This window comes from Psittacula echo (genome assembly GCF_963264785.1).
Source record: "Psittacula echo genome assembly, chromosome: 4".
NCBI lineage: Eukaryota > Metazoa > Chordata > Aves > Psittaciformes > Psittacidae > Psittacula > Psittacula echo.
The window spans coordinates 121917033-121986585 of record NC_137738.1 but is presented as its reverse complement, the minus strand read 5'-3'; the positions used below and the strand labels follow the sequence as shown (position 1 = coordinate 121986585).

The 69553-nt window shown below is 49.7% G+C and overlaps 2 protein-coding genes across 4 annotated transcripts; both read left to right on the top strand.

The window, feature by feature from the left end:
• Positions 1-22054: 22054 nt before the first annotated feature.
• On the top strand, positions 22055-29062 carry LOC308219909 (centrosomal protein kizuna-like). Its single transcript, XM_080615515.1, has 3 exons — positions 22055-22186; positions 27143-27205; positions 28382-29062. Exons 1-3 carry the CDS (start codon positions 22068-22070, stop codon positions 28557-28559), a joined length of 360 nt encoding a protein of 119 aa, XP_080471641.1. The 5' UTR covers positions 22055-22067; the 3' UTR covers positions 28560-29062.
• A 2679-nt stretch (positions 29063-31741) lies between these two features.
• On the top strand, positions 31742-68819 carry KIZ (kizuna centrosomal protein). 3 transcript variants are annotated; one of them, XM_080615513.1, is made up of 11 exons: positions 31742-31937; positions 36180-36504; positions 38864-39107; positions 43206-43328; positions 44254-44409; positions 45662-45797; positions 48019-48178; positions 49102-49167; positions 59057-59153; positions 66823-66866; positions 68613-68819. In XM_080615513.1, the coding sequence occupies exons 1-11, from the start codon at positions 31872-31874 to the stop codon at positions 68714-68716; spliced, it is 1521 nt and encodes a 506-aa protein (XP_080471639.1). In that variant the 5' UTR covers positions 31742-31871; the 3' UTR covers positions 68717-68819. The 3 variants fall into 3 exon arrangements, with proteins under 3 accessions (XP_080471639.1, XP_080471638.1, XP_080471640.1); XM_080615512.1 differs by having other exon boundaries at positions 36180-36543; XM_080615514.1 differs by lacking the exon at positions 59057-59153 and having other exon boundaries at positions 36180-36543; positions 68613-68743.
• Positions 68820-69553: the final 734 nt, after the last annotated feature.

Sequence of the window (69553 nt, the reverse complement as noted above, 5' to 3'; positions counted from 1 at the left end):
GTGTGCACCCGTGTGTGTGCGACTACGTGTGTGTGTGCACATAGAGTCATAGAACCCCAGCCTGGTTTGTGTTGAAGGGACCTTAAAGCTCCTCCAGTCCCAACCCCTGCCACGGGCAGGGACCCCTTCCACTGGAGCAGCTTGCTCCAAGCCCCTGTGTCCAACCTGGCCTTGAACACTGCCAGGGATGGGGCAGCCACAGCTTCTCTGGGCACCCTGTGCCAGCGCCTCAGCACCCTCACAGGGAAGAGCTTCTGCCTAAGAGCTCAGCTCAGTCTCCCCTGTTCTGGCAGGTTCAAGCCATTCCCCTTGGCCTGTCCCTACAGGCCCTTGTCCCAAGCCCCTCTCCAGGTTTCCTGCAGCCCCTTTAGGCACTGGAGCTGCTCTCAGGTCTCCCCTTCAGGAGCCTTCTCTTCTCCAGGCTGCCCCAGCCCAGCTCTCTCAGCCTGGCTCCATACCCTGTGCTGGACCCCTCTGTGCAGAGGGTGCCCGGGCACTGCGGGGCTGCGGCTTCCCAGGGGAGGCACCGGCTGGGACTTCATATCCAGGAATTGTCTGGGTTTCTGTCACTGCCCAAACTGGGCCCTTCATGGAGGGAACTCGACCGGGCTCTGCACAGGCACCTGTGACGGGCACTGCCGGCTCCCGAGCAGCAGGGCCAGGGTGGGGTGGGCCCTGCAGTCCCCAGCACCCTGCAGAGGGGTCAAGCCCCCTTCCTGCAGTGGGGAGGTGCAGCGTGACCCACAGCACCCAGCCTCTGAGCGCTGGGGTGGGGTGAACCCCACCGGGAGGCTGCAGTGGGGATGATGATGGTGACGGCAGCGGGCCCTGCCCTGGCCCTTCACAATCAGGGTACCACCGTCCTCCCCAGGCTATGGCCAGCAGCTGCGCCTGGCTGCTCCCCACAGCCCAGCATCGAGCTGCTAGCTGGGGGCACGCTGAGACTGGGAGAGACACTGTGTGGTTCCGTCACTGCTGTGGGTGCTCCTGCGAGCATCCCCCTGTGAGCATCCTCCTGCTCACCAAGCCTGAGCATCCTCCTGTGAGCATCCTCCTGTGAGCATCCTCCTGTGAGCATCCTCCTGTGAGCATCCTCCTGTGAGCATCCTCCTGTGAGCATCCTCCTGCTCACCAAGCCTGAGCATCCTCCTGTGAGCGTCCTCCTGCTCACCAAGCCTGAGCATCCTCCTGCGAGCATCCTCCTGCTCATTGAGCCCAAGCGTCCTCCTGCTCAGGTTCTAGGCCACACACAGCTGGGCTGTTTCCTTCCCTTTAATTACACTGCTGCTCAGTTCCCTTGCAAGTTGCTCTGGCAGTAATTAGGGGTTGCTAATTAACAATACCAACAGGGTGTAGGTTTTGGCCTTTTAAGGGACCGCGGCTGCAGCTGCAGATTGGCTGTTTCCTGATTAAACTCTTCCAGCCCAAAGACCCAAAGGCGGAGCTGTGGGCAGATGAGTTTTCCTGGTGGGCAGCAGTGGCACCAGAGGCTGATGAAGGAGCAAACGCGGTGAGTGCAGCGGGCAGAGGGACAGGACGTGGCCCCTGACACCTGCCTGTGCCTGCTGCGGGGGAGCTGCTTTGCTGAGCTCAGCCGTGTCGCAGCGTGGAGCCCCTCACTGAGGTGTCAGGCCATCGTTCCCAGCCCCACCACGGATTCCAGGTGCTGGGCACATGGCTGGGGGTCTCCAGCTCAGGTGAGCATCAGCCAGTGCCAATGGTAGTGATTTGGTTGGAAGGTGTCTGTGCCCATGGCGGGGGTTGGAGCTGGATGAGCTTTAAGCTCCCTGCAACCCAACCCAGTCTGGGATTCTGGGATCCTGTGCTGTCAGTTTGCTCAGGAAGCCCGGCTCCAGCTGCTGAGGATTTTGGGAAAGGTCCCAACCAACCTCATCCCCAGAGCTGTGTGTGAGCCCCTCTGGGCAGGAGGAGCAGGGAAGCACAGGGACAACCCAGGTTTCAAAGCCACATGAGGTCCATCCGTGGCTCAGGAGCACCACGCGTGAGCTCACACTTAACCCTCCTCCCTGCTCCTGCACGTGCATTTGTGTCTGTCGTTGCAGGCTGCTGTGTGTAAGGGGCAGTTAAAACCCACGGAGCTGACCCTCCAACCTTCCCAGGGCAGGCAGGGTTTGCCCAGCTCGGGGCCCGTGCTATTGACAAAGATGGTTGAAAATAATCCTCTGAGTGAGCCTCGGGGTCAGGCCTCCTGTGTAAATCCTTGTGCCGGTGCCAGGGACGTCTCCTTTCCAATGCCAGGGCCTGGAGCAGCTCCTCTCGGAAGTCAGCGTGCCGGCACTGTTAAGTCTCCGGATTATGAGGCTGCCACCCGCGCACACGGAGCCTGCTCAGGCTGAACCTCCCTGAAACTGCCATTGGAAAGGGAATGTCAACGTCCAACGTGTTTGTAACCCACGGAACCGCGCTGCTCACACCACAGCTTTGCCCTGGCACAATGCTCTGGGCATCCCGCATTGCACCAGAGCATCCTTGGCTGGGTCTGACCCACGCTGGGTCCGTGTCCGGGAATGTCAGTGACCAAAGTCCGGTGTCACGGGGCTGCAACGTGCTTTAATGAAATAGGAGACACAAATCCAGCATTCCTGTTGCTGTGCCAGGCTGCTGATGAAAGCGCGCCGGGGGTTGCATGGAGCCGTTAATTTCCCTGTTGGAATGCTGCTGCAGTGACTTATTCTGTGTCTGATACATTCGTTATCCCGGGTTTGTAAGCTGAATATGTTACTACGCAAACTCTTTTTACAGCCTGTGCAGCTTTTGATTATGAATGAGTGCAGGGATCCACGCAGGAGTATTATTTATATAAAATATATAAGCAGGAAACATCTCCATAAATCACAAAGTGCTGTTATCCTGCAGTCCATGGCAGCCAGAGCTTTGGCTTTAAACAGAAAACCAGAATACATTAAGCCCTCGGGCAGTCGAAAGGGACCTTTCAAACCTGTACAATTGCTCTATTTATTCCATTCATTTAGCAGCATTTAATGTCTGGAGTCTGGTTTACACAAATAAATCTGAAGATGAAGATTTAAGTAGGAATTTATTGAGGGAAGCTCCTGTATCTGCCCGGAGCGATGTTATGGTTTATGACCTAAGGAATGGGGTATTTAATCTTGGAGGGAGAGTGTTCAGAAAGCTCTTTTACATACGGCCCTGAGGGTGAGGAGCAGGATGCCATGGGAAGAGTGGGATGTGGGATGCCCTGGGAGGAGCAGGATGCTGTGGGATGCCATGGGATGCCACAGGAGAGCAGGATGCTGCAGGAGCATCTCTGCTGTGTGGTGGCACCTCACTCCATCACGTGCCTGTGCTGCTCTGATCAATGGCTGTGCCCAGCGTTTGCTGAACTGTTTAATTGGGCACATTTACCTTTGGAAGGCAAATCCGTTGCCGGGCTCGGATCCTGGTGCTCTGCCACCTTTGTGGAGGTTACCGATGCTTTTAACCACTGCCGGAAGTGCGCCGTGTTAATTAGCATATTTAGGATTAAGTAGATTTCCCATGCAGTAATCATTCTCTAATTCAGTAAGAACTATCTCTGGTGACTAGTGGACATTAATGACAGTTGCAAGAGCTCAGATATTACATAATCACTAATTACATTCTGCACAATTAGCGGAGGCTCCTCACTGTGAATCGCTAATGGCTGATCTGTGTCAGCAGCCTGCTCTGCTGCAAGGGAACAGACACAGCCCGCGTCGCTTTCCCAATGGAATTACCATAGGGAAGGGGTTATTAATGAAGCCGGGAGGAGCGCTGATGGATGGGGTGAGCCCGGTGATGGTGTGGCCCTGCCCTGGTTGGACGCCTGCCCTTCATCACCAACCATGCCAGTGGTGCTGCCACTGGAGGCTGGGGATGAAACTGGCTCCTACCAGGCCCCTGTGGGTTGTTTCATGAGGCTCTGAGGTCAGGGGTGCAGAGCTGGCTCCTGCACCTGAACCTGTGGTCCTTGGTTCATGGCTGTGCTCTTGGGCTATGGCAAAACCAAAGAAAGACCCAAGGATGGGAAAGAGCTGGGTATTTATTTTGGTTGGGTTTTTTCCCCACTGTTCAGTCTCTGGCCAATAGAAATGCTGCGTTTCCCTGCACTGCTGCGCTCAGCAATCACTTACCTTGGACCATTCTCTAGAGCTATGGACAAAGAACAGCCCGGATTCTGCATTTACCCCTGCTTGCCATGGTGGAGCTGGTGACAGAGCAAAGCCCTTCCTCACCCGCAGAGTGTGACAGAGGTGTGGACACACGGGCGGAGGCAGACGGCTCCGCTGCTTCACAGCAATAACGCTCTGCTCAATTGATTTTGAGTGGGCCTGGATCAGGCCCAGGGCTCCTTGCAGGCGGAATGCAGCCTCCCACCTTCCTGCGCGATTAGAATGAGGAATGGGGGTATTAAGCCAGCGGAATTGCTTTGGACAAATCCCAAACCGGAGCCCAGCACCGGGCCCCTCTACCTTTAGGGATTTTAAATGAAGATTGCATGTGGTTTTAAAAGGCATTGTCAGAGCAAAAGCAATTTAACAAAAGGCAATGTATCTGAGGACGACTCTTCTGTCTGCCAAGTGCTCTTCTCCCGAGTGCATTGTAGGGATGGCAGATTACATCTCCGGAATATTTTTGTCTGTTGCTTGGTTCATTTTCATAATAATAACTCGCATCCTTCTCCAGCCTTTCATGTTGAAGGGCCACAAACTACTACACAAACAGACCCGCTCCGAGCTGCAGCCGCTCCGATGGGATGGCGGCGGTGCCACGGAGCCGGTACAGGGTGCACGGGGTGATGGGGTGCTGGGGAGCCCCTGCCTGCAGCTCACCCCCTCTCACCACCAGTGTCTACCCCTGGGCACGCTGCTGCTGGGAGAACACGGAGCCGGCGGGCCCCTGTCCTGCCTGCATTTGGGGGGACACACAAAGGGGGATGAGTTATCAGCAGGCTCCATGCTTGCTGCTGAGGCAGTGCTGGGGGTGCAAAACCCCCCAGAATATAGAGCACAAATACCCTTATTTTATTTCCCATGGTGTGTATCACCCGTTCTGGATAGGTGGAATAAGGGCTTTGCAGGGGTGTTGAATGGAGCAATGTGCACTGAAGCTTCTTGTCAGCCAAAACTTAGAGCAGAGCCTCCACTTTTCAGCACAACACCCAAAATGCTCTTCCTCTGGCAGCAAAGGCCAAGTTGCTGCTTACGGAGACCCAGGCAGATCTGGAGAGGGGCTTTGAGCAAGGGCCTGTAGGGACAGGCCAAGGGGAATGGCTTTAACCTGCCAGAACAGGGGAGACTGAGCTGAGCTCTTAGGCAGAAGCTCTTCCCTGTGAGGGTGCTGAGGCGCTGGCCCAGGGTGCCCAGAGAAGCTGTGGCTGCCCCATCCCTGGCAGTGTTCAAGGCCAGGTTGGACACAGGGGCTTGGAGCAAGCTGCTCCAGTGGAAGGGGTCCCTGCCCGTGGCAGGGGTTGGAACCAGTTGATCTTCAGGTCCTTTCCAACCCAAACCTGTCTGGGGTTCTATGATCCTATGCCTGTCATTGCTTGCATGCCTCAGGTACCGAATCACTGATGTCCCAAGAGCAGCGCTTGAGCCCTGCAGCCCTTTGTGATGCTGCTGCCTCCACCCCGGTAAACGACCTCTCTGCTCAGGTTCCCACCACCAGTAGAGCTTTGAAGGGGCTTTTGACACTAGTTATTTCCCAGCAGAGCATTCACAGCCAAGTCTAAAAGGTTGTGCTTTAAGTGCCTGGTCTAGAAGCTCCATTTTCCTCCCCCCGGGGCTGGTGGCTGGGCTGATGTGCATTAGGGCCACCCCAGTGAGCAGCGGTGCAGGACAAGGCTGAGGCTTCCTGCTGAGTGTGCCTGGGAGGAGCAATCCAGTGGTGCGGATGCAGTGTTGGGTTTAGTTATGGATGCTCCAGACCCGGGCTTTCAGTGTCACCAGTTTCCAACCCAGTGCCATGACCCAGCTCATGCTGCCAGGCTCTGCCTGCACCCAAGGAGCGGTGCTGGGGGGCTGGAGATCAAACCCATCCCCATCTGCAAGGCGGCATTTCCCTAAGTGCTGCTTGGGAAGGCAGGTGCTATTCCTTACATTAGCGCCGGCACATGGAAATCTTAATGACTGGCCTTCTTGTCTCAAAGACGGTGTTTTTCCTGCTGAGAAACTGCATTAGATTGGCGGAACAGAGCTCATTTCCATTCACTCAGCAGTCTCTCTAGAAATGACATGCAGTGCTTGAAACTGTTTATTTCCAAATTCAGGCCTCCTCCGCATCAGTCATCAGCTTCAATTACCAGTTTTCCGGAGCGGAGCCATCAGGCAGTCTGACACGAAGGTCCAACCTAATTCCCACCTTCTCCAAAGTCAAGAGCATAATGTGCAGATGAAAAGGTGGAAAATAGCCTGGACTTCATTAGCATGCAGAGCCCGGCTGTTCATTTGCTTGCTGCGAATGGAAGTTCTGACACTCGGCGCCTTCTGCAATATGAGAAAAGTCCTCTTCAGAGTATATGATGTCCTTACCAGCCAGGAAAGGTCATCAAAAAGGCAGGCGCTGACCTTGCTCCCTGCTCTTCATGACTAGTTTATTGATTCCAGGAACACCTCATTACATGCCGGATCAACATATTATTGCCATGTTCGGCGGCTGAATTGTTTACAAGTGTCTTTATAAGCAGCAAAAGCCTTCCGGATGATGCATGACTACACTCATTTGGATGTGACCTGCCAATTATATGTTATCCGATATGGTGCTGTGTGTCTTGATCCCTGACCGGGCCCGCTGCCCCGCATCAGCACGGGCCCATTTACTGCTCCTCTCTAACGGCTCTCGGGGAAAGTGTCCATTAGCCTGTCAGTCTGTAAATACTGTGCTCCGCGCCAGCATTTGCTATGCATGAGCTCCGTAATCAGCTGGGGGAGAGGGTGTTTTATGGAGGTGTCTGATAACGCGCCCCATTTGCAGGCAGCGCAGCGCGGTGCCGCTGCCATGGCCATGGGTTATTCAGGCACTGTGAGCTCCTGATTTATTTGCAGAGGGGGGAAGCAGGAGCAAACCCCCCCTCCCCATCCTCCCCAGCCGCTCCCTTCCCTGTCTCTAAACCTCCAGTAACTTTCCATCCAGCAAATGCATTTTCCTCTTGCACATGTTTGCCTGGGGTTCACATTCTCATCGGGTTAATGCATTGTGGCGCAGGCGGGTGGCTCGGGGGGGTCACACACGTGTAGGCACAAGGATGTCAGAGGTAAATCAGGGGCACGACTGCAGCTCCAGTCTCTCACTGCAGGCACTCAATGAAGAGCAGCACCATGACTCGATCGGTGCTGTGAGAGCAGCAACGTGCCCATCGGCACAGCCCCGCGCTGCCCTTTGCTGCTGGTCGGTAACAGCCCATAGTGGTGATGGCACATGGTGGTGGTGGTGACATGGGTGGGTGTGCAATGGCACCCGGTGGTAGTAACACGAATGGGTGTGCGATGGTACGTGCTGGTGGTGACACAGACAGATGTGCGATGGCACATGGTGTGCAATAGGAGTGTGTGTGCAGGAGGGCTCTGAGGACCAGGAGCAGGAAGAGGTTGGACACTGGGGATAAGGCTTCAGCTTGTCTCTGTTCAGGGGAAATACCTTGGAGTGAACTCCAGGCTGTGCAGAAGAGCTGCTGGGTGTTTGCCTGCTCGGGGATGAGACTCAAACCAGGATGAGCCCACAGTGACCTTACACTGATTTGATTTTCTGATGCTATCATTGTAGTCCTGTGATCAGGGCCTGTAGTTACTGGACAAGGGGCAATGGTGGAGACTTAAATAGGGGAGATTGAGCTGAGCTCTTAGGCAGAAGCTCTTCCCTGTGAGGGTGCTGAGGCGCTGGCCCAGGGTGCCCAGAGAAGCTGTGGCTGCCCCATCCCTGGCAGTGTTCAAGGCCAGGTTGGACACAGGGGCTTGGAGCAAGCTGCTCTAGTGGAAGGTGTCCCTGCCCGTGGCAGGGGTTGGAGCTGGAGGAGCTTTAAGGTCCCTTCCAACCCAAAACACTCCAGGGTTCTGTGATTCTATGATTCTATAACCTGATGCGGATGGAGTTGTGTGAGTGGGAGGCAGTATGTCCCCATGGTACCTTATCCCACCATGTGTCCCTGCAGCATCTTATCCCAGCTTCCCCAGTAAGAGCACTGCTTTAAAAACAAAACACAACACCAAGAAACCCACAAAAGAACCAGCCAGCAGCACCTGAAGCTGCCTGGTTGCTGTTTATTTTGCATCTACATCTTACAGCTGGTTTTTCATAGAAGTATCTCCCATTGGAATTAGCTGTGGTACAAGCAGAATGTATTTGACCAATGGAGCAAAGTTGGTTTCTGCTCAATTGTCTTAAACAGGGAAGGTGTGCAGGGGCTGGCACCACATTGGTGCTTTTGGGGGGGTCTGGAGGAGCTGGGAGGCAGCTGTGCATCCCTGCATCCTCTGTCTCTTGATGCTGGGCTGCATCACCCCTGATGCTGCAGGATTGTTTTGTCCATGCCGCCACAGCTCCGGCTTGGGTAGCAGTGCTGGGATGTCCATGGGGATTGTGGCCTGGCTGGGATAAGGCAGGATTTATGCACGTGCAGTGCTGCCTGCCCAAAGCTCTGCAAACATTAATTAAGTTGCCTCACACTGCTTGGCAAGGGTTGGTGTTGAAATCCGCTTGCTGTGGTTACATTGAAGACCAGAGGGGCCGAAGGATGACCTGACAGCGGTGAGGATGCCGGGTCTGCAGCATCCCAGCTCCCAGGAACCACTGTTGTGCCTTTGTGAAGTTAAAACCCTCTGTGCCAGGCCCAAGGGTGCCTTAACCCCGCCTGTGCCATGAGGAGCTGTGAGGAGCTGGGGGATGCCCCTTGCTGGGGTGCAGAGAGCAGCTGGGTCCAGTTCCCTCCTTCAGACATGGAGCCTCAGGTCTGGGGGCTGTGAAGGGACATTTGAAAAGCAGCCTAAAGCTTCTCAAGGAACTGCCCAGAGCAGCTGTGGCTGCCCCATCCCTGGCAGTGCTCAAGGCCAGGTTGGACACAGGGGCTTGGAGCAAGCTGCTCCAGTGGAAGGTGTCCCTGCCCGTGGTAAGGGGCTGGAACTGGGTGAGCTTCAAAGTCTCTTCCAGCACAAACCAGGCTGGGACTCTGATTCTATGACAATAAAATCTGAGGTTTTTAAATTAGAGCTGGGGCAAAACAGTCTTTGCTCAGAGCAGCCTCATGCTCTGGAGACAGTGCCCTGATCTGCATCTGAGTCTGGAAAGGAGGAAAAAGCATCCATTGAGGAGCAAACTCCCGGCTCTGAGCAGTCCTGGGGCTGCAGGTTTGAGTATTCAAAGGGCCGGTTCACCCTGGCGAGCTCTGGGTTTGCTCTGGTGCTGCTGAATGCGCTGACGTGGAGAGGTGACCCCTGCCCATTGCAGGCTCTCAGCAGCAGGAATTGAGTCTGTCACTACTCAATCCCGATACACCATGGCACAAGGATCTCTCTCCCCAGGTGAGGTACCAGGAATTCACCATCCAGCCTGTCCTGGGATGAGCCTGCAGTGGTTTATCAAGCCCCAGCCACCCCGCTGGGTCTGGCACCTGAAAGGACGAGGTCATTACTTGTCTGGCAAATGGAAGGATGTGTAGCTCTGAGGAGAGGTTTGGAACCTGTGTCCCTGTATGAAAATCCTGGAGCACAAGCTGCCAACCAACAAGGTGACAGGTTCTACAGCCCGGCTGTTGCATCTACACCAGCACACGGGCAGCAAGTAGGAGCTGGAAGCATCATGCTGCAGGAAAACCAGGACAGAGTTGCCATCATGGAAGGATGGTGGATGATTGGCACAACTGGAGTGCTGTGTGGAGGGAGAATGAGTGCGGGGTGGAAATGAGAAGGGCCAAAGCCCAACTAGAACTTAATCTGGCTACTGCCATCAAAGACAATAAAACCTGGTTCTACAAATACATTGGCAACAAAAGGAGGGCTAAGGAGAATCTCCATCCCTTACCGTGTGTGTGGGAAAGATGAGGAAAAGGCTGAAGTACTTCTTACTGCTCCCTTCTTTGCATCCATCTTTAACAGTAAGACCAGTTGTTCCCTGGGTACCCAGCCCCTGAGCTGAAAGACAGGAACAGGAGGAGAATGAAGCCCCATAGTCCAAGGGAAATGGCCAGTGACCTGCTACACCACTGGGACAAAACCAGCCATGGGCCAGATGGGATGCTGAGGGAGCTGGTGGAAGTGCTCCTCGAGCCACTTCCCATCAACTATCAGCAGTCCCGGCTCACCTGGGAGGTCCCAGCTGAGGTCACCAAATGTGACACCCATCTACAATAGGGCTGGAAAGAGGATCCAGGGAACCACCTTAGTAAAGCCTTTGACACCATTTCCCATGGCATTCTCCTGGGGAAACTGGATGCTCGTGGCTTGAACGGGTGCACTGTTCGCTGGGTAAGACACTGGCTGGGTGGCCGAGCCCAGAGAATGGTGGTGAATGGAGTTAAATACAGTTGGCACCAGTCACAGGTGGTGTCCCCAGGCTCGGTACCAGGGCCAGTGTTATTTAATGTCTATCAATGATGTGCTGGAGGAGATCAAGTGCACCCTCAGTGAGTGCCCAGGCAGCACCACGCCGGGTGGCAGTGCTGATGTGCTGGAGAGCAGGAGGCTCTGCAGAGGGCTCTGCACAGGCTGCATGGATAGGATGAGGCCAATGGGATGGGGTTCAACAAGGCTCAGTGCTGGGTCCTGCACTTGGGCCACACGAATCCCAGGAACCCTCCAGACTTGGGAAGGAGTGGCTGGAAAATGCTCATGGGAAAGGAGCTGGTGCAGGGCCTGGAGCACAAATGGGATGGGGAACGGCTGAGGGACCTGGGGAGTTCAGTCTGGAGAAGGCTCAGGGGGGACCTGATCGCTCCCTACAAGTGCCTGACAGGAGGATGGAGCCAGGAGGGGCTGGGCTCTGTTCCCAAGGAACAAGGGATGGGACAAGAGGAACCGGCCTCAAGCTGCACCAGGGCAGGTTTAGATGGAGCTGAGGAACAATTCCTGCCCCAAAGGGTGCTCAGGCATTGGAACAGGCTGCCCAGGGCAGGGCTGCAGTCACCGTCCATGGGATGGTTGTAAAGACATGGGGGGGGGCCCTGGGCAGATTGCCCTACACTCGTCCCAATTAGCCCCTCCATTCACCTTCATTAGCCAGGCAGCTCCACAGCTGCATCCATGTCTTTACGAGGTTACCATCCCCATCACGCCATGGAGAGCATTTGGGTATCATCCTGCAGTCCTTGTTCTTGGTGTGCAGTAAATGTGCATTTAAAGATAAATCAGGATGTCAGCACAATCACAGCAGCTTGATTCATCACCATGCGGTGCACCAGGAGATACATCATGTGTCTTGTACCTGTTGGTGGTTGGCCAACGTGGAGCCAGACCTCTACTTCTGTGCTAGGATGGATGAAGGAGCCACCTCAGTTTTGCAGGACTGGATGGATTCCTTAGGCTGGAGTATGGATTTCAGGGGGTTTCCTTCAGCCATTCCCCATTGGAGATTGGGGCAGGGAGCCCCCAGGGCTCCCAGAAAGCCTGTCCCCTTTCCAACCACTCTGTAGGGTGGGAAGCAGCCCTGTAGCTGGGAATGGGACCATGCTGGGACCCTCCCAGCTTGGGAGCTGTTGGGCCCTTGTTTGTGTGGGCACCCATGGGAGGCCCCCACATCTCACTGCAGGGCAGGCAGGGGTTTCCATTAATTACTGCTGATTACTCACCTTACAGATTGCTCCTGATGGGGGTTTGTTGTTCGTAGCCGATTCTATAGAAGACACGAGGAAGGAAGATGTCTGCCGGGGCAGCCCCGTCCCTGGAAGGAGCTCCGAGCCGCCGCAGCCCGTGCCAAGGGCTGGGGGCTGAGCCGTCGTTGGCTTGGCAGATAATTCAGAAACTATTTGTATGAGCTGTTTATCAAATTATGAACTGCACAGATGTTGTTTGGTTGAAGAGCAGCTGAACCTCCTCTCTGCCAGCCGCCGAGACAAAGGTCTGCGGCAATAATTGGAGATGTGCGTGGAATAGCAAATTAATTTACTGCTCTTCATTCTCATGCAAATCCTGACCTCTGATAGAGCCTATCAATTACCCTGCGCGGGGGAAGAAAGGAGAACAGTTTCTTTCTTTTCTCCCCCCCCCCCCTTCTTTTTTTCCTGTTGTTCTTCAGTTTGGGGGTTGTTTCTTCCCCCTCTCCCCCCTTTTGAAAAGGAACTGGGAAAAGAAAATATCTGGGGGAGGGAAAGGCCGTTTGTGGGGGAGCAAAGGACGGGGTTGGTTCAGCGAAGGTCCCGCTCACAGCACTGTCCCCCGGGAGCACGGACACAGGTTTTAACATAGTGAGGGCACGGGGAGGGGGACGGGAAAGAGCCAAATAGCTCCACACGCTGCTGCTGCTGCCCTGCTTTTCCTTACTTTCTTTTTCTTCTTCTTTTCCTTGTTTTCTTTTTCGCTTGTCTTCTCCTTTTTCCCTTCTTCTTTTCTTTTTTCTCTTTATTTTTCTTTATTCGCTTTCTTCCTTTTTATTTATCGTTTTCTTTTTCTCTTTTTGTCTATTTTCTCTTTTTCTCTCTTTTTTCTCTTTATTTTTCTCTTTTTTATCTTTTTAATTATTTTCTCTTTTTCTCTCCTTTGCTCCTTTTTCTCTTTCTTTTTTCTCTTTTTCTTTTTTCCTTTTCCTTTCCTTCTTTTTCTTTATTTTTTTTTTCCTTTTTCTTCTTTGTATTTTTTCTTCCTTTTCTTCTTTCTCTTTTCCTTCTTCTTATTCACCGGGAGGGATGGAGGGGCCCAAGGCCACCCGCACCACAGTGGGTGAGAGCAGGAGACCACAGAGGCCACCCTGAGCCAGGGTGGGTGTTGGTGGGGCTGGGACCGGGGACCCCTCATCCTGCCGGGGTCCAGGCAGTCCTGGGGAGGGTTTTGGACCTGCCCGGTTCTGTCCGTAATTAACGGAGCAGAATAAAGGCAATTTGTTTGGTCCATTGTGGGGGTTTGGTGTCAAGTCCGTGGTGTGGTCCCAGGTGAAATGAAGGATTTAATTAATCCTTGTTAAAAAGAGCTGTTTTCCCGTATGGAACCAAGGTCCCAGCTCGGGCCCTTCCTGTAACTGGGGTGGTGCTTGTTCTGGTCGATCCCTGTTTAAAACAGACTCCGGCCCCTATTCTTTCATCAGGTTTTCTAATAAGGGGAAACAAATAGGAGGAATAATACGACCAGTCCGTCCCTCGACCCCTGCGAGCCCCCGGCAGCCAACTGATGCTGCGGCCCTCCCCGGACCCCCCCCAAACGGTATCAATTAATCACGCGGCGGCAAACAAGGGGATTTGTTCCGCTACAAATCGCCCCTCGGCGCGGCGCTGAATGCGCTCCATTAGCATGAGAAAAGAGGAGCAAAGCTCCGCGCCCAGCAGCTAAAGAGCAGCTCCGCGGGCCGGCGCTGGGAACCCGCTTGATTGGTGTCTGTGTGGGGGGAAGCAGGGAGAGAGGGAATTTATTTGCCTTAAATCCCGGGGACACGGCCACAAACACCAGCACCATCACCGCCCCCCTGCCGCAGCTCGCTCGGGTGATACCGTTTACCCTGCAAATCTAATTAGAGATCGCGGGGACGTTGATGCGGGTGATGGAGCCCGCGGAAAGACCGGGAAAACCGAGGAAAATAGGGGAAAAGGGGATAAAAAGGAGGTGAAAGGCGGGGCGGTGTTGGAAAGTGGGGAAAACCACAGGCAAACCCCGCTCGGGTCGGGCTTAGCGGCTGAGGCGCCTGCGAAAGGAGCCGGTGCTTCTCCGGCGGCATCAGCTTGTTCCCGAAATATCGCTCTGCGAAGGAGGAGGAGGGAAAATGGGGGGGGGGGGGGAGAAAGGGAGCCAGAGCCCAAAGAGTGGCTCTGCAATTTATTCCGATGGGTGGCTTTTAAGAAGCTGGCAATTTGAGGCGGCTGGGTGTTATTTAGTGCAATATGAAATCAAATGATCCTATTTCTGAAATAACAGTGTCTGCGAGGAGAAGGGAAGGCTCCAGGAAGCGAATTTGCTCCCGATAGAATTGTCGTTTACACCCCGGCTCCGGCCTAAACACCGCTGGGCTGACACCGGGGAGGGAAAGAGGGGGTACATCGGGAGCTGGGGGGGGACCCCAGCACTAATCCCCCCCGCTCCGGTCTTTGTAGGCAGCTGAGAGCAGCCTCTCTGTCCGCATTACGATCCCCGCTGAAGGCACCTCGCTGCGCCGTAGCCCCGGTAAGGGAAGGGGGACCAGGGGTGATGGGGGGAGGAAATCCCGGCCCAGGGCAGCCGGTGACCGAACGGACCGGTCCCCACGGCCCAGCGTGTCCGCCGTGTCTGCCTTCATCATCAGATACCGGGGCCATCACGGGACCGAGCGTCCCTTGCGCCGGCTGCAGCGGGGCCGCGCTGCCGGAAGGATAAATCCACCAGAATGAAACCGCCCGCGGGAAACGACGGGGAAAACTGGAAAAGACCGGACAGCGGCGGGCGCGGGGGGAGGCGAAGCGATCGGCACCCACCTGAGTCCGCTCCGACGGGGCGGGAGCGGCCGCGGGGCTCCGGGAACGGCCGCGGACATCGCAAGGGCCGAACGATGCCGTTGCCTCCTCCGGCTGCTCGGAGCTGATGTGTGTGGGGATGTTGTCCTTCCTCTTTTCCTTCTTTTTCGCCTTCTTTTTTCCTTCTCCCGGGTGGCGGGGGCCTCGGTGCGACGATCCCAGATTTCACCCTGGCTATGGGATACCGGCTATGTGATCTCTAATACAGGGCGGGGGATAAGGGAGGAGAAGGAAAACCAGGCGAGCGGCGTGTATTAATTGCGCAAGAATAAAGGCTTTCCTCGGTCAAAAGTTCCCTGGGTGGCTGCAGTGGTCTGTGCTGCGCATGGGGGGCAAGACCCTGCTCTCGGTAGCCGGCACCTCGGGTTGCTCCGGCTGTAGCCGCGCTGCTGTGGAGTCAGCAAAGGCCGAGGGCCGTGCTCAGATGCTCAGGTCCCCCCCAGGCGCTGGCCCTCCTGGAGCTGGAGGTGTCCTGAGTGGTTCCTGCCCACACAAACAGCCCAATGTTCTGCACTAAGCCAGCGCAGACCTTCAGCGGTCACCGGTCTCACCTGCTGACACAGGTCTTTTTTATCCAGGAGGAATTTTCAAGCACCATCTAAATGCACCATTGGAATATTTTATATTTTCCATCTCTTCCCAATCCTTTTATTTTTTTGCCAGCTTCTGCTTCAGGTTCCTGTTCCTGGTGTGGTTATTTGCTGCTGCACGCACTAAAGGAAGTGCAGAGGCAGGGCCCAGCGGTGCCGCACTCTGAGCAGCGCAGTGTAATTAATTTAATCGTCCTCTGCTTTTAAATGAATGAACAGTTTGCAGGTGTGGATCCTTTCGTGCATCACTAGGACAATCTCCTGCACAGGACAGAGGGGAAAAAGCTTAATAAATCACAGAAAAGCAGTGCGGTGGTTTGGGAGAGGAAATGGGAAACACCGTGTCCACTTGGAGCTTCATTTCAAAGAGCCAAAGCATTCGGAGGAGCAGCAGATAGTTATTACCCCACGTGAAATGTGGCCTGGCCCTGCAGAATGCACTTGCTGAAGCACAGACCAGCTTCTCCAGCACCACACGGGCTCCAGACCTCGGGCAGGAGGGAAAATAAAACAGAGGCAGCTACTAAACAGTGACCAGAAATCAGTGCAGGTTCACACACAGTTCTAGCTCAGGGAACACATCTATTTTCCATGTGTGCTGCTGTTTCCCTGGCTTGCTGGCTTTTGTTTTAAGGTCTCTGATAACCGGCAGATGTCTTTAACAGGGTTTAAATATTTTGGGGTTTGGCAGCGAGGGCTTCCCAAGAGGCTCTGGCTCAGTGTCAGCCTGAAGAGCAGCACCACCGGTTCGGAGCAGTGTCAGCTCCGAACCGCCCCAGAGCTTTCCTTTGTTTCAGCCCTTGTGTCGTGGAGCACTTGTTGAACCTGGCAATGAGTGCATCAGAGTGGCTGACAATTAGGAAATAAACAAATATCATTTGAGGCAGTTTGGAGCAGAATCCAGTAATGCACGGATTAGCTTCTGATGTCGTTATCATATCGAATATTATTCATCTTCTGATATTGCTCTGCGCAGCAGCATCCCCTGCTCAGGAAACATTGCTTTATCTCACTACGCAAAAGGCTTCATTAATCAAAGCAGACAATGGGCTGGGTGATCCCTGTCTTTGAGCCAGGCTTTGGATCCCACAGGCTTTTACTTTGTCTAAATGCCTTGTCCCTGTCAGCGCAGAGAGAGACTTCAAACCAGGCCGCTGCAAAGCGCGGTGCTAAGAGGAAAACGCTATCTAGTTCACTTGGAGGAATTTCCCGGTTATTTTATATTTCCCCTTTAATTTTCCATGACTTGTAGAAGGAAAGGTTTTTGGTATTTCAGTCAGCACGAGAGATTAATCCACACAGTTGTTAAAATACTGATGAAACAGCCTGATCCATTGATCTCTGTCCTTTACAGCAGCAGCAAGCAGTGTTTGAATCACAGGAGGTGGGAAACGGATGGTGGATGGACAGCTGGGAATAACACTGGTTATTCCCAGTTATGAAGCTGCTGTTGTCCAGGAAGAGGATCCTGGCAGAAACATGGCAGGGTCTTGACTTGGTGTGGAGGACCAGCACGTTTGTGGCCAGGAAAATGTTGGGATGTGAAATCCCAGCTCTGCTTCCACACGCTCAGCACAGTGTTGTGAGCACACGGCCATGCACCTTGAGTCTGGCAGGGGCAGATCTGAGCCCCATGATGGACATTCTCCATCCCATGCTTTTAACTGAAGCTGTGGTGGTACAGGGCACTCCAGGGTGTCAGGTTTGGGTGGTCTCAGAGAGGAGTCGAGCCTTTTGACTTTTGATCTGCTGGGATTGGCCCAGTTCTAATCCAGCCTCTTGTTTCTCATCTCAGAAAACCTAAATTCAGGTCTTGTTTCTCCAGGGACAAGGAAAATCAACACCATCAACCTCTTCCTTCCTCTTCAGACAACCACAGATACTTGGATAGGGAATTACCGGGAAAGCAGAGACCCGAAATCTGCCAGACGTCCCCTCCAGACCCTTGGCCATGGAAAAGCCAGGTCGCAGCTGGTCTCTTCTGGTGTTGGAGCCTCTTGTGCCATGCAGGAGACTCAAAATGCACTCAGGTGGCATGTGCTTGTATCTAAATTCTTTGGGATTAATACAGACTTCACTGACAATGACATTACCAGGGACTGTTCAATTATGTCAATAGGCTTTGGATAAGGCCCTTGTGTTCTTAATAAACATTATATGGTTTTAAATGCTGTAGTCTTGCTCTTAAGGTTCTCATTCAATCAGTCATTACCATCAGCTCCGGTGTTAGCACTTCACCTGTCCTGCCGACAGCAGAACCCTCCTCCATCAGCCATGTGCTGTCTATGCCTCAGAATGTGCAATAGCAGGTTTCAGGGAACTGTAACGTTTAATAAAAACCTTCTATTCACTTTAAATGTATTAAAATTTAAACATGAAATTCAACATGTTAATTACTGTTTCCATGCACCGACACTGACAGTTGGAAATGGAGCCTCACAACTGCTCTGCTGAGATACGTTGACTTCTGTTATTTGCTCTTTGATTACTAATGTATTATTAGTGCTCTTCATTCGGGACTTGAGTCATGAACAGGAAGACTTGTATGGGCATTATGGAAATTCTTTGGTACGTCTTTTACACAGCCATCAGGAATCTAATTGGGGAACACACAATGTATTCAGTCCTGTCCTGACGCGTGGGCAAACTGAGTGCATGGTCACTGCCCGAAGTCACGAATGCAGAGAGGGAAAACCTCTTCTGGTGCATCCCAGGCAAATCCTTTTCCCAAGAAACCACCACTCACCAGCGCCTCCTGTGTCTGGCAGCAAACTGGTGGCAGGGAAACATTGAGGCTCTCTCCGTATCTCAGCCATGTGCCTGCTGCAGGCATCGGCGCTTGCAGCCACTCGCCCCTCTGGGTTTCCATCCGGGAATTCTCTTCGATGCTTTTGAAGTCGTGATTTGGTTTATCCTAACCCAGACCTTCTCAAGCAGCGTTTGTGTTTCTCAGTTAAGTGAAACCTAGTTAGGGGGAAATCAGAGGGCCCTCGATCTGTAACAGCTCATCATTGAAACATCATCATCACCCAGCAGCAGTGTGAGGGGGGGAGGCTTTGTCCCAAGACACCCTGCGAGAGGACATAAACAATTTCTGCCTCATATAAAGAGCTTCCCGTCTTGCCAAGCCCAAGGAGCACCCTCTCCATCCCATAGGATTGGATCCAGGGCTGTGGCAGTCAGTCTGCAGTGGGTACATGCTGCGGAAGGATCCATCACCCAGGAAAACCCCTGGACCCCATGGCAGTGAGCTCTGATAGATGCCAAGGGCTGGCTACAGGGGAGAGGGGGAGGCCAAAGCTGATATACCCAGATCATCTGTAGCAGCTGGGAAGTAAAAGCACAGACCAGACAAGAGGGCAGGGCAGGCAAACTGCAGCAGGGATCTTGGGGCAGAGCCCTACAGCACAAAAATATCCCAGCAGCTGAAATGCAGCAGTGCAGGTGTGTTCCTCCAGTCTCCTATGTGCAGCCATGCCTTGGGACACTGACCAGCTCCTTCCCAGCACCACAGAACCCGCTGGGCGCTCACAGGAAGGAAGGTGCCTGCAAACCACCATGGAGCTGCAGCCGGGCCACATCCTGGAGCGTGGGCACACAGGGTGACATGGTGACATGGAGCGAGGCAGGCGGGCTCTGGAGGCACCCGTCCCTCAGCCCCTTTTTCACCCTACAAAGATCATTTCCTCTTCACTTTCTTCTCTCTCATCCCCCTGTTCTCCTGCAGGTGAGTGCCCTGGAGCCAGAGTGAGGCCAGTTCTGCACCTCCATGGATGATGTAGTGTCTCCAGAGGAAAGCAGGCTGCTGAAAGCACACATGGTTTCCCTGAATTAGAGAGTGTATAAAGCTGCTAAGATGATTGCACATCAACCCCTGCGTTTGAATCAGGGGACGCTTTAGTTTGGCAACTACTGGGGGAAACCCCATCATTTTGAAGTGCCTTTATAAGGCAGAAGGAGGCAGATTTCTTTGGCAGTTTTACAGCTTCTATCAGATTACATTAAAGTGAAATTAAAACCTTCTGAAAGAGGCATCAACTGCTGACGGGAGAGCACAAACCCAGCACTGCTCCTCCACCTCCTTCTCCTCCTCAGCTCTCAGGGCTGGGAGAAGCTGTTGTCAGGATGCCAGTCATGAGGTTACTGGTGAGACCCCGGCCCCTCACATCCATTCCACCATGGTCCATAGGGAAAATCCAACAACTGCCAGGGACAGGACAGCCCGGGAGGCATAAACAGAATGGTTCTGTGGCTGGAGGGTGGAGGTTGAGCCCTTTCAGCTGAAAGCTGGAAATCAGAGTTCAGGAATCAGATTTTCCAGTGCATAAATACAATTTGTCATTCCAGATGGGATAGTTTTGTATTATCTCAGCAAGCACCTGAGGTTTAACTTTCCAGACCCAAACCTGGCGTGTCACCAGTGCCAGCTGTGGAGAGCCAGATTCTTTGCCTGCTTTGAAAAGTAACAGATTTCTAGCGTAGGGAAGTGTTTTCTTGGTCAGAGCCATGCAGCTTTTGGCAGTTTTGTGCTCTGACAGTCAGCAATGCATCTGAAATACGTGTCAGCCCGACAGAGCAGCTCTCATGGCTCACCTGAAATCATACTGAGCATCCTGAAATAACAGGTTTGTGTCTCACCCGTGTCAAAGGAGTGAGTGGTTGTTTTGACGTAGATATTCCCAATAAGAGTTGGTACGAGTGACCGTGGGGGGGAAATAAAAGTAATGTAACTATGAAGCAACCAGGAAAACCTTTTTATTTCCCTTTATCTGTCCCCATGGCTGAGCAGGAGCATCACTCTGATACAAAGGCTCCAGAGAAGCCCCAGTCCTACAAGTAACTCTTGAGCAGGTCTGGGGAATCTGCAGCTGAGATGCCAAAGCTGTGGTGGTCCTGGCTTGCAAAGTCAGGATCTGGAGAAAAAATGCCCAACTTTAGGAATTTCAGCAAGCTCAGACCCAGGTTTCACCTGCTGGTTCTTGTGAAGATGTGGCCTCGTGATGCAATAGAGGTCTCTGCAGCACGGCCTCACTTTTAGTGAACACAAGGGTGAGAACACACAGTGTGTCTTTAATTAGGAGAGAGTTTATGTGAACTTGACAATAAAAGGCTCCTGGATCAGCAAAGTCTTTCCTTGGAGTAGGGAAGCTCTCCTGTGAGCTGGAGCCTCCCAAACCTCATTGAGCTATTTATTCATGGTGGATGCATGCAGGCTAAGCTGGGCAGCAGCTATGGTTAATCAAGTGACAGAAGCTAATCTGGGGTCTGTGAAGTACAGCTATATCAGCTTAGAGCTGGGCTGGTTCAGCCTGGAGAAGGCTCCTGAAGGGGAGACCTGAGAGCAGCTCCAGTGCCTAAAGGGGCTGCAGGAAACCTGGAGAGGGGCTTGGGACAAGGGCCTGTAGGGACAGGCCAAGGGGAATGGCTTGAACCTGCCAGAACAGGGGAGACTGAGCTGAGCTCTTAGGCAGAAGCTCTTCCCTGTGAGGGTGCTGAGGCGCTGGCCCAGGGTGCCCAGAGAAGCTGTGGCTGCCCCATCCCTGGCAGTGCTCAAGGCCAGGTTGGACACAGGGGCTTGGAGCAAGCTGCTCCAGTGGAAGGGGTCCCTGCCTGTGGCAGGGGTTGGAGCTGGAGGAGCTTTAAGGTCCCTTCAACCCAAACCAGGCTGGGGTTCCATGATGTAAATTTGGTTTATTTCAGTCTGACGGTGTTGAAAACCACTGGAACAGGGATGGATCCCGATGTGAGGAGCCCGGCCCACGGTAGCCTGGAAGCTCCAGAGCCCCCGCTGCTCCCTCCCAACCACAGCTGACACTGTTGTCACACAGAAGTTCTAATGAAGAGTAATTATGATGATCCTGTACTAATTGTGCACTGATTGCTGCTCTAATCATGTTTATGCATTTCCCATCTATGTGCAATTCTGCCTGTTGATGTGGTGTCTCTTCTGCTCAAATTCAACCACTGGTGGTATTTAAGGGTGCTCTTTTGGGGTGCTGGAATTTGCTCACTGATTTGGCAATTTCCTCTCAAAGGGATCCAAGTTTTTTACCTGGAAATGAAACAAAAGCGCTTTTATTTCCTGTTTCCTTTACCAGCAGGAGAATGAACACGGGGCTGGCCAGGGCCGACCCGGCAGTGTGGCTCCTTCCCGCGGCTCCTGGTGAGAGGACACAGATGAGCTCTGCTCGCTGGAGAAGTGGGAGCTCAGGGGAGCAGGGATCGGGATCTCATTGGGATGTTTGATTTCTGTGCAATGGAAAGAGGCCGCTTGCATTTTGTGGTTCGGTTTTGAACCGGTTTTTAGCTCGGTAAAAGCAGCCGTTGCAGGGGGTCCCTGTCACTGTAACTGCCCAGCAGCTCCCTGTTCTCATGGGAACTGATGTCCCAGCGCCTCTCAAAGCCCCGGTTTCCCCTTTTTCCATGGCACGGAGATCACCCATTGCCTCACCCGGCTCTGGGCAGGCTGGGCTCTGTTCTCAACACCAGCCTGCAGGCAGGGCACCACAGCCATTATAACTGCAGTGACACCGAAATGAACGCATTTAAAACCATTATATTGACAGATGCAGTAAGAATTCGGGAACAAGAGCTGTAAAGTTGGCAGTCCCCAGGCTTACCGGGGAGGCCTCTGAGGTGGCCCCATCTCCCCCCCCCCTACTGGCCGGGGTTGCCCCGGTGTCGCTCTCACCCCGCAGTGCCCAGAGGCTGGCCCCGCGCCGCCCCTTCCTCGCCGGGCCGCTGGGCAGGCCGCGGCGGGAGTCGGCCGCTGCCCATAGCAACGCGGGGCGGGGCTTCCGGGGCGGGCCGGCCGCGGTGCACGGCGGGAGCGGTCACTCTGGCATCGCCGTAAACAGCGCGGAATGAGCGGTGCCGGCGCTGTTTGTGGTGGGGGTTCCCACAGCCCGGAGCCTGGCTCCCCTCTGCCCGGCTGCCCCCGCAGCCCGGAGCCCGGCTCCCTCCTGCAGCGCCTCTTCCGCAGGTGAGGCTCCGAGCGGCCTTGGGTTGGCCGGGCCCCGGCAGCGGCCCGCGCCGCCCTCCAGGCTACAGAGCCTCCGGTGGGCCTCGCCCGCCGCTCCGGGGGAGGGCCGTAAGGGGCGGGCGGCACCGCGGGCTCCGCCAAGCCTCCCTGTGCCCCTCCCGAGGGGACGCGCTGCTGTCCGGACCCTCCCGGGGTGCAGGGGGGGTCCGGGTACCGCTGATCCTGCGGGAGGAGGGAAATGGGGTTCACGGGTGCTCGTGGGCTGTTACCGGACGGGGCTGCCCCGATCCCCCCCGGTGACGCGGGCAGGGCTCGTGTGTGCGCTCTGCTGCTTCAGCACCGTCCTTGCTCTGGTTGGTGTTGGGAACAGGGACAGCCAAGGCGTCCATAGCGCCTGGCCGCTGTGTTCTCTGCTGGTCCGGGGGCTGAGTGCTGTGCTGGTGTGCTGGGGGAGGTTTAGATGGAGCTGAGGAACAATTCCTGCCCCAAAGGGTGCTCAGGCATTGGAACAGGCTGCCCAGGGCAGGGCTGCAGGCACCGTCCCTGCAAGGGTTCACACCCCGTGGAGACGAGGCCTCGGTGCCATGGGTTAGTGGTGGCCTTGGCAGGGCTGGGGTAAGGGTTGGACTGGGTGAGCTTAAAGGGCTTTTCCAACCTGGCTGATTCTGTGAGGCCATGAATGTGCTGCAGACCTCTCATTGCCGGGCTGGTGTGCTCCCAGAGCACTCCTGGCAGTAATCACAACATCACTTGTTACTTTAACCAAACAGGCAAATAACATCAGTGCCGGTGTCTTAGTGTGGGCCAGGTGAACGGGTGTGCACAGATGCTTCCCTTATAGGTGGCTTTTCAATCCTTAACAGCTGTTATTTTGGGTGTTTCCATTTACGGGTGCTTTGGGGGCTGTGGCTTCAGGGAAGAAGCCAGTGGGTGCAAAGGGGCCGTGGCCTGGGGGAGCTCAGTTACTAGTGGCTCCTCAGGAGCTGCACACCATTAGCGATGCTCCTGGCCTGTTACTCGCTGTAGTAACCGCAGTAGTTGGGGTCAGTCAGCACTTTGTTCCTGCCCAGAGGGAGCCTCTCAAGGTCACTGCTGTTAGGGAGCTGGTTGTTTAAGCAGTGCTGGTGTTCTGTCCAACACAAAACACTTTGGTTTCTGGGTCTCAGGTGTGCAGTGTTAGCAGAAATAACAATGCTGTGGCTACAAGAAGAGAACTGTGTGTGTAGATCAGTGCTCCTGCCAAGCTGCTGTGTGTATCTTCACTGGTACCCTGTTCTGGTCTGGAATACCATGGGCAAACTGGTATAACTTGCTGTTTAAAAGACAGGACAAGGCTATCTAAAGTGTCTTTTATTGTATAGGAATTGCATGGAAAGTTGTGTCCCTTGATAGGGAAGATACTTTATCTAAATTGTGGCATTAGAAAATGGAGAGGGGAAGTTAAAATCTGCCTGTTCTAGATCACGAGCTGCTTTAAGGTGTGTCTTTGTGTGCAGATATCACTCGTGTTAGGAGTAGAGGTGTCTTGTGCTCCCAAGAGCTTGCTCTGTGTGAGGTTTGGTCACCTCTTTTGTAGCTTCTCTGTTGTCTGAGCTAGGGCTGCGCTGGCACTGCGCAAACGGGCTGCCCTTCTTCAGCTCCTCTGAAACCCCTGGGCACGTAACACACTTCGATGTCAGCTCCTCTGCCCAATTCTGTTGCACCGAAAGATTGGGGAGTTATTTGTACTTGGTGGTGCTGACAAACAGGAGTCTTTTTGATGCCAGACACCAGCTGTATGCTGCTGTCGCCTTTGGGATGGTGCTGCAGAGGCAGTTGCCTCTGCAGAAGTGACACCTTTTATCTAAACAACTTTTTAAAGTGTGAAATATGAAATCTTTAGTTAAATCACTGCAGCGTTTCACCTTCTGCTTCTGCACTGATCTGACTCCAAGTCTCCTGTTCCAAGACCTGGAGTACTCAGTAGCTGTTCCACCCCGGACTGCATCCTGCTTCTGTTCACAGTTGTGCTTGAACAAGAGGTTGAATGTGATGGGGAAGCTGCTGCTTGGCTGTTGGTGAACTTGAAGGGAGTCCTCATGAGGATTGCTTTTCCACCTCTTCTCATACGTCTCTTCTTAAAATCTCTTTTCTTCTTCTTAGTTGTTAAGAACTAAGTATCTTAGTTCTGAAGTGCTTGAGAAATTAGCCACCCGATACAAGCTTCTGATAGTCAGCATGGGCTGCCTTGAAGCTTGTGATTTAAGGTACAGCTATGGGGTTTTTGCACTTATTAGACTCCATTGGTCAGTTTTATTTTTCAATACTCATCCTTTATCCAATCTAAATGCAGAGTTACTGCGTGCATAGGTCTCTGTGCAGGTCAGGGGTGTCTGTTGTGTGTAGAATGATCAAGGATTAGGTTTGAGGTGTCAGAGATAATAAGGGAAATGTGGTGGACAGTTTACCTTGTGTTTTATACAGTCCTGACCGTGTTGTGGTTACTCAGCACTTAATCTTTGGTGATTGCCGGTGAGAAAGACAGGGTTTGAGTGTGTGGGTGATGGAGTAAATGAATTACACAGCTAAGTGCTGTGCTTAACACTGTAACTAACTTTGCCATCAGCTTTGCTTTTCAGACAGGGGGGCCAGATGCTTCGGACTAAGGGTGATTTGCTGTAAACTGTACAAATACTGAGAAGTTCTGGACGGAGGATGTAAACCAGGGAGGATTATTAGCTTCAGACATACCTGCTGGGGTCAGTCGTATGTAAATGGGTGGCATAGTTTAGTGTGAGGTGTCCCTGCCCATGGCAGGGGGGTTGGAACTGGATGATCTTAAGGTCCTTTCCAACCCTAACTATTCTATGATTCTATGCATGTAAATGAAGGTGCTAAACCGGCTCCTTCTAACCCAGAGGCCCAGTGTCTTGAGCAGGTTCTGGTGGATGCAGCTCAGTGCTCAACAGTTGATTTAATGTCAGATTGGTGGATTAAAACAACCATGAAGAGAGTGTTCCTTACTGCTCTGGGAGGATTGCATTGTGCCCAAGTGCTGCACAATTTTCTGTGCACTTATCTCAACAGGGTATCGTGACAGGAGTACCGTTATTCCTGCATTATGGATGCAGGACTGAAGCACAAAGAGATGAAGGCCTGGTATCTTGAGAAATACTGAGGCATCTTTGCCCTGCTGGTGTAAATGGGAGGTGAGGGATCAAATATTGCTGCAGATCGATGCCTGGTGGAATGCCACAGATTAGAGAGAGCTTGTGGCTGAGCAAGGAGGTGAATTCTGCTCTCAAATCCCAACCTAATGCTCTTTCTCTGTAGACTGGAGATTCGGGGCTGTTTGAAAATGGGCCACCTGGATCCTTAAAACCTTCGGAGGTGTGTTTTTTGTGCTCATCTAAGAAAAAAGGTCAATGAGTGACTGTTTGTGGGGTTTTAGTGCGAATTTGTGAAGAACTGACATAGTGGGGCAGAGAGCTTTGGGGATTCCTCATGTAAAAAAGGATGTGATGCAGCAGAGTGCCTGGAGCGATCCCTCTTCTGCTTCAAGCTTCTCTTCAGTCCCTGACACACAGAACCTTGCCAGGACCTGGGCAAGCAAATCCACAAGCCAAGTCTTGATTACCTCTGCTGCAGTGCTGGGGCAGAGCTGTGCTGCAGAACACCACGAGCTGTGCACTCACCATTCCAGGCATCTGTAACGACGGTGCTGAGAGGCTTTTATCTGGTGTTAGTTTTGTATTGCTTTGCCTTGAGAAGACCTTGCTTGCATGTTCATGTGCTGTCTAAATAGCTGTAACAGCCTAGTGAATGGGATGCTGAAAGCCCACACTGGCAGAAGGGAAACTTCCAGGAGCTGAAGGATGGGATGTGCTACTCCTGGTATCGGAGAATGAGAAACAGGACTGGAGCCAATGGCTGTTCATGTCCATGGGCCTTTGTGTCCGTCAGGATATCGGTGTTCTTCAGGGTCAGGAAAATTACTTCTAGAAGTGTAAAAACAAGATCTTGAAATCTGCTTTTACTTGGCTGTCTGTCATGTAAAAGGAAATTGAAAGGATGAGATCCCAGATGAAGCGTGGCTTTTAAATTGCATACATGACACGAAACCCTAATCTTGTTTCAGCCAGTGGCAGGATCAGATGGCTAAAATGGATGCCTTGATCTCGGAGTAAGCAGCAGAAAGGGTCTCTTTCCCCTGCTTCCCTCTGTGCCAGGCAGCCGGGAGGAGGTGGATGTGTGTGGCTGGGATGATGCATGGCTCAGAGTGTGCAGGTCCTTAGGCTAATAAGAATTTGATCTTATGTTTCGATTAGCAGCTTGGGGCACTGCTTTGGTTGCTGCAGGCTTTGTAATGTCAATCTTCTGGAAGCTTCTGTCTTAGCAATTAAGTTGTTTTAATGTAGAAACATGAAATTAAAACCACATTAAAGTAAAACCCACTCATGGTGTGGTTGCTCATCCTCAGGTGCAGTTTGTAATTACTGACTAGTGTCAGCTTTACTCCTCTTCCTCACAATAGATGCTCTTTGAAATAGATTGTCTATGGAAGCCTGTGGAGTTTGTTCTTGAGCCACGGGCCTATAACCTTGTGTTGCTTTGGGCAGATACAGATGGCACATGGTATTTTCTCAACCATAGATACTATTGGTGGTTACTTCTGCCTGTTCCCCTCCTGTAAGTTCTGGCAGGTTGTGCTAGTAGATGTACTTGGCTTTAATGCACAGATATGAAATGGGTGCTTGATTTTAAGTGCAAATTGTTAGATAGCACTTGGGTAGCACATTGGGTCTGTAAGCTGGGAAGGAGCTGGGACTTCTTGGAACCCTATTTTAATGTGTTGATGCCTTCCCATGAGGTGTTCTGGGAGGTGTCGTGCTCTGTACAGTGCTTTGTTTCTTGCTTTTGTCAAATTTAAGTTGTGAAAGAGTTTTCTCTTACTGTATATTGTTTGTTTTCTTCCAGTGAAGCCGAAAGAATGGAATTACAAAGAAACCTGCTAGAATACAGGAGGTCGGATGCATGCCTGTAAGCCTATTCAAAAGCTTCTTATAGGCTATTTTACTTAGAAAAACTTGGGTATCATGGAATGCTTTCAGAATGTTGTTGTCTTGAAGGGTTGTTTTATAACGAACTTAAATTCATATGTTAAGTATAATGGAAGATTCTTGTCTCTAAGTTATTAATGAAATAACTTCAGCAATAACAGAACTGCCTTATTCTATTAATGCTAAAATATGACTATATTGGTAGTAACCAACAAGAAATTGGTTTTGTGCAAGTTTTATAGAATCACTGTAGCATAGTTTGTGCTACAGAGTCCTGGGATCCTATGGCCTGAAAGCCTCAGGAAATCCTAGAGGATAGTCTAGGGTCTGGTCCTGCTCCTTGGATTTTCTGCATTATCTGTTAATGTAAATTGTATATACAGTCTGTACCAAACCCCACCAAATCCTAAACTATAAACCAAGGGGGATATAAACCACAAACGAAAACACACAGCAACAAAAGAGGGCTGGGAAGTGCCTCAGCCACTGTTCCATTCCTCTCCTCAAATGGGTTTTGTAAAGTTCTTGAGGCAACTTTTCCACCTGGGACTGAGGGCTAGGTGCAGTACTGGCCAGGCCGCTTGTGTGGCTGCCCTGCAGTCAGGTAAGGAAGTAGGTCTGCCTGGAAGTGGATGTGTGTTTTGGGTGGGTGAGAGCTGGTTTAGATGGATTTTCAGCTGGGTGACTTCTGGCCTGACCTGGCTGCACGGCAGATAGCATTGGCACAAGAAAGAAAAGCTGGGAGTGAAAGATCCCTTTGGTGGCAGTGTGGATTTAGTTCAGCTTAAAGCAGTTGCGTAAACTTAGCCCTGATGTTACAGTTGGGCTTCCAGAGCACATTCTTCTAAATGCAATTTTCATTTTGATTTAATGAAATAAGTGACTAAACCGTAATCCATTTAAAACAAATTTGCAAGAGTTTATGAATATACTTTACCCGTTTGAGCACCAAGCTCCCTGTTCAAAGCTGAAGTTACGTAGCAGACATCCTGTCAGTTGTATGAGGCTTTGGATGGTTGTGCAGAAAATTGTGTCTTGCTTTATGGCGAGCAGCTCCTACAGAAGAGTCAGGCCATATGTGTCTGAGGAAAAGGGGCTGTAATAGCTGTCTTTGGGTTATTTTCATACTCAAGTACAGTTTCTTTTTCCTCTGTAGAATGAAACTCAAATACGTGAAGCTGAAAAACTACTTGAAAGAAGTACACAAGCGCCAGGAAGGAGCTCGTCTGCGGAACCAGACCCTGCTGGAGGAGTTTGACCAGTTTGAGGCTCGAATGAAAGCTTCAAGCTTGGAGATGACTCAGAAGATGGAAGTAACTTTCTATAAGACCTAATGTGTTAGTGTTTACTGCTGGTACAGGGTGGCTAAATAGGTTTTGTCTGAGCATTATACCCATCAAGACTGCAGATGTTAGTGATACCTCATTGTTTGTTCTGGAGTGCTTAAAGGGGTAATGCTGGGGATTTGAAATGAGCCCAAACTGCTGGTGTGTGCTGCTGCAGAGCCTGCTGTAGCTGCAGAGCTCGTCAGCAATGCTTCACAGAGCTCTGTGCAGTGTTCTGAGTGAGCCTCTTTGGAAGCAAGGGAGAACAGAAATCAGAAAGATTGTTTGTATGCCTTATGTGTTTGGAGCCTTAGTGATAATAAATCAGCGTTGTCTAGGTTAGGACAAAAAGTCTTGAGTTATAATAGTTTTGTAAAGGCTTTGTTATTAACTGTAAGCTTAACTGCAGTAAAGCGTTTATTACTCACAAATATCAAATACATTTCATGGCAGTTGTTTCAGGACATATTTCTAATGTAGTTGGTGTGAATACCCTGAGTATCCATAGTTAGCCCTGGCCCTGCTTATCACTGATGCCACTAATACGTGGAGTTTTTTGGGAGGTAAGATCTGGGAGGGAAATGTGCTTACACCTGCAGTGAGGAGCAGCAGCAGCTTCAGAAGAGTTCAGCAGGGGCTGTGTCTGCCCCTTGGCCATTCCCTTGTTCTAACTTGCCAGAAGAGAGGAGGGAAGGAAACAAATCAGCTGTGGGATTTTAGGCCCCTGTGATGTGGTACTGACACAGCCCCTACTTTGTGTGGCTGTCTAGAACTCAGCTGGGATTGGGTTTTGTTTCTCTGGAATGCTGTTTGAATTAGGATGGGAGCAGGGTTCTCAGGGTGAGCTGTTCTCCCTCTCTTCTGTTCAGGGACATGCACAGCTTGATCTGAAATGGTAAAACTTAGACTGTGATCTTCTTAGAAGGATGTGTCTAAGAGGAGAAACGAATTGGGCTGCAATGTAAAACCAAGGGGATCAAAAGGGGAAAAAGTGTGAAGTGATGCAGAAGTTAGAAATCAAACAAGCAAACCTTTCTTTATAGTAGTTTTTGAAGCTTTGCTCTTAATATGCTCTGGAAATCCCACACCAGGAAGTGTTACTGAAGCTTAGTCTGAGTAGGGATGTAGAAGCAACAAAGTGCTTTATTTTATGTGGTGTGCTTTTCCTGTGCTCTGGTTTGCCTTTCACTAACTGCATCACGGTAAAGGGCAAGAAACCCTTCGTGTGCAGTTCTTATGTTAGAAAAGTTCCTTTCTTTCAGTAGCTAAATGTACAACCTGAGGTGTGAGCCTTGGTCCTCTGTAAAAAGCATCAGTGCTTTTAACTAAGGGTGTTAATGCAGCGTTTGGTCCCTTTTGAATCCTCAGAAGCTGTTTGTCACATCACTATAATGTGACAACGAGCCTCATACAATTTGTACTGTGGTTAAAACAAACCCACCCCAAACTTTGGGGGTTTGATGTCAGTTGTCAACTAAGGCTCCTTCTGAAATGCTGGTAGGTTTGCAGGGACGTCTCTCATGTGGAAGGTGCTGCCCTTGACTTCAGTGGGGGTTGTCGGCTCATCCCCTGCCTTTGAAAGTCGGGAATCCCTGGGAAAGAAGCAGATCTCTTGGGGCAGCAGTTCATTTCCATGCTGACAAACCAGTAGCCTGGTGAGCACCCTGTGGCTGCACACCCACGTTAACAAATGCCTGGCACAGCTAGAGCCCAGCAGTGCCTGCTGATTCTCTTAAGCCTAGTGCATCTGGTGATGCTCACAGAGCCCCTTTTCCTTGGTTACCAGTAGATGAGAGACGGTCCCTGGAGGACTGTGTGGTTTCCCCCCTTTTCTTTTCTGTTTTCCCTCAAAGCCGAGCAGGATGGGGGTGCTTTGATGCAGGTTTACTCTGTTGTTTCTATGGATGATTTTTTTCCTCAGCAGCCCTAACGCACCCCAGTTTGAGTAGTGGTAGGTTGTAATGTACCGGCTGAGCTGTGGTTGTGCCATGGGTTGATCTGGGTGCGGGGTTCCATTCACTGCTTCCATTTTGATGCTCCTGTGCCATCCATTTTATTTTTGCCAGGTTAGACTCCTCATTCTGAGCTGTTCACAAAGCGGAGGTTACGTAGCCTCTGTGTCACCGTTCTGAAGAGCCACTTGTCATGGATTGCATGAAAATTATGGAGCTTGTAATCGTTGAATCCATTCTGGAAGTACACAGAAGGAAATTATCACTGTGTTCTCTTTTCCTCGAGGGAGAATGCCCTTTAATAGTGCTTTCATAGCTGTGCACTTCTCATTATGTGGCTGTAGCTGACAGAACTTCTTTTGTTTCTGAAATACCCACCTTTTCCCCCCTGTGTTTGTGTCTGCGATTCGTTCGGTCACTTGTGTGAGTACAAGTAAATTCACGTCAGCATTCAGGGACAGTCCAGCAGTTACGTGGGAGTTTGTTCTGAGCATCTTTATGGTGTGGTTAGGTTCTGTTCCCTGAACTCGTGTTTACAGTTTTTGGAGCAGTTTCTGTTACCTGGGCAATAGCGGAGTCGCTGAACGTGCCACTGAAGTGGAGAGCAGGGCTGGTGAAGTTAATTGTTTCCAAGCCATATTTTCATGCATATTACCTGGCACAGAATAGGTCCTGAAGTGCTTTTATTGAGGGCTGATGTAACTTGTTATTGGGCTTTAGAATTACTAACAAACAGGATTAATTATAGGTGCTGCCTGTGCTTGGCTTTTAAGCAGTAGTCCCACAATGAGCACGTTACATCTGGTCAATTAAACAGTGAAGTGGAGGTGAGAAGGGTGTGTGTGGTTGGTTGTACAACACCACGGCAAGTTGCCTCTCGTGCTGGGTTGTTCTCTAACATCTGCCATATATTTTTCCGTCAGTGAGTTGTAAGCTAATGTATGTAAAACAAAACCAAATTTGAAAGCTCCCTTCATCCCGAGGCAGCAGAGTCATTGTCTGGATACAGCAGGAATAATCTGGCATTGCAGATGCTTGTTGGGATGAAATAAATTGGAGTCAACAAGTTATTCCTATTTTGTAGGATTCTAAATTACGTGGATGAATAAATGTGTGTTAAAAACCTGCAGAAGATTGTGTGCAGGCAACATCAGTTGTACCGTGGAGCAGGAAAAGGAGGAGAAAATGGGATTTCTGGCTTCTTAAACATAGCCCAAGTGAAAACCGCTGCCAGGACACTGCATTTTGAAGCACAGTTTGCAAAGTAACATTTTGATTTGTGGTGCTTTGGGATTTTTGTTTTTGGCCTTCAATTTTATGTAGTGGATTTGTTCCCATTTAGGCATCGCACAGAAGAGAAATTAAACGCATGTTATCGCTTGGAGGGGGTGACTTGGCAGCAGGAGGTGACGAGGAATGGGACTGTATGGAGCAGGTAATGGGAAGGAGGGGGTAATGTGTTTTGTGACACTGATGTGCTGCCGCGCGAGGAGCAGGCGCGGCTCTGCAGGCTTTGCTGGGCAGTTGTGCTGCAGCGTGTGTAGTGTGGAACATTGTTAGCGCCCGGGTGAAGCAGAATAACCTGGGGAAAAAGTGCAAGTTATTTCAACCAGAGAACTGGAATTAGAGAGAGGGGAGCTCTAAGTGCTTGTATCCATCTTCCTGTTGGGTTTTGTGCCCAACAGTGGGAGAAACGGTCTTGACTGAGGAGGGAATATTCTTAATGAATGATGGTTAAAAACGCAGCAGTCGATTCACAGGGTGTCTTTCTAATTTTGTGCGTTTTGACCTTTCCTCAGAAGCAGCAGAAGGAGATTGCCTATCTGAGGAACAGACAAAAAAACTGACAAGGAATACTTAAATGTATTCCACTGTATATCTGCAGTAATGCAGGCTTCTAATCCCTCCTCCTATCTCCATATAAATGATACAGTTCAAGACCATAGCTGTTTTCTTCACTAAAAGCAGTAAAGCTCTTTTAGATGAAATGTCTAAAAACATCTTGTAATAACTTGGAGCATGCTGGCAAGAGTAGTCACTTGTGACTATGTGTGAAACCCCCTCAGCCAGTCGATATTGGAATAAGCAAAAGCGGCAGCATCACTCCATTATTCAGCAAAGCCAACAGCGTGCTTGTCCCTTAGGCTACAGCATTCATTAAGAAAAGCTTACTGGGCTGAAAGCTGGGAACAGATGATAACAGGATATGATTTTCATATTTAATGCATTCCTTGGAAGAGTATGTGTGCTGCAGATTGATAGAAGAATCAACTGCTACTTTACCAAAAGACTTTCTAGTTTGCCCTATAGCTACCGATGGAATCATTCAGCCAAGAAATTAACTTTTTCTCCTTTTACCTGCTTTATGTATCTGCTAAGCAGGCTGCCTGGCTGCCAGTAAATGTTATTATGCAGTTAAATGTTTGGTATTTAAGACTCTTATCAGAAAAGAAACAGAGGCCACACTATTTTGTTTTTATAGTAGGAGGCAGGTTTTTGGTTCCCTTTCTTCAGTGCATTAGCAGTCGTTAATCTGAGTTTATAGGAAGTTTTCCCTGTAGATTAAAAAGTTAAAAACCTTGAATTTAGAGCCTTCTTTAAACTGCAATATACAAAGCAATGAACCCGAGCAACCTTGACCTATAGAAGCAGCCTCCAGCAGCCTCTGAATCATGGGTTTAATTCAGATGTGTGTGAAAAGGTGAGTTTGTTATTGAATGCTGGATTCCTCAATTAAAAGCTGTCAGTGAAGGAGATGTGATTTCTGACCTATGGAAAACTTTGCACAGATACTGGAACATCAAAGGCTCGCCATGGAACTTGGATGTTTAACAACTGTTGATGGATTGTGGGCAGTGTAAGAACTCGATGCATACCCAAATTTGTCACTTTATGTTGAGCTATTTGCTTGATTTAATTAGTTAGTTGAATTAACAATGTGACTGTGGACTCTTTCATCCCCTGCCCCCTCCTTTCTCCTTCTCATCTCCCTCCTTAAATACGAAGGTAGCTGCAACTGAATTGTGCATCCTTCTGCCTTGTCTATGGGTTGTGTCTCAGATCTAATTCCTTTTTTGTCAGACTGGTTGTGCCCACTTCCCACCACCTTCCCCCCACTTAAAATCGGCTTATGATGTCCAAAACACAAGTGTCCTCAGTGTCATGGCAGTGAGTCAGCACATGCTGCTGGTGGTGTACCCAGGATGCAAATCATCACAGCTTGGAACTGGTTTTAATTTACCTGCAGTGGTTTCCTTCAGGCTGGTCAGGATGGCAGTGACTGTGTGATAACCTGGTCAGTGATGTGCCTTGGAGACTAAGGAGGGCAACCACAGAAGCATCCTTCCAGAGATGGTCAGTGTCCCAGTGGTCCGAAACCACCAGTGTGAATATCCACTACTTCCATGAGCAGATGGAAGGGATGTGCAGCCTTTAGGACTCCCAAATTTTATGGTCAGAATTCATCTATCCAAACAGTGTTTGTCTGGAAAACCATGATTCTCCATGGAGAGGGCTCGAGCACTGGTCTTCTGAAGCCAAGTGTGACAGCAATCCAGGGCTGCAGGTTGGAGGAGATGCCCTGTGCAGCAGAGGTCCTCTTCAGCTGCAGAGCTGTGTCACGTGGGCTTTGGAAACCTTTGGGCCATGGAGTCTGACATCTTCATCTTCAGAGCATTTCCTTGAGGTCTTCTGCACATTTTGGACTTGTGCACCTCAGCAGAGCCTCACTGTTGGACGTGGGGCACCAGCACCTCCGATAGATGCCCGAGGGTGGCGGTGCAAGCCCTAATGGAAGGGACTTTTCTTCTTATCTTTGTTCTCTTCAAAACCACTTTGATAATAAAGAAGATCATATTTGTGACGGGAGGGAGAAGCAGGGAGCCGGTTCTCCACCACCAAAGAGAGGACTGTAAGTGTGCTTTGTGCAGAGACTGTGTTCAATTCCTGGCTCGAGTGACATGAAGTTCAGTTGTTTTGTTGACTATTTTAGGCAAGTCTACACACTTTTACTGTTGTTTTGGGTGCTAAAAGCAGTACCTGAACCAGCATCATCTGCCACACTTCTGCTTTGAGAATGCAGAGGCAGTAAAGAGATGATTTTTCTCAGCAATCAAAGAGGAGCTTGTTAGAGATGTGTCTGCTGTGGCTCTGCAAAGCACTTGTACCTATCTGAATTGCATTTGTTTTGGAACACTACATTCAGGAGCTGTTAAATCCATAAAGTACTCACTGGAGTCATTTTAAAGCAACAAATCCAACACCTGAAAAGTAATTAGGAGGAACCCGAGAACGGCGGCGGTGGAATAAGCTGTGAACTTAATCTGAGTAGCAAACTTTTACTCCTTCTTAGAATAACTTCATGGCTTTTTGTTCTGCTGCTTGTTATGTGGAATTTGAGCTTTTTTAATGAAACTTGGTCACAGACTAGACAAGATGCCTTTGTTTCCTTTAAGCTGGGCTTGGCAACTGACTTTGTATGGTAGGAAGAGGTCAGGCAATGAAAGAGAGGAGAGAGGTGTGGAGGTGACTGTAAATTCTCCTGCTGTGATTTGGGGCTGAACAGTAAGCCCTGCTTAGTATGAACAATGGTATTACGGTAGCTAATTTTGGCTTTGCATAAACTGGTGGTGACCTTTTAGTAGTAGTGGTGGCGGCAGCCACTCCTTCTAAATTGTTCTGATTGAGTAGGTTTACAAAGGAAAAAAGGCAAGTATTAAACCACTGGGATCTGAAGCAGAATGATTTTACTGTTGGAACTGTTTTTATGCAAGTTCAACAGTTCTTGGAGGAAAGGGCCATTCAAAATGTTTCTGCTTGGCGCCAAAGTTGCCTCGTGGAAAATGAGATTTCATCTCCGTGGTGTTAGCTGAGTAGTTGTTCTTTCTCTTTGGTGTGATTTAACAGACAGGGAAGAGCAGAAGGAAGACAATGCAGTGATTCTTGCCTCGTTCTTATCTGCTTTGTTGACATGCTGTGAGCAAAGCTGGATATAGAGACAAGCCAGCGATGGCAGATGTATGTCTCAGACTCTGGGGACCCTTCCTCATCCCGTTGCCTTTAGAGAAGACCACGAGAAGAGCAGCAGGAGGTGGCTGCTCAGAGCTGCTGCTGTGGGTGGCTCCAGAGGGGCAGCTGTGCCCTGGTCACTGCAACAGGGTCCTAATGGTTGTGCCTTAGCTTTGGGATGCTGCAGTACCTAAACCACAGGCTGCCAGCACCTGCTCAAGTCATACACAGAGCACAGCCCTTCCTCTGGAGTCATCACTTCAGCACATTGTCACGGCTTCGGTGAGCAGCTTCCTGCTTTGGTCAGGGTCTGAAAAGCCTTTGCAGGAGCCTAATCTTAAAGGTTTTCCTGCTTGCAAGACCAAGTTACCATTTAGATTAGTTTGAGTCCTTCATGTTCTTCAGTCCCTATAGTCAGGTTGAAGGTGCAGTGTGCTTTTGCCACCAGTTGTTTTGCCTCACAGAGCTTCAGTTGAGGTCCAGGCTGTTGTTTTCTCACTAGGATGTGAGAAATGTGTGCCAAGTGTCTGTATAGTAATAACATTATAGAAAGTACTTGCATTTGGTGACACATTTCTCTTCAGAAACCAGCATGCCGTGCTCTAGAAGGTGAGTTTGCAGTGTGCTGCCTGTTTGTTTCCTTAAGCCATCTCCCACCTGTGTTTTTCAGATGCCATGGACAGGAATCAGCACCAGGACAACTGTGCCAAGACAACTCCATCACCCAGCGACAGGCTTTATGAGTGACCACACATCAGCCGTCTCAGCTGATGAGGGTTTGGGCACCCAGCAGAACCCCGCTCAGCCCACAGAGAGCTGCTCAGCGCCTGACCCATCTTTGTGCCTTCCATTACTTGAAGGACTTGGTCTGGAGAGCAGAAGCACTGATTTAGAGAGGGATGCATCAGTGGAGGGAGCAGCGAGACCTGGGGACGTGGCTGCCAGTGAGGAAGACTCCGAGGAGCTCATCTCTTCAGCTTCTGATAGCAAACCAGGTACCCCTGAGGAGGAACAGCCACAGGGAAGCATCCCAGGTAGAGCGGGATGCGTTCCTGTCCACCTCTCCTCAGCACCCAACTAGAGCAGTGCCCACAGCTGCTGGTTTGTCCTTCGCCTTTCCAGTGCTGGGCTTGAAGCACAGTGGCAATCTTTCTGTTTTCTTCTTCCTTTTGACTCCATTTCCTCTGAGGCTGCTCATCTGGACAGGCAGGGGCTCGCGGGGGGCTGGTCCTACTCACGTTCACTATTAAAAAGTCAAGACTTATTCAGTGCTGTGTGCACAGTTGTCTGTAGTCTGACCCTCATGTTAAGAGGTTTAATGCGTGCCTGTTTCACTGGAAGAGTGTGTCCCTTCTGTACCAGGTTGATTTCCCCATTTGTGGCTGGATTCGCTCCTGCTTGCTGGTGGTTCTCTGCTTTGTGCTGTATTTTCCAGGGATGGAAAGGCAGTGATGCTCCCAGCTGAGATGCTCTTGCTCTGGGCTGAGGTGTGCTGCCCTCAAAGGCCGTGTTCCAGCTGCTCATTCCTTTTTCTTCCCCCATCTTGGCAAAATGTGTTCTCTCATGTTTTACTGACTTGGTCAGTTCCTCTGAAGTAAGCTGCTGGGCTTGTCTTTGAAGTCACAGTGACAAAGGCTTCTTGCTAAGTAACAGTTTATTCTCTTCTAAGACCTTGCAGGAATACTCTCTGCTGCCTTGCCAGTTAACATAGCAATTTTCAATTTAAGCTACTTCTCCAAGCCCCGTAACAGTTGCTAAAATGGAGCTATTTATAATGGAAACTGGTGGCAATCCTAATGATGCTCTCCAGTAATGACTGTGAGTTTCTTTATAGAGGAAAGCTGGCATCCCCACCGGATGCTTTTCTGTTCTTGGGGTGTTTCTGGCATCCTCTTTCTTGAGGTTTGGTTTTTCCATTCCTTTTTCTTTCTCTAAGGAATTTATATGCCTCTCATTTTCTTTCATCTGATGCATTTGCCACTTCTCTGTTGTAATGGAAGCCTGTCCTTGCTGGACTGAAGGAGACCAGTCCAGCTTACGCCAGCCCTGTGCTCTGCCGGTTCCTCCCCCTGGGGAAGGCTGAGATGGCCAGCATCGTGTCTGGGAGAGAAATACCCATTTAATTTCTGGGATGCTGTATCTGTGCCCTCAGAGAATCTGTGCAGTTGGGTTCAAAAGCAAACCAGGCTTTTTGTCAAACAGCACTCTAATCCCCTTGGGCTGCCTGGGGGGCTTTCCATGCCTGCCGCTGCAAAGCATACAGGCCAGTGTGCTCCAGGTTGGAATGCATGGAGGGACTGGCTTGTTCCAGCTCTCCTGAGCTTGTCTTTCCCCTCTGCAGCAGCAGGAGGTGATGAAGACGCTTGGCTGTGCCATCCCGGGCTCCCCAGCCTCTGCTGCTGCTCCCTGGCACCGCTCACAGTGCCAGCACATGTAGGGAGGAACAAACCCTGTTTTCCTCCAGGTTAATGAAACAAAATGGCCCCTTTCTTCCCTCCCCAAACTGCAGGAGCGCCCCTGTTCCTCTCCGTCCTCCTTTCCGAGCAGGTGGAGGAGTGACATTTCTGTTGCCCATACTTGCCTCTCAAATTCAGAAACCAGGCTGAGAGCCCACCCTGGCACCAGCCACTGTTTGGCATAAACCTGAGTGATTCGGTTCCAGTGAAACTCCAGGGCGGAGATGAGCAGAACTGCTGGGTGCTGTAGCATCAGCAGGTGTTTGAGTGCTGGGTAATTCAAACCCATGGTGAATTTTATGGAAAACTGGGAATTCCCGTAGCAATGCCAATTTGTTACAGCAGTAGCTGGGCCGTTAGCTTTTGGCATTCTGTAGAAAGATCAGTAGCGTGTGTCTGTTGTCTTCAAAGCGTGATTCAGTCCCATACCCTTTTAGAGAAGGCAGTTAACGATAACGTGCAGTCTGAAAGCCTCCAGGCATGAGTTTCTTCTGCAAGGTTTAAGAATGTCCATGGCAGCAGCCTCTCCAGGTGCACTTTTTCGCCCAAGAAAAGCTTTTCCCAGCGTCTCTGTTCCTGGTTCTCCAGGGTCAGTTCAGTGAAGTCCTGCTCTTCCCGCCGGTGATGGTGTGTGAGCAGTGCCCCACCGGCTGGGAGCTGCAGACCCAAAGGGCTGGAGCCTGCCCGGACTCCCCCTTGCGAGAGGAGCGTGGAAAGACACAGGGCTCGGGCAGGGAACCCGGAGTGCAGGGAGAGCAGAGGGATGCTCGCTCACGCGTGTGCAGTGGAAAAGGTGAACAAGCAGTGTAGTGATATTAGTTTATTCCCTATGCTACGATGCATTCCTTGGTCCTGCTACCATTTTGGGAATAATTTATGATTGTTACTAATTTTACAGGACCAAAGCCAGGCCTGGGTAACTGGTGGACTCCTAAGGAGCTGAGCTGGGACATCAGCACTGGGCTGCCAGGCCCCACCAGCACCGAGGAGGTGATGCTGAGCGTGCCGCAGGGGTTGGCCTCACCAGTGGCAGACTGGGAGCAGGGCAGGGATGCCCACACTGCAGAAGACTCCTCACTGCACACACCAAACCCTCACGTGGAGCAGGAGGAGCTGCCCTTGGTCGGCTCAGCACCAGGCGGGTATGTCCTTGTGTGTTTTCGCTCTGCTGGTACTCATTCGTTAGCCTGTGCCCTGGAGGCTGATGGCTGGGCCAGCTTCTTACCTATCAATTTGGTGTCTATATATAATAATGCTTAATATTTATGTATAATAATACTGGATAGTAAACTACATTTTGTGTGAACTAAAATTACCAGTTGGTTAAATTTCTTGAGCATTCTGTTTGGAAACAGAATGAGAATAAGAGAGGGAATGAGGAGAGTGCCGTGCGGACACATGGCTTGTCCTCTGTTATCCTGTCAAAGTGGAGGGGGTTTGTTGCCAGCAGCTTCACTACCAGCATACTGGCTGTAGTGTCAGTCACAGCTGGGCTTTTGGCTTTGCAGCACCCTTGTAAGACAGGGAAGCACATCCTTGTCCTGCTGGGCCAGCACCCACTGTGGGCTGGTCCACAGGGCTTGCTCAGGTCACAGGGAAGGGCTGGCTTTGCTCCCTCTCTGTGTTCAAACAGCCCCCATGCCAACTGCTGCTGTCCTTTCCTGAGTGTCCACCTTGTCCTGCTGCATTGCTACAGGAGCATCCCTCCTGCTTCTGTCTCCTGTCTTGGTTCTTCTGAAAGTCTGTTTGCCACCGGTTCCTTCTGCAGTGCTTCGTGTCCACGTCCCTTCACTCTGGCCATCCTGCTGCTGCCTGACCACACGGTTTCATGACCTCTGACTGCTGCTTTCTTTGTGCCTGCTCTCCCTCAGCAGCACACTTCTGTTTCCTTGTCTTCTGCATCCTCAACACCCTTCTCTCTCCTCACCAGCATTTTCCTGCCTCCAGTCACAACAGAAATGTTGAAGGAAGCCTTTTCTGCAGGAGTGTGCTGTCCTCCACCAGGTGCTGCTCCCTTTGGGACTCCCTGCCTTGTGCCAGCACTGTTCATGTGCAGAACAGCCCTAGCTGGAGCAGTTAGCTAGATAGAGGGTGGTTAGGTGGTGGCTGTGTGGTGCGGAGAGACCATGTACCGAAGCAAGCGGTGGTTTTACCCCTGGAGAATGAGGTGCACTCTGTTGCCAGTTGAGCTTTGGTTTGTTTCCTCTTTGGTTGCTTACAGCTGAACGCATCTGTTCTTCCTGCGCTCCTGGTCAGGAGTTTTAGGTGCTGGTTTCAATATTAGTTTGTATTTTAGTAGGTTGAGCAGAAACTCGCAGCCATCAATATACACTCGTGTAACTTTATCATGTCCCATTTGCATCAGGCTGTTGCTTGCTATGGGAACATCATCTAATTTACATCTAAATAGCTTTTACCCAGTGTCTCTGCTGTAACCACCTGTTAACCAGAGAGGGAAGTTGCTGCTGGAGCGGTGGCAGGTTAACCTTTTGTTCCCTCCCGCGGTCCATGGGCGATGGAAGCACTGTGCAATGCTCTCGAGGCCCAGGTACATTACACAAAAGGTTTCGCTGCTCGCATTATCTCCAGAGCACGACAAACCAGAACGGGGAGGTTTCCTCTGCATTATGCCAAGCTGAATGCCTCTGTTTCTCAAGGCCGTGGAAGCGGGATCGCTGCTGTGAGCTGCTCCTGCAGGAAAGATACAAATTGTGATGTGTATTACCTGAAAATGAAACCACAGAAAAGCTGTCAGCGGTGGCAGGTAGGGAAGGTCTCATGGAGGGGAAGCAGCCTTCCCCTGGTGCTCATCATCAGGTGGGCTTTCCAAATCCATCTTCCCGATGCCCATGAAATCCATTGTGGATGCTGGAGGCCTGCAGAATACTTCGGGAGCTAAAAACCTTGAGGAGAAGTTTCCAAGTTGTTAGTACAAAGATTTCAATTACATGTATTACGCCAACTATGGGAATGCAACTTTTCTTGGTCTGAATTCATCATGCCACAGCTTCACAAAGTGAGTAATCTCACAGGTCTTGCCATGACCCTTCAGTCCCTGTGGGTTTTCATCTTAAATTCCTGTGCTGGCTGAAGAAATATGCTGAAATTATGCAGACCTCTGCATATTTGTCATCTGAAACTGAAATATCTGTAGCTTGAACTCTCCCACTGCAGCAGGGCGGCTGCTGGGGCGTTCATTTGAAGCACAGTTCCCTCGCCTGTTGTTTTGGGGCCATTCGTGCACTTCTGGTGTATGGTTTGAAATCAGTGCAGGCGATGGAGCTGGAAAGAGCTCTTGTGTTTAGAGGCTGCAGCTTACTCAAGAGGCAAACCAAAGCCATTGTTGCCTGTCAGGAAGTCACAAGTTGCATTTTTGGAGAAAATGCCTTTCCTGCTTCACTGCAGAGACACCATTCTCTTTCTCTTTTATCAAGTTTTGGGGTTTCCCCCACCCCGTAAGTGTTTGCAGGTTGTATTTCACCTCTGGGTGAGTTCAGCCTAGTTTCAAAGTGCCTTCTCCAGCTAGAAGAAGGATCATTGTGATAGCATCATTGAGCTATTAACCAAATCAAGGTGATGCTGCTGTGACAGGTTGTTTAGCCTGAGGTGTGGCCTTGGTTGCAGTTCACCAGAGGGTGCTGCAAATCTGCCACCTTAGTTATTAAAAATACTGGTGTTTGCCAAACCACTGCAGTGTTTCAGAGCACTGCTGGGTGGCTGCGTTGATCCGAGGCTGTCCACGTGCACCTCAGACTCACCCGGCCTTCTTGGACCCCCACGACAGCCTGGTCTGTGTGTTTCCTGTCCTGTTTTCAGCCCAGGAGAATGCTGTGAGCAGGGGCTTTGCCTGGCTTGGAGCAGTCCCATGGAGCCACCTGAGCTGTTCCCACCCCATGAAGCCACCCCATAGCTCTGGCCCTCGGCTGCTTGTTGCTGGTGTGAGCTGGAGGGGAAAGGCTCAGTCTCCTCTCACCAATCCTTACAGCAGCCAGCCCTTTCTTTAAGGGCTTAAACCCAAGGAGCGGGAGGTATTGGGGGGAAGAGGGTCTCTGAGACTTAGTGCAGGGAAAGATGATGACTATTTTAAGGCCTGTGCTGAGGGGATGGAAAAAGGCAGAGCTTATGCCTGTGCTGCTTCAGCTGCATTGAAGAGGACTTAGCACAGATGGATTGTGCATTACAAAATGTAACACATAATTCAAGCTGTCAGCTTAATCAGACTGTTTCCAGGAAGCAACCTGTAAAAGAGAAGGACCTCTTGTTTGCTGACCTCTGATCCGTAGCCTGCTGCAGATTGTCATACGTTTTGTTTTGCTTTATGTTGGTGTCCCTTCCTTCCCCTTCCCTTTTTATTATTGTATCCCTCTCGAGTGGCACCCTGGAAGGACCACCCAGTGGGAGGAAAACAATGGGAAACAAGCCGGCTGCTGAAACACAGGGTTTGTGAGACTGGGGGGAAAGAAAAAGCGCTGTTTAACTGCATATGTGATCTCCCTGGCATTGTTTTGCTTATTAAATGTCTAGGAAACTCGGGTAAATGCGCCACAGCCCCCACTTCATTGTTCACTGTTGCCCCCCAGCGAAACACAACTTTGGGTACAGCTTAACAAGACTGAAATGACCCAAGTTTTGGTGCAGGGAGCTTGTCGCTGGAGGGGTGTACCCCAGGGTTAGCTGTATAAACATGTCAGCTTCCACATGGTGGGGAAGAAAGAGAGCAAATCTTCCTTGAGGCCAGGCCCAGCTGGGGCATTGCTGGTGGAGACCTGGCCTGGAAAGACCCCAACAAAGCGGGCAGCCGGCCTGGACCTGAATAGCCATTTACACCTCTGTGCAAGGATTAGCCTGCTCCATTGTTTCAACGTCTTAAGTCCTCATTTGCATCATTATAGAGGTGCAGCTTCATCAGAACCCCTCTGAGGTCCCAGCTATGTCCCCATACCTGTAGGTGGTCACCGGATTTGTTGTGATGGTGGTGAAGGAATTAAGCCACTCGGCGCAGGGGTGATTTCAATGCAGTGTCTCAGGCCTTGGCTCATTTTTTGGATGCTTTATTTGCTCATGTGCTTGCCTTTCTTTCCCTCCTTCCTTATAGAGCTCAAGAAGCAGAGTGGCTTCTGCTGTTGCTTTGCTTTGAAAAGCTGAAATGAGGGTGTGTTTTCCAGCTGGTGTGATGGGAATGCGTTTAAGTACCTGTCCAACACAGGTCACTTCAAGCCCTGTTTGCTGTCCCTCCGCAGCTCCCGTGGGATGCTGGCAGCCCTTTCCCGTGCACTGGAGCAGATAGAAGATGTGGTGAGGACGAGCCCCCGGTGCCAGGCGCTGTACCAGGGCGAGCACGTGGTGACGCTGGAGCTGCTCAGGTTAATGCTGCTTCCCCCCAGAGCAGGTGGGGCCGGGGGGCAGGCAGTGCCTCCTCATGCCTCACCCTCTCCCTGGGTTCTTGCTCGCTGCTGTGTGTGCATCATGAGGCCTGGGGTAGGTTTGGTGTTGGCTGCACACGCTTGTAACTGTTGGGGTGGTGAGAGGCCGTTACCCAGCAGAGTTGCAGGACCCTGTTGAGGCTCGAGCCAGGCCTTCGGTGACAAATGGCTGGTGCAGAGAGCACCCAGGCTCCTGCAAACAAGCGTTGCTAAGAGGCCTCCCTCCCCTCCTGCCGCTTTACTGTCATCAGGGAGCTGAAATATGGCACTTAGAGGCACATAGGCAAATTACTGCAACAAATACTCTTTCCCAAACGTAGCACTTTCTGCAGCCTTGCTCCACACACCTCTTTGCTGAAGTAAATACTGATTTCCAAGAATGAGAGCACCCCTTAGCTACTCATGCTAGTGTGACTTACTGAGGTAGGCAGCAATAACCAGACAAATCATTTCTTCAAGGTACAAGAGCAATGAGAATCACCAAACCCCACGTCTTAACAACCCCATGTTCAGAGAGCCCTCACTGTCCCTCTGCAGCATGGGCTCCTCATTCGAACAGATGGGAATGGCCTTGTGCTTTTATTTAAAGCTATAGGTCAGGCTCCATAAACTGGGATTAAGTGGCTTCACCAAGTGGACCTGTGCAGGTTCCTCTCTCCCTGCCAGAAGTAGAGGTGTGAGATTGAACCTGGTGTTTCCTAAGGGCTGGGTTTGACCTCCCTGTTGCAGAGAGCATTATCACACATGTTCGTCCCTCTGGGCTGGCCCGTTAGCCAGGAGGGGTGTTACACATTCTGCCTCCAAAGCCAGGCTGCTGTCTGGCCTTTACATAGCCATTGCCTGTAACACCCGCTTCATTTTGCAGCGGGGCCACCAGGCTGGAAGACGGTGACCTTGAAGCATGTGAAGCTGTCGTCCTTCATCAGCTTCGGGCTTCCTTACAGAGCACGCTGGATAGCTGCCTCCTACCCGAAAACACGCTCCGGGCTCAAGGCAGGGCAGAGGATGAAGAGCAAAGCAGGTATCACAGACACAAAACTTGCCTGCAAGGGTGATGAGTGTCCTTTCCTTTCCTCCCAGGTCTGCTCTGGGGCAGAGAAAGCGGGCCCGGGGCCAGACCTCGATCGCACTGGGACATGAAGATGTCCGAGCGCTGATCTTTGTGCGGCTCCAAACGAGGACATTAAACAAATGTGTTTGTTTTCCTTTCCATTCTGTGCTGGTGAATCTCACTGTTCCAGGCAGTGCTCAGGCCAGGTCCCCCCTGTCACCCCACCAGCAGCATCCCCCGCCCCAGGCTGCTGCAGCGGGGAGGGAAACACATTAACTTCAGAGACCTCTCAGCCAGTAATTTGTGTGATCTTAGCGTGAGGCTGGGGCATGTGAGGATGGGGAATGTCATTTTGAGAAGCAGATTATTTTCCTGTGAAGCAGAAGGTGCGTCTAGCCTTTAAAAACAATACCCTCCGTTATTCAAAGTGGGCTTTTGCTTTCCTGTGCATTTGCCACAAGGACAAGTGAAAATTGATTTTTCTTTTTTAAGGTCTCTTTAATGCAGTAATGAAAACAATTTCCATTCTTTCTTACTTAGCTTCTGTCTAGACCTTCCTCCCTGTTCGAGGCTCAGCAATGCTCAAGTGTTAGCAGGATCGGGGCACTTGTGAGCGCTGAAGAATGGTCTATTTAGTCATACCTGGTTCTCCTTTTGAGGCTGATATGCCTGCAAGCACTAATACCTTCTTGTATCTCCTGAATGGTTTCTTGGGGACAAACACTCGTGGAGTTAATTGGAATTCACACTTCTGTTTGTCAAACTTCATTGGAGCAACTGGAGAAACAAACATCTTTGGCAAATAGGATGGCAGTGTTTGTAGTTTGTGCGTTGAAGGAAAAGGCACTTTTGCTCAAAAATAATGAAATGATTATTAATATAGAAAAGACAAGCAGGTGCTGAGCAGAGCACCTCATGGAGTGAGTGAGACCTGCCCAAGCTGGGACTGGGGGCTGCAGGAAGGGTTTAGTGTCTCCTGATCCTGAGTTCCAGGACGGTCCTGGGGTCAGAGATGGTGGTGGTCCCTGCCCATCCTCCCATGTTTGTGGAAGTCACAACGGACTTCTTCTGTCTTCCACTTGGAACATTTTTAAAAGAGAAAGTGGGGATTAAGGGCAAAATGTGCAAAGGCTTTTCCTGCTGCAGGTTGACCACTGTGGTGCCTGTGTGAGTGTGGTGTACGTGGGGTGTCCCACTGACAGCACTTGGGTTTGTTCCTCAGGCTGGAGCAGTGGTGGGACATGGACATGTTGCGGACCTGCCTGAGCAAGCATGCCCTCTTCCTGAGGAAGCACCGGGTTCAGCTCCCAGAAGAAGTGTCGGAGATGTTCAAACGCCTGCTGGCACAGGATGGCCAGGTTGGGACTTGCATCCAGTGATACCTGAATCAGTGACACCCAGAGACTGATTTGCACTGCTAAGGAGAGCTAGGCCCTCTGCTGCTAATGCAGTCTAGAGAGGGGGCTTTGAGAGGAAGGACAGGCAGGCTGTGCTCATTAATCAGCCTTGGAGATGGTCAAGGAGAGAATGCAGGTTCTTCAGTTGTCTCAGGGCAAATATGTACAGCTCTGCACCCCACAAAGAAAACAGTGTCCAGGAGGGTGTCTGTTTTCCACCCTTCAAGCCAGTTATTTAAACAAGCCCACATGTTAGCTGTGGTGTGAATTCATCACAAGGCTTCTATCATCTGTCTGTCTCTGGGGCTTAGTAGCTTTTTATCATGCATGATGTCTTTTACTATTTATTTCTTTTAAAGAGAGTTATGTTTGGTAGCCTGAATACGCAGAGAGCTTTACAAATAGCAGCCTGCTCATGTATTTTTAAACATTAACACAGAAGGTTATAAACCAGCTCTTTCAAACCCAGACAAAGTCAAAAATATTCTCCCGCTAATGTTTAATGAGAAATTAAAGAGCAGCTGGAACTGCTTTGCTATATTCTAGTTTTAATAGCGTTTGAATTGAATAATGAAGATAGACTATTTTACTCATTTGTACACTCTGAGTTATAGCAGCATAACTTCTCTTTCTCTATGTGGATAAGTCATTTGTATTCTGTCCTTAAAACAGTCAGTCAAGTAGAAGAGATGAGCAAGGAATGTAGCACTGTGCTGGCGACAGAAACAAATACATCCATTTATAATTGCATGTCAAAACTTTTACAGAGTCAAAGCTCAGTAACACGAGCTTTATGGGTGAATATGTGCAGCAATAATCTGTTTACTGCTACGTGTTACTGTGGACCACATGCATTTAACATTTAGATTGCCTATTAAGTGCACCCAGTCAATTAAATATAGTGCCAGGATCTGTCCTCTGCTTTGGAACACCTCATTTCCAAGCAGCTTGTGTAGAATAGAATCATGGAATGGCTGGGAAGGGACCTTAAAGCTCCTCCAGCTCCAACCCCTGCCACGGGCAGGGACCCCTTCCACTGGAGCAGCTTGCTCCAAGCCCCTGTGTCCAACCTGGCCTTGAACACTGCCAGGGATGGGGCAGCCACAGCTTCTCTGGGCACCCTGGGCCAGCGCCTCAGCACCCTCACAGGGAAGAGCTTCTGCCTAAGAGCTCATCTCAGTCTCTCCTCAGGCAGGTTAAGGCTCCTCCTTGTCTCTCATCACTAAATTATGTCTGCCTTCTATTCCCTTGCATCTTAGCTCCTTGTTCACACGAGACGACTTCCCATATATAAGTTTAATAGAAAGGAAAATCTTGGCAAGCTATTTAAGAATAAAAGTTGCCATTCTTGGCTTCTGAGAAAATACAGATTTATGAGGAGGGGGCAGATGCAGGAGAATAAAAGTTTCCCATGAGTCCAGGATGCTTTGGCTTGAAGCTGTTCCGTGCTCTCAGGTCAGCACGTGTAAACTGAGTTGCCAGGAAGGTGATTTCCCTTGCTCTCAGGAGCTGTGTAAAGCCACACGCAGCACTTCACATGGGTGGAGGATATAACCTGAGAAGTGCTTCCTTTGTTTTAAGCCTGCTTGTAACTCAGCCACGTTTATGGTCAGTTCTACTCCCTATAAAGGTACTGGCTTCCAACTTGAATTTCTTATGTCAGTAATAGGCTTAGCTATGAAGGTCTGAGTAGTGCCACTGCAGAGGGCTGTGTACACTGCCAGGAGACAACAATCTTTACCAGCCTGTGGGAATAACAGGTATTGAACCTGGGATCTCTGTCTTCAGGTTCCTTGGTCCCAGCATTGTTTTAAGCTGCAGGTGTTGCTAATGCTGTGGTTAACCTGCCTTATTGCTGTGTGCAGAAAGGGAGAGATTTCTTCTCAGGCTGTTGTGGTATATTTGATGCACCCTTCCATTTGCTTACCCTGATTGTGGGAGGCAGGAATAGAGTCTCCAGAAAGCCTAGTGATTAAAGGAACAGTTCAGAGTCGGTGTTACTTCAAGCAGAATTGCGGTTCCTGAGCTAGTGCCGATTTAACTTGGAGGTAATTTACCCTCTAACAAAACCACCCTGGAAACAGATTACAGCGTGAAGTACAGATTAGCCTAAATGTATGTCGGAAACTGCTGCAGACCAAGGATAATAGTGCTATGGCTATTTTTATTTCCAATGCTGCAGGCTCTGCCCGGGTGGAGAGAGGCCCTTCCTGGAGAGAGTGGGGACAGGTCATCTCCTCAGAGTCATGAAGCCTCATGCAGCTTGTCAGCCACCCCAAATGACGGCAGGGAGGCACAGGAGGCAGAACACGCTCCTGGGCTCGCCGGCATGGAAGGACAAGGTAATAAGTGTGCAAAGGGCTGGCTGTGTGCTCAGAGCTGTTGTCCTTCCCTCGGTATTTCTATCCAAATCAGCTTTGTTGTAGTGACTGGTGAATTATTGTATACTCGTAAGGGGATTTTCCTAAATATATCATTTTTTGTTACTTAAAATGAGCAATGCCCATCTTGGCTATTTTGTCTGCAAGCCTTGTGGTCGTTAATAAAACAAATCTGTAGGTGTGCATGTATCTAAAAGCCATCTACATTTACCAATGCTGGGGTATATTCATTGCCTTTTACTGTAAAGCCAGACCACAGACAAATTCTCAAAACTCAAAGGGCTCCTGCTGAGTGTGGCTCTGGGGTGAACACGCTTGTGAAAACCCAGTTAATTCCTTTAGATAAGGAAGTAATATATTAGCCTGGTGTAGTAACGGCAACGGCGGCTTGCTTGGGCTGCTCTCGGAGCATCCCTTACATCAAAGTCCAGAAGAGACAGGCAATTAGGCTGCAGTGCTCTTTGCACAGCAAATGTAAACAGCTTCAGGCCTCCTAAATTCAAGCGACTTTTATCCGCGGAGGAGATGGAGGCTTTGATTTGAGCTCCTCTTCCAGGGCGGGTGTGATAAACGCTGCTGCTGCCGCACGAGGCCGCAGCGTTACTGCGGGTTGTTTGTTTCCTAAACCCCATCGGGTCTTAAATTATTTCAGACATTTGGGTAGCTTGTCCTTTTCCCTGGAAGCTACAGAGAGGCAGCGCCGCCGCACATGCGAGCAAAGTTCACAGTAGGCGCCTCTTTTAAGGGCGGTAATGGATAGTTTAGATCAATAAACAAGAGATAACAAAAGTGAGAAATTAAAGGGAGTAGGGCTTAAAAGCAACCAAACCAGTCTGATCACTGCCACTTTGAAATGCCTTTCATTATGGTGTGTTCACATCCAGAAGTCCCAAGCTGGTGTGAAGATGAGAGCAAGGAAGAAAGCATGGTCAAAAAGATTCCTATTACAGGTAAAAGCAACGGCTGCATATTAACCTCAAACCCTGTATTCAACTCTACGAGATCATCCAAACATTGGTATTTCAGTGCTTTGGGGCTGCTAATAGTGAGTAAATTCAGCTACTACATACTGAGCGCCAAGATTAAACGTAAGATCATAAACTCTGTGCTTATGTTAACATACACCAAGATGGACAATAACCAGCACCTGTTTAATTTGTTGTAATCATGTTCTACATTTAAACCACATGAATATCCTGTCATTTAGCCTTTCAGGTCCCGGTATCAGTGTTACAAAGGTCAGTCTCCATGGGGAAGATCCAGTAATTATATGGCAAACTACAGATGTTTCTGATTTGATTCTTTTCTTTTCTGGAGTAATTGAATGTGTATCATTAGAATAAGCGCAGGGAAAGCCCCACTAGCTGGGAAGCTGCTGCTGCAAAGGCTGCCTGATAATGCTATGTTTTTAGCAATAAGGTTTTACCAAGTGTGGTTCAGATCCTCCTGCAGCAGATGTATGAGCCTTGCTCCAGATCCTGGTGTCACCACTTTTGGGGCCGGGGTATCAGTAACACATTAGCTTTCAGGGCAGGGCTGTTGGTGCTGAGTCTCAATTTGCTTTTGCCTGATTTTTGTCCATTGGTGGCTGCTTCCTTATAAATGTTGATGTTTGGCAAAATACGGATGGATGCAGGTGTGTGCTCACCAGAGAGGTGCGAGGGCAGCTGCTCGTGCAGCGCTCACCGCTGCTTCTCTGCTCCTGCATGGCTTGAGAGCAGCCTATCCTTCAGAGAGCAGCTCATTCCCCTTGGAGAGGTTTTCCTGTGCTGCCTTTTGAGCCTAATTTGCAGCTAAAATGTAAACATGTGCTGCTTGTATTCCTGCATGATCCTGCAGCAGTAATATTGCTATGTTAGCTCAATCAGACTTAGATTGTCGTTTTTTTCCAGACAGTAGAATGTTCCCATTTCCCTGCTTCTTAACATGTCCTGCAGTCACATATGGCCATGTATTTTAAAACATGGATTGCATTGATGTTCAGTGGAATTAAAGCCACTTAAATCTCTCTTCATGAAACAAACCCCACTTTTCATTTGAAAATGAATCTAAAATGTTGTATATCTCGGGATTGGTTCCATTTTGTTTGTAGTTTAAGAGGATTCAAACCTGAGGCTTGGGGTTTAAGTTCCCCAAACTGCAGAGTGCCAGCAAGAGCAGTGTTGGGAATGGTGACTCCCTCCGCCTAATGCCATCACTGGTACTATGATTTTTTCAGGAGAACTCAGGAGTTTGGATCTCTGGAGCTGCCTGTGCTTTTGGTTTGCTTCTCCTCACCCTCCATGTTACAGCTGACCAGTACTGGTTATAGCTGCAGTTTCTGTACCAGTTTGTTAGAGTTCTCTATGGCAGTTTTCACCAAAACCAGTAACTCCAGTTTCAAATGGCTCTCTCTGAGCCTGCTTTATCTCCTGTGTTGGTGCAGCAGTTCCTGTGGCCGCAGTCACGCTGACTCTGGGAATGAAGCTTTTCCCAGCTCACTTGAAAGCAAAGTTGCTCCTTTCAGCTGTGATTCATCTTCAGCCCATGATCTTCTCTGGGCCACTCATTCTCTCCTGGCTCCTCACCCTTCCAGCCTGTCGCTTGTCTCCTTTTTCTCATCATTATTTGCTGCAGACCGTGGCCCTGGAGCTCTGAAATTGTTCAGTGCCTGAAATAGAGGCAGCATTGCTGCACATTGTCTTTTGGGCTCAAAAGGCTTGTGTGAGGATTTGGCTTTGTGATTTTAGATCAGCCAGTATTTACTCTCCGTTCCATACATGATCATTTGGCTGTACAACTTTTTCTAAGTTAAGGGATAGAAATTTGGGGTGTTCTTTCAGTACTTGCTGCGTTCTCTAAGGGCTGCAAGTGTTGGTTTGAAGCACTGGAAACCCTCTAGCTTGGGGGTTTTGATGGGCTTCATGTGAGAGCTCGCTGGATGTGCCTCCAAGCAGCCTTCTGTGGTGGCACTTTGTGAGTGCTGCTGTAGTTTTGGGTTCTTTTTCTATTGTTACAGGAAAAAAGAACCAAGATGTTGATTTAATTGAGCAGTCTGTAAATGGTTTGAGGAAGGCCACGTCCTGATAACTGACTGTAACGGGATTATGTCCTGTGCATGGCCTCACCCAGAGAGGAGCTGGCAGTTAATAGCATCCTTATTCTATACAAGGTTACATGGGGATAGAGGAGGACATGGGGACTCGTTCTCATTTCTTTCCTGGATGCCTTGGTTTTTACTATGGGAAGGCATGTAGAAGAAATCGTTTGGCTTTTTTGCCATTCCTGAGGTAGGCAAATAATGTGAGATTAAAAAGAGAGGATAAAATCCATTATTCTTTTTGTTGGATGACTTCTTCTGTTGGATGACTTTTTAGGAGTAGGAAACTGCTGACTTTATTGAAGGGGCACGTTTAAGTCCTTAACAAAACCAGATTCTCTCTCCCCTTCATTTATGTCTTTGATTCAAATAGATGTTAAAGTTGTAAAGCATTTGAATAAAAAAGGTGTTACTGCTCCACTCATCAGGCTTCGCTTCCACAACATCTTGAATATCCCCTTCCAGGTAGAAAATCTCTAAGGTAGAAATAAGGAGGAAGAACCCTCTTAAGAAGTAAAAGGAAAATTAGCCCTTCTTTTTGTATCATAAGGGAACATGAAAGAGCACAAATCCAATTCTGCTTTCCCTTTTAGGTCACCTTTAATGAGGCAATAATGCTGCCAAGGCTTTCCCCACGCCCACCGTCCTTCCCAGTGAGGTCCTGCTTTGAGCTTGAAGTTAAAAGGTTCCAAAGGTTCCACTTGGAGTGTGCTAATGAAGGCGCTCACAGGTCTACCCAACTTTTCACTTTGATACCAGCCCATTCACAACTGCTGCTAGGAGAAAAGTTCCTCCCTATGCAATGAATCGCTGCTGTGGTCTGACAGTAACCCCTTGGGGTCTGGAGCAAGGATTGGGAGCGGCAGGTTGTATGTTCTGCTGGTTAGTTTGGATTGCGTACTCCAGGAGCTGATACTTTACACTGCTTAAGTTCATGAAAGGCCTCAGTGTCTTTTTTATAGTTAGGAATTCCAGGTGAAAATCCTTCTTCAATCTTTGAACAGAGGCAGCAGCTTCTTGTTTAGTCTGGAGAAGAGAAGACCTGATCGCTCCCTACAAGTGCCTGACAGGAGGATGGAGGCAGGAGGGGCTGGGCTCTGCTCCCAAGGAACAAGGGATGGGACAAGAGGAACCGGCCTCAAGCTGCACCAGGGCAGGTTTAGATGGAGCTGAGGAACAATTCCTGCCCCAAAGGGTGCTCAGGCATTGGAACAGGCTGCCCAGGGCAGGGCTGCAGTCACCGTCCCTGCAAGGGTTCACACCCCGTGGAGACGAGGCCTCGGTGCCATGGGTTAGTGGTGGCCTTGGCAGGGCTGGGATAAGGGTTGGACTGGATGAGCTGAAAGGGCTTTTCTAAACTGGTGGATTCTGTGATCCTAGAGGTATTCTCAGTGGATGGCTTGCTCCACTGGGATTTCCCAAGTCTGCTGGTCACCCGGGTGTCTGCTCTTGAGAGGACAGCATCCTATATTGCTATAGTATTACAATGACTGTTATTTATCCTTTTTTCTATTGAAAGGAGGTGGGGAGATCCTTGTTGGTATTTAGCTGCTTCTGGGCACCGGCTGCTGCAGTGCTCTGCCAGGTTTTAATTCGGAGGCTTTTCCCATCCATTTGCTCTCCAAAGAGCACGTCCTCCTGTCAGGTTTGCAGCTGCCTTTATCTTCTCTCTGTTCACAAGTGTTCTGCTTTGTTGTAGGGGAGATCGGTGAGTACAGGAGCCAGTGTAGAGCAGGCACTGTCACCTCTGGTCCCAGGGCAGAGGCACATGTGGTGGCTGTGTGCTGGCAGGGGCAATGCAGCTGAGAGCCCACTTTAATCCTACGTAGCTCTTTGTAGGTGATCAGCAAGTGCAGTAATTGGTGTTAATGTGGTGGAGGAACTTGTTCAGATAAAGTTCCTTCAGGCAGGAACTGCTGTTAGTCTCCCACTTTGGTACAGGACCTATAGCCCAGGCCTGCCAGGATGCAGTAACTATTGCCAAGGTAACTGTACAGCCACACAGCTGGTGGGCTCAGTTGGTCTGATAACATTCCTTTCAAGGCACTCTTGGCTTTGAAGTCTGGTGACAGCTCAAATACCCAAGCCACTATTTTACTGGTGATAAAAGCACACGGAGAAAGCAAAGTTCCTTTTGGTGCAGGCTCTCACTTGTGTAAGGGAGGAAGATCCAGGTACGTGGCTGGGTTGAGTCTGTGAAAGCTCTTTTGCCCTCCAGCTACCTCTGTTTGCATATGGGGATTATTGATTATTTTTTTTTTTTGGAAATAATGGATGATAGCTCCTTATAGCTTTTGAGTGGGATACAAAGTGCTCCTGTTCCTCTCATGGTAGAGCAGCATCTACTATCCTAAAGCTTGCTTACCTGCTTTGTGGCTTGGGTTGAAGAGTTGGGGTTTGCTCACAAGCTGTAGGGGCTGCACTTGAGCACAGTGGTATTGGTGTTTTCGCAGCCTGCCTTTCAAAACCCGGCAGCCTTGTGGATCTCGTTTCCCATTCCCAGGCAGACAGAGGCAGGCACTGCTTGTACAAAGATGATTTGGTGTTGGTGTCTGCAGGTGACTCCTCTGTGCTGGGACTATGCAGTGAAGGGCTTTAATGCTGGGTTTGATGTTCAAAGTGTGGGCTTCTTCCTTTGTGAGAGGTAGCACTAGCAGCAAGACATAAATGTTGCAAGTACAAGGCCAAGAGCTTTCTTACCTCTCTGTTTGCAGACAATCACATTACTTCTTTAGCTGCTGAGGTGTTTGGCTATAAAGTGATCAATGCTGCAGCCTAGGCCATAGGGAGAGCACGTGGAGAAAACACTGTGCTGGTACAGTATGTTCTGGTTAAAGATCACTTTGACTGCTCAGCAGAACAAAATAATAGTGCATCATTATGCAGTGACAGTGGGTTTTCCTGGAATCATTGCCTAATGAAGAAGCCTGCACCTGTTTTGTAGAGCTCAGACTTGTGAAGCTGCCATGAGAGCTGCTCTGGCCCCACATGTTTAATTCAAAGGTGAAAAGGGCAGAGTATCTTGAATTAATTTGTAATGAATAGTGGTATTGCAGATCCTCCACTGGTTCTGAGGGGAAGGTGCCTAGGGAAGAAGGCGTGAGGACAGCAGTGTCACCTGGCTCACACCAGCTCCCCTTCTGCTGCAGCATTGCTCGAACAGTGGGATGAAGAACTTTCCATTATTAACATCCCAGTTTGGGGCTGAAGACTGAGTTTTATCAAGCTTGGTCAGTCGTGTCTGTGCAGTCTGGGCTGGCTGCTCAGACAGCTTCACCCCATGCACCCACATTGCTTCTGGGGCGCCTCCGGAACAGAGCTAGTGGTGTGGTGAGGCTGCTTCTTCCAAAACCCACATAGGAAGAGAACATCAAGCAGATAGCATCTGCCTTTACCTGGTGTAGCAAGAACTCAGTGACTTCAGACAGGCAGGGAGAGGTGCTTTTAGCGAGGCTGTGTACAGCCAGGAGGCATCAGGAGCTGCTGCTCTCCAGCAGCGCTGTCACAGCCCTACTCTCACTTCTGCTTCCCAGTGCCACTGCTGCCTGCAAAACGAGTTCAGTAGCGCTGCAATCCCTTTATCCAGGGGTTTCATCTGCAAGCTGCTGATGGGCTCAAAACCCATCTCTTTCCTTTTTTCCCCATTTTCCCCTTGTTATTACTTGGTGCATGTTTCTTGCCAGGGCTGTGGTGTTCTGCTGTGTGCTCAGGCTCCAGCCTGCAGCAGGAAGGCTGTGCTCAGCTGTTTCAGCACAGCAAGTTAGAATCTTCTGGTGAAACAAACAACAGAAACACCCACACCACAGAACAAAAATGTCTTTTTAACTGAGTTGCATTTAACCCCAAGCACGATGGTCAGTTTTATGAAAGAAATACTGCTCTACGTAAGGGTTTTATGGTTTGATGCAGCTTTACCAGGAGCAAAGTGCCTATAGGTTTTCTTTCCTAGCAGAGGATTTCTTGTATCTCCTCTTCATTGCCCTGCACATTGCACCAGTCACTTGCATGTTTTCACACTGGTTTGTTGCTGCTGGTTTTGTTGTCAGTGCTGCCTGTCTGTAACTGAGGCTCTTCCTTGATGTGGGCATGTTGGAGGCACAGGGATGAAGTGGGTGAGTGCGGAAAGGAGGTAAGAGCCAGGCTATTGCTCAGCACACAGAGCAGTGGATGCTGCACACTGACTGCCTATGTGCTGTCATACACTTTGTGGGTGCCACAGCCCCGCAGGCTTTGCAGGGATGTGAGCTGGTGGGCTTAGGCGTTCCCAGAAAGATCTTCCATTTCTGTAGGGTGCATAGGATGGAAGGCAGTGCAAAGATGCTCAAGGGGAACAACTGGACTGATGGGCAAAGCGGTCTGGTGTAACTAAGCAGGAAGGGGGACTGGTAGCCCAGCAATGCATTACAATTGACAGGTAGAGCAAAGCTGGGCTCTGAAGGGTCTTAGAGGTGAAGAACAAGTAGTTTGTGTTAGTTTGATGTTGTGAAGGCAGGGGAGCCAGTGCAGGCATGGACAGCTTGGGGGAACGGCCTTTGGAGGCTGGTGTGCATGTAAAAACCTAAGGAGAGCTGCACACAACAGCTTCGGTAGAGCTGGCAGGGACCTGGACTTTGAAGCGCCAAGTGGGCAGGTGAGGTGGGTTTGCCTGGGTCAGAGATGGGCTCCATGTCCCTGCCCTGAAGGACGGGAAGAGGAAGTTACTCACGCACATGTTGTGGCGCTTCCAGAGCTTGTGCCTGCTGCAGGGGATCCCATTGGCAGCAGGCTGGGTATTGGGTCCCTGACCACGGTAGGGTTCCCAGGCCCAGACTGGAGCAAGGGGAAGGCTTTGAGAGGCACAGGGCAGATGCAGCCACTTAACGGGTGCACTAACACCCTCTGAGGCCACCCTCTGCTGCTGGGCTTGATGATCAGGTAGTGAGGTGGAACAAGAACTGGTTGAAAGGAAGAAGGCAGAGAGTTGTGGTCAATGGGGCAGAATCTCGCTGGAGGTCTGTGACTAGTGGAGTCCCTCAGGGGCCGGTGCTGGCACCAGTGCTGTTTAATACTTTCATCAAGGACCTGGATGAGGGAACTGAATGTACCCTCAGCAAGTTCGCTGATGACACTAAACTGGGAGGAGTGGCTGACACACCAGAAGGCCGTGTTGCCATTCAGCGAGACCTGGACAGGCTGGAGAGTTGGGCAGGGAGAAACTTGATGAAATTCAACAAGGGCAAGTGTAGAGTCCTGCATCTGAGGAGGAACAACCCCATGTACCAGTACGGGTTGGGGGTTGACCTGCTGGAAAGTAGCGAAGGGGAAAGGGACCTGGGGGTCCTGGTGGATAGGAGGATGACCATGAGCCAGCAATGTGCCCTTGTGGGCAAGAAGGCCAATGGCATCCTAGGGTGCATTAGAAAGGCTGTGGTCAGTAGGTCAAGAGAGGTTCTCCTCCCCCTCTACTCTGCCTTGGTGAGGCCGCATCTGGAATATTGTGTCCAGTTCTGGGCCCCTCAGTTCAAGGACAGGGAATTGCTTGAAAGAGTCCGGCGCAGAGCCACGAAGATGATGAAGGGAGTGGAACATCTCCCTTATGAGGAGAGGCTGAGGGAGCTGGGTCTCTAGCCTGGAGGAGACTGAGGGGTGACCTCATCAATGTTGACAAATACGTAAAGGGTGAGTGTCAGGCTGATGGAGCTAGGCTTTTCTCAGTGATGTCCAGTGATAGGACAAAGGGTAATGGGTGTAAACTGGAGCATAAGAGGTTCCATGTGAACATCAGGAAGAACTTCTTTACTGTGAGAGTGACAGAGCACTGGAACAGGTTGCCCAGGGGGGTTGTGGAGTCTCCTACATTGGAGATATTCAAGGCCCGGCTGGACAAGTTCCTGTGTGATGTACTCTAGGTTACCCTGCTCTTGCAGGGGGGTTGGACTAGATGATCTTTTGAGGTCCCTTCCAACCCTTGGGATTCTGTAATTCCCAACTTTCTGTTATTGGGAAGGAGGAAAAGCATTCAGCCCGTTAACAGGCTGTAATGAGGTGGATGTGTCCCTCTGCCCATGGGAAGGGCGGCTGGAGCTGATGCTCTGTGCAGAGGCCGTTTGCTTCACTTCTCCATGCAAGGATCAAACCATGCACACGCTGGAGCCCTGGCTGAGGACAGGACACACGTAACTGGAGTTTGAATGTCTGCAGAGCCTATGACCTGTGCTGTTCTCTTAGCTGGGCTTTGTGCAAGGCCTCCTTGAGGCAGTGGAAAGCCTCCTGAGACAGAGTCTGCTCCATCCCCAGGCAAGAAGCAAGCACATCATCTCAGCCATGTTGTGTCTTGAACCCATGCATGAGGAGCCCTGAAAAATACACCTGTGTGTAGCGCTAGTGCTGGAGTGAAGAGCACTTTCTGGGAGCTCTGACTTGAGGTTAAATTGGCTTTTTCACTTCCCCAAATAAAGGTACAAACAAGTGTTAATGTCCACTCCCCTGTGGTCAGTGGTCTCTCAGCACGAACCCACTTTGCTCCATCTTGCACGCAGGACACCCTCCGTGATCCCCACAGGTCTTTGCTCCTCTGCATGTGTACAACATGGAGAAGGGGGGTGGTGGTTCCCTTCTTCCCCTTTTCTGATTGTTTCCCTCCTGTCCTTGATTCCTTTTTTCCCCACGCTTTCCTGGGAAGCAGCCGGACTTTGTCCCCCAGGCAGCACATTGCTGCCAGTGCAGCACCAGCACCTGAGCTCTGCCGCCTCCTGCACCGCTCAGACGTGCTGCACCTCTCTGTTTTGGAAGCACCCGAGTGTGAGCAGGATTGGTGCTGCCGACATCCAAGCAGAGAGCGGTGTGAGCCGCTGCAGCGGCTCCTCACCAGTGAAAAGCAGTGTCCGAGATGCACAGAAATACTGAATGCTGCTGGGATGGAGCAAAGTTGGTGACAATCAGGGCTTGTTTGTAATTTCAGTGCTGTAGATATGTACATGCAAAGTAGCCTTTTAAAGCGGGATTTGTGCTTGAGCATCGTGTCCTTTGGAAATGAGCACAAAGATGAGCAATTGTACGATCCCAGTGAATGAATTCATTTACCTCTTCTTTTTAAATCAGTCTCTACAGAATGAGATACAGAGCAGAGGGGAAGGAGAGAAAGGGAAGCGTGGATAAAAGCTTGTGGAATAGTTGGGGGTTTGGCTGTGTAAGTCATGAACCCCCAAGATTTGTGTCTCCCAAACACAGCTCTAATTCAAGAGAATGGTTGAAAATACGGATCTAGTAAATCTACATTGCGAAATTAAATTACAGCCAAGAACTGTAACTATCCCAAATAGTCCGTGTTTAAGGGGAAGGAGGATGAAAACAGCCTCGCCTCCTGGTTAACTGAGTGATGAGAACTCGGAGATTAAAAAGAAAAGAGAAAAAAGAGCCAGCAATCCTTTCAGTTTTGCAGAAAGTTGCCATTCAGCTCTGTGGAGAATCTGTGTTTGCTCTTCCTTCCAAAATGAGGTAAAACATGTGAAAACATCGCTGTTCACAAGAAATCATCATCAGGGAATTAATCACTAGTGAGGGGGTCTTGTTTCCTGTGGGTTTAACTGATTTCCACTTAAGAGCAAACAGCCTTGAGGCAGGTGCTGTAGCTGTGTGGCGCCCGCTCTTCCCTGGATTTTGTTGTCAAACCATTCCATGAATCCACTGGGAAGCAGGAGTGTTGCTGCCCTGGCTGCAGGCTGCTCTGCGGCCCAGCCAGCCTTAGCTGAACACTCAGGTTTGGTGTTTCTACCCAACAGGTTGGGATGTTGGTGGTAACGGTTCCAAAGCAAGAGAGAGCCACGAAACGCAGTCGGAAACTAGTCCCTCGTCGAGCCCAAGTCCTTCCTTGTCAAGGTAAAGTTGTGAAATCCTGTAGCATTTGAATGCTTCTCACAATGAGAAACACTGACAGCAAAGGACTGAAGCTCTGGTTACTCGATTTCTTCACTTGAGCCCGGGTTAAGGTTGTATTTATGTTTATTTACTGACACATCTTCAACTTTGGTGCACCTCAGCAAATATTTGTGCCAAAGCCAAGGCTTGTTTTGCAGCTGTTGTTTTCCCATTTTCAGACTCAATTGACATCTCAGTGAACCACGAACGAGCCAGTCCAGCTGCTTTCAGCAGGGCTGCTCAGGGGCCAGACAATGGGAGTTGTCAGGAGAGGGGCAGACAGAGAACAGAAAGTCTTCAGGAAATAAAGTGGTGGGTTTCTCCTCCGTGGATCTGAGATGTGAGCTCGCTGTAACTGGATAACGCTTCCCATGGGTTTGGGGGTGTTATATTTGATGCTGGCTTAGTTGTATTATTTTCTTGCTTTCAAACCGAGTGTGTTTAATTAATGGCCTCACATGTACCTAAAGGGCACGGTTTGTTCTTTTTCCCTTCCTTGTTTTTTTTTGGAAGCTGGTTTGTGTGTGCGTTAAAATGCAGCCATTCCCTTGGGTCTCTGGGCAGTTCTGTTGGATGTTCCTTGTGTTCTTCATTGGCATGTAACAGGAATCAAACAGCAGCAATCAAATTAGTGGTCAAGAAGCAGCAGAAAATGGGATAGAACATGGGCAGCTCCTGAAATACTGGCTGGGCTTTAGATGCTTATCTGCTCGTGTTAGAACAGCCCGATGAGTGCTGCTGCTGCGTGGCTCCTGGTCTGAAACTGCCACTACCAGCACTGGGGAAGAGTCTTTAAAGCTTTTTGATGAAATTTGAGCTCTTGTTTGTACATCCCTTTCAGTAGCTTGGTTTTATGCTGGTATCAAGGAGGTCAGGTCAGTTTTGTGAGCGGTGGTGTGCAGTTGTGTGAAAATCACAGGGTTTCTGTCACTCCCCAAGTGCAGTAAACACAAACTGGAACACGGTGCTGATGAATGACATTCCTGCGCTTGTGTGGGATCCATTCTTACAGCCCTGTATCCAAACTCTGTCTTTTTTCTTTCTTTCTTTTTCCTTCTTTTTTTTTTTTTCTTTTTTTTCCTTTTTCTTTTTTTTCCTTCTTTTTGGAATTTCTGGAGCTTTGAACATGATGTTCCAAAGGATGCAACTGTGAAATGCAGGGCTGCTCCTACAGATGAGTTTTTAAATGCTGAACGTTAGTCAGTCACTAAATGACTAAAGAGGGAGAGCAGGAAGAGAAGGATCAGGCCCTGAGGAGCTTTGTGCCAGGATCCCTCAATAAAATCTGTTGAATTTAAAATGAACTGTTTCTGTATTAGGAGAAAGTCTCTCAGCTTTGTCCCTGCGGCTGCTGCACTGCTCACTAATGATGCACTTGGCAACTCCTGCATCTCGGATGCTGTTCAGATGGAGTAAATGTTTTTGCTGTTTCAAATTCTTACTTGTGATAGATTATAAAACATTTCTGCCCTATCATTTCACACCGTTCAGTGTGAGAAGCAGCACTCCTCATGCGCTGATACGCGATGATGCTTTAAGGAAATAAATCTCTTATAGTTGGCTTTTCCAAATGAATCGCCGACACTGCAGCCTTCCAGAGGGGGAGTTTAGCAGCAGCCCTTCCTTTGGGAATCTTGGCACCCACTCTGTGGAGAGGGGAGCGGTGAAAGTGGTGGGGACGAGGAGGACTGGGCAGGGCGGCCGCCTGCAGCACCGGGAGGTTTCTGCGGCGCTCACATTTAAGCGCTCCACTTAGTGCAGTCACTTCTGGGCTTTATTGCTTTGACAAGTGGTCTCGAAACCCACTACTTGAGAGTGGCCGTCGCTGCGCAGCACCGCCGCGGAGCTGCCAGAAACTCGTCTTTGCTCCGTTTTGTCACTGAGCTGATGAGTGACCTCGGGGCAGACCCCGCCGGACCCAGCGAGGAGAAATGGCTTCCTCTGATGTCCCCCAGACAATAATTATGATGTGCCAGTTAAGCCCAAACTACAGCTGAGGGATTTTACTTTAAAGCAGAGGCTCGGGCGCAAAAATGCATTTATAGCTCTTTGTCTGGCACCTCATTATGTGTGGGCCTGATTCATTAAGTAATTGGTTTGCAGTTGTTTACATGAGTATTAAGGCTTTCTATTCAGCAGCCTTTGAGAGATACATTGTGCAAATGTTGCATGTTATGAATGCTGAATGAGGGGCCGGGGACCGGTCCTATTGGCTAAACACTGCGCTCTGTTGAAAAGCAAGAGAAAGAGATTGGGTGCTGCTTTGCATAGCAATGACTTTCTTAATAAGCTTTACAGATTGATACACACAAGCTATAAAAGATGCAAAGAGATACTCTTAGCACATTTATACATGCTCATTTCACTATTATGGGGCTGGAGAAGGGAAGAATTGAGGGCTTTCATATTCGGTTTTTCAGTGCGTGTCTTCAGTGCATGAGACTTAATAGAATCCGATGTTTATTGTATTATAAATCACGGGGAAGTAGGCAGATCTGCAACAGTTTATTATTAAAGATTCTTTCAATGTAAATCTTTTTCTGCCATTGTATTTCCTACAGCAAAATCATTTTGTGGTTGAGTGGGGATGAAAGGCATAATGTACGAAGGAGTGAGTCTTAATAGGAAGCTGCTCTCCGAGTAAAGACCACTTGTTCCCTTTTGTTCGGAGGTGCATGCCAGAGCTTCCTCTTCTCCCGCAAATACTATCCTTCCCCACGATTAGCTACAAAACTACTTTTTCCTGCCTTCATTTACATTATGAAGGGAATATTTTCATGCACAAAGGTGCCGCTTTGGTTTGCAGAGTTTGTGTTTTGCACCACCAAAGAGTGTGATAAATTATGCAGTTCCTTGGGGGAAAGGGTATCAGAAGTCAGGCGGCCTGTCTGGGCGGCAGGCGCTGTGTGTGGCATCCCGCGGCCGGAGCGCTGGCTGCAGCCAGAGGAGGTCACTGGTTTTCTGGGTACCGCGGGGGTTTTGATGGGAGCAGGTTATGTTGCTTTGCCTTGTTTGCGCTGTCTCGTTTCGGAATAATCTGGAGATTAAAGGTGCATTATCAACCGAGACCCACGGAACCACTGTCATGTGTCAGGACACAAACACGGCGTGAAGTATTTTTCAACTTTGATTAATCTGCCCTGTGGCAGTAATCCGGCCTGGTCTCTGAAGGCTGCTGTGGAGTCGAAAGCCGCCGTCACCAAACACAGATGTAATGACATGCAAATAAAAGTTGGCAGATAATAATTCATCCTCTTAATTACTCTCGGGGGCGATGCTGAACACGGGCCGCTGCCGCTGCTCCTTGTGCCGAAGCGGCTGTGGCCATCGGGGGGCACTCCGGCTCTTCGCATCCCCCCTCCGAGCCAGCGCTGGCCCTGCCTGGCTGCTTTGGCCAAAGGTTCGCAATGTTTGGAGCTGGGAGTGGTCAGGAGCTTTACCAGGAACCCCGGGGGAAGTGGCGTGGTATGTGCCAGGCTGCCCCCACAAGCCAGCCCCATCCCGTTGTTTTATCCTCTCGTTGTACTTCCAGCTGCCGAGTCACTTCTGTGAGAAGCGACTGTAAATTCAAGCACGCTTTTCCTGATGGTACAGCTGTTTCCTTAAGCTTTGTTACCTAAATCTTAACATCCAGCTGTTGCAGGAACAGCAGCGCGGAAGTGGTGGTGCTCCATGAATATGGTGGGGAATCGTGTAGGGGAATAGTTATCCATGTAAATACACTGGCCCTGTTTTACAGAGGACATAGTGTTTATTTCTGTGGTGATGCCCTGTGCGCTTCCAACAGTTTCATCCCGGTGCTGAGACACAGTCTTTGTGTCAGAGGTTCCTCCAGGTGAGAATGGGTTGTTTTTTCCTCAAGTGTGGCATATCTGAGCAGCAAACGGTCTTAAATGTAGCTCAGTACGGATCTTTGTAGCCTAAAAGTCATCTTATTCGCAGTTTAATTACTTAACCTCAGTATTACTACTTTAATTCTCGTGTGAGTAGTGGATTTTTTAGTTTATACTGAATTTCCAGCATGGGGAATACTTCTGTGATGCTCAACTTCTAGTAAATGATGAGCAGGAAATGGCAGAGCTGTTGGGCTTCTGCTGGAGCTGGAGGATGGTGTGTGAGCACCCTGGTCAGTGTTGCATTGGAGGCGCTGCTGCTGAGCGCACCAGAAAATGCTTTTTGGAGCTGGATCTGCAGCTCCTCACCCTCACGTGCTGCTGGGGAGAGGCTTCATCTCTTACCTCGCCGAGGGTTGATAAACACCACCCTGTGAAGAAGAAATGCTCAGTTTGGTTTGCATCTCAGATACGTGAGCACAGGATGGGAGGCGTCCGACCCCAACAGGAGCCTCGGTGCCCCTGAGGCAGCTGAGCTTTGTGTTTGGTTGCGTTTCTGCCAAGGCCTGGCGCGTCAGTGGTGGTTTCTGCCGGGGTGCGGGGTGTGTTGGGTTGGCTTGGTTGGGGTTTGCTTGGTTGGGTTTTCCCTGCGGTGTTTGGGTGGTTTTCTTTGTGTCTTTTGTTTCTTGTATTTTTCTCCTTGGCATTGAGGTGGCTTTTTTCACTTGACACCAAAACGTGCGGTTCAACAGGTGCTTTAACAAAAAGGTACTCAGCTAAAGGAAGCATTTCTGCTGCTGCCAGTGAGGCACCTCTATTAACTTGCCTATTGTTGGTCTGGCTTCTTCCTCTTAATATTAATTTTCTTTACAGAGGCAGAAATATTTCCTCGGAGCTTTTTCATTTCTTATTGTTGCAGCATCTTCAATACAAAAAGCCTGTTTCATCAGAGTAAAGGAGAGATTAAAAGGCCCTTTGAAGTTAAACTGGTTTGGGGTTTTTTCTTTGTTAGAGCCTGGATTCAGTTTGGAATTATTTTAGGGAAGAAGCGAATGTGTAAATGGATATGGAAGGGTCACGACGGGGGGATTAGTGGAGGCAGTGCAACTGGCCTTACTTCATTTATACTCCTAAATTTCTCCATGGAGGTCTGTGTGGTTATTGTGTGTTCAGGATCCCAGATGATAACTCCATGATTGAGTTTGCCGATTGCTGAATACAAATGCTTTGCAAGGTAGAGGTCTCCTTGCATCTTACCAGCCTTGACTAACACTTCAGATGTAGTTCAAGAATGTATTCCCTGTTACAAAGCTCTCTTGAAGCATTTTCCAGGCTTGGCTTGGCAGAGCTGGGATTTCCAATCTGGCATTTCTGTTGTCCTAGTTCCACTTTCCGTACCTCCCTGGGTGTTTGTGCTGACAGCTTTGTTCCAGGCCTTTGCTGACACCATGTTCCCATCTCTCTTTATGGGCTGCTGTGTCACACCAACACCCAGCTCCTGGTGCAGCACTACAGCACTGTGCTGTTCTGGGGGTGAACCCCATTCTACACCCAGTAGATTAGCCCCAGGAGGATGAACCCCACTGAGTGGATGGGTTTGGGTAGAATGCAAACATCCGTCTTCCCTCCTCTCCTGTCAGCATTGACCCTTTTCCTCATGGGAATCTGGTGTGAAATAGGAAAGATTTCCAGATTCTCCTACAGCCACAGTGGTTCTTGTCCATCGCAACTTCTCCATCAGACCTCTGGCCTTTGGCCAGACACAGAGCACCTCACAGTGCTTTGAGCCGTGTGTGGAAGGTCCAAGCTGCCCAGGGCACAGGCAGTCCTCCACTGGTGGTTCCATGCCATGAGTGGTGTCCTGGGCACAGCAGAGGCTGTGGGCTGAAATGACCAATCCTCTTGTGTTTAATCTGGGTTTGAACCAAAGAGAGAAGTGGAGCAAAGAAATCACCCCTGGGGACCCCCTGGTGTGGTTGAACACGGGCCCCCCCCCCTTCCCCTCGAGCCAGGGGAGGTGCAGCAGTGGGAGCGGTTGCTGCTGGATCCCGTGTTACTGAACTACCCAAAGATGAAATGTTCACGAGCAGTCTGCCACAGGAGCCACCTCTCCATTGGTAGCTCTGCAACAAGGGGTTTCTCACGCTACACCCAGGGGAAAACTGCAGCCACCAGAGCTGCAGCCTCTTGAGCACATTTTTATGGGCTTAGCCTGGGATGCATGGAGCATCTCCTGGGAAATGCTGAGGGTCATGGAACCACCAAAGTGAGCGGGAGTTCCGGGTGTTCAGTGTATTGCAGGACTCAGCCCAAAGGCTCTGACTTAAAATATGTGCTGGAAATACCATCGAGTAAATGTATTTGAAGAAGTTGAAGTGTAACGCAGTGCAGGGTTTGACTCAGAATGGCACAGACAGGTGTTGGGATGGTGTGCTAACAGAAGGTCAGGTAAACAGGAGAATGTTTTTTACTTAAATAACAAGTTACTAATTAGTGATATCACTGTTACTATTGTACTAGTGCTGATACTTGTTGCTAGTTCCTAAGTCTCACTTTGGTATCTTGGTTGAAGCTTGGCTGTGTTTAATATCTATTTCTGTGAATTGTTGTGTATCTGCAAAGAGGAAGTTTTGTGTATCTGCATTCACAGCTTGTAGAAAAGGAGTATGAGCCCCCTTTGATTTAAAAGGCCAAGTTTGTGTAACACAGGTAGCTCTAATGTAATGAAACTCCCCCCTGCTTTAAGTTCAGCTTTGCAGCTGCAGTCCCAAATCCTTGTGAATCCAGTGGTACAAGACAAGCAGTGAATCATCTCTGCTTTTTTTTTCCATATCTCCTTCACAAATGCCTCCACAACAGTAGTTAGAATATCTGAAGTCCCCACTTGAAGCCATTCTGTATCATTGCCATTTCTTTAACTGAAATGCAGCAAATTGCATTAGATTTTTTGACAGCTGATTGAGTCCTGGTTTGACTGTGGCAACGGCTTCAAACTGCAGCTTGACACTTGCTTATATTTCACTAGTTGGGGCTGTAATGTCACAAATATCGCCCATTTGATCTCCCTTTATCAAAATCAGCTGAAGCTTTATTTCTGAGCTTCTTGCAGGATTGTTAATATAACAGTTAATTCTCCTACATCATTGCCCTGTGTGATTATTTCACAGCACCAACACAATACGCACGCCACACACAAAAGATCAAAATGATTCCAGCTTGTTTGAGGGATTCAAAAGGGCCTGTGATGCTCTAGACACAAGAGCAGGCATTTAACAGAACAGAATCGCAACTGCATATACATCAAGGTAGATCAAAGGCAGTGGGGAGAGCGCACATTTACATAGGGATGGGATGATGCTATGGGAACCCAGGCGCTGGGCTGGAGGAGCATGCTGGCAGGAAGGGAATAAGGAAGTTCAGTGAGCATCAGTGGGGGGTGCTTTTATTTTTGTTTGGGGGTTTTCTTTACTTACTTTGCATTATCTGAAAGGCTGCAAAAGATCGACAGGGCTCTGAGCCTTTGTAGCCTTAACTCGCTGCTGATGTAAACCCGCGCCATGACCAGGGGATGACTCCAGCTCACACTGCCTGAACATCTGGACCAGGGGCTCTGCTGCATGTTGATTTCTCCACCTTTTAAAAGACAGAAAGGTGAAGAAACCCTTGTTAAAATAGTTATTAAAACGTGGTTACTGGTACTTTTTAAACCATTTTACAGTTGTTTGGGGTTTTTATAGTAACTTCCTTTACCATTGTGACCCTGTGCTAATGATTTGAAATCTCTTTCTCTTTTACAGAGCTGAAACCAGGAAGGGAATGGTAGCTGCTATAAAATCCAAAGGTAAGAAACAGATGTTAACACTACTTAAAATCGACAGATCTTTCTAAGTATATTTTACATTATAGAAAATCTCCCAAGAACAGCGCTGTAGGACTGTATAAAACATGGATGTAAGGAGGTGGGACAGTATGGAATTTCCCTGTCTCAAAGCAGGAGTCAGCAAATAGTTCACAGTGACAAATCCTGGACCAGAAACTATATGCAGTGTTTCGCACTGCATATAGTCTGGAAGCAGTTATGACCTTTGCTGCAAGGTAGTGAACAGCAAGTAGGTAGAAGCAAAACTGGGAAGGAAAAAACTGATGTTTTATTGATCTTCCCTTTGAAACCAGGGGCTGCAGAAGGGGTGGGCAGCAGCATGACTGGCTGCAGGGCTGCAGCAGGTGGGTGCACAAAGGAGCCCGCATCTCGAATGATTTTTTTGTCCACATGCAAGTGGCCTTTCTATTAAATTGGTGGCTGGATCCCGTGTGTTTTCATTCCCACCACATTTCAGTTTTCTCTTTAACCACTGTGAGGACCACTGGTGGCTGAAGTCACCTCTGATGGAGCCCTGTCAGTGAAGCTGGTGCTGGCAGCTTTCAGCACTATGCAGTCCTGACTGGTACAGAACAGGGACTTAGAGCTGTGGTGTCTGAGCTGCTTTAAAGGTGCTGTAGGCAATGGTGCTTTAGTGCCATTTGAAAGCCTCTCTCACTCCCAGACCTTCTCAGCTGGGGAGTTTCATGTTGTTAGAGCCTTTCAGCACGTTGAGCCCCTTCCCCAGCGCTCAGCACAGGAGTGAGCCCAGGGCACAGCTCTGATGTTCCTGGCGGAGCGCAGACCTGCTGGCTGGGGGGCCAGGGATACAGGATGAAAGATGCAGCTGCTGCACTTGGAGATAAGGTGTTTATAGAGCTTGTGCCCTCAGAAGCACTAAAGGTATTAACAGTGCCTCAGTCAAACATGAGCTGACATGTCTGTGTGAGGTGTGACAGCCTCCCTCCCTCCTCCTGCCCTGTGCCACATTTGGGGCATCATGTCTATCACATTGACCTTGCACAAACAGCAGCCCCACAAAAGCAGTTGGGAGCAGGCAGACAGCATAGTGCTGTGAGCCAGTGTGGCCTTGGCTTGTGCTTCCCCATGTGCTTTTCACTTGATTTTCATCCACAGATCAAATGAATTTACATCTTGAGGAAGCTCTCGGACATGCCACATTTCAATGGGATTGTGGTTCATTTCAGTGAAGTTGTTTGCTAATTCCCAGAGGTGTTTGTTGGAGCCAGGCGGTTCCCTGAACCCAGATCTTGGCTGTATTTGATCCTGTCCCAAAGTGGTGATATCACTCATGACGTCGTTGCTGTTTTGATGCCAACTCTGTGATGTCATGGTCCGACTGTGACTTCACTGTGGGGTCAAGTAGGGCAGAAAGTGGCACATAATGGACAAAGCTGTAATTGAGGCAGCAGCTGGGCAAGTAAATTGCTTGGAGTGGAAATGTTCTCTCAAGGTACCTTGAGGAACAATGAAGTGGGGCCTCTGAATGAGCCGCTGTCTGGCCACAGCAGCTCCCTTCTGGAGAAATGATGTACCCACATCACGCTGTATCAAAAACCACCTCAATCTCGTGCACTTCAGAATGTCCCTTCTCTAAGCCATGCTGTGCAGCTGCCTCAGGAGAGCTGCAAAATGAGCATGTCTGTGATACAAATGACATAAACAGGAAAAGATTTGATAACTTGTTTTTTTTCTCCCAACCCTCAGCTTTCTGGGGTGAATCTGACGAGAGCAGCTCTGAGCTCGAGGCTGCTCTGTGCCCCCAAGCCCACAGCACAGAGGCAGATGAGTTTGATGACTTCTATGATTAAGATCCCCCTGCTCACTTTGGAGAAGAAATAAGCAGAATCATCTTGTACCTATGGAGTGTGCTGCTGTCTGAAGTGCAGCTCCTTACTGCACGGTCACAGAAAATGTAAATACAGAATAAAGATTCCTTGGTTCTATACCTGGACTCCTCTGTGTGTTTTCTCTTTAGTGCTGAGTTGTTTCCCTGATCTCACAGCACTTGTGTCCCATGAGACTGAGCCTTTCTCTGCTCTGTTGGTTTGGGGGAAGAAATGAAGATGTCAAAGATGTCCCCCTGCTGTGAGACACCAGGACAGTGCTTGTCTGAGGATGAGCGCAAGCACTTCAATGGGCTGGAGCTCTATAAACAACCTCCTCTCAGGGAGGAAGCTGGGTCCCATGGAATTTAGAGCGGTTATTTAATGAGCAAATGAGTCTTGTTTCTGTTCCGGCACTTCTTCCACTGGCCTGGCCACTGGTCTTGTTGCACATGAACATGAGACCATCTTCTTCCAATGGCTGTATGAACTCTACAATTTTGCCTGCAGAGCTAGATGTGGTTTGCAAGAGGCCAGCAAGCATTCTGCATGTGCATACATATGCTGTGCAGGGTGGGCTGGCATGTTTGATCTTTATCTTCTGCAACAGATCAAGAAGAAGGAAAGCATAAAATGTACATTTTGAATTCAGCACATTTTGGAACAGCAGCATTTACATGTGGTGAGCCCCAGTGCTTTTCTGCTTGCGCTTGCTTTGTGCAATCCATGCTGGCGCTGCTGCATGGACATCACAGGAATGGGATGGCTCTGGGAGCTTCATGCATTTTTAATTTTCCTCCTTTAATTCCTTTTATCTAAAAT

Bases quoted from the DNA above. Each gene is read 5' to 3' on its own strand.
- LOC308219909 (XM_080615515.1), top strand. From the start codon at position 22,068: ATGAGCGGTGCCGGCGCTGTTTGTGGTGGGGGTTCCCACAGCCCGGAG. The intron at 22,187-27,142 runs GTGAGGCTCCGA...GTTTTCTTCCAG, and splicing joins CTGCAGCGCCTCTTCCGCAG to TGAAGCCGAAAGAATGGAAT. The intron at 27,206-28,381 runs GTAAGCCTATTC...TTTCCTCTGTAG, and splicing joins AGGAGGTCGGATGCATGCCT to AATGAAACTCAAATACGTGA.
- KIZ (XM_080615512.1), top strand. From the start codon at position 31,872: ATGTTATCGCTTGGAGGGGGTGACTTGGCAGCAGGAGGTGACGAGGAA. The intron at 49,168-59,056 runs GTAAAAGCAACG...TCTACCCAACAG, and splicing joins CAAAAAGATTCCTATTACAG to GTTGGGATGTTGGTGGTAAC. The intron at 66,867-68,612 runs GTAAGAAACAGA...CCCAACCCTCAG, and splicing joins AGCTGCTATAAAATCCAAAG to CTTTCTGGGGTGAATCTGAC.